Raw genomic sequence first — 72,089 nt, forward strand, 5'->3', positions numbered from 1 at the left:
ATCTACACATAGTACATGCATAAAGTATCAAATGATTTCGCATGAATCAATTGTTAAGGATCCCGCGGTAATTACATCAAGAGATACACTGTCAGAGAAAGGATCTTTGAAGAAGGAAAAGCCTTCTGATACTTGGAAATAATTCTATTTATACAATAAATATGTACGTACACATGTCCGCCCGTTGACTTAGAGAGTAAATTATCCGCGCCTATACACCCTGAAAAGAGACAGGATCTGAAAGAAGGATAAAGGACAAATATCGTATTTTTGGGACAAAGTTAGATGGGTATGTTCCGTAAGGTTCAACAGTAACGATGCTTGAATTTCAGCAGAATGAGATGAAAAAATTGTCGTTTTAGAATTGAGAGTGTCCTGAGTTCGAATCCGACCAATTGCATAGAATCTTTCTGTCAATTTTTTGGACAACGCACCCCTTATTTTGGGCTAAACCCCTTTTTTTATTCCTCAGCAATCAATTTATTTACAAAACCTGTTGCGCTCGAAATGTCTCACCATAGGGTCAAAGCTCTTACTGTACAAGACCAGTCCTTATATATTCCTCGGAAACTTGGGTTCTTAGCAAAAAAAATTGCAAACTATTGGCCGCGTTCGAGAGAAGAATCCTCCGAAGAATTTTTGGCTCCCTACATGAAGATGGACGATTCCGTAGCCTACATATTGACGAAATCTATGAGCGATACCATGATCGTCCGGTTGTGGATAAAATCCGGCTCAATAGGTTACGATGGGCGGGTCACTTAATCCGTATAGATGAGGATGATCCGGATCCCGGAAAGTCTTTAAAGGCAATATCTATGGTAGAAAAAGAAGACGAGGCAGGCCCTGCCTAAGATGGAGCGATGGCGTAGGCCAGAATGCCAGACAGCTTTTAGGGATATCGAATTGGTGGACCTCGGCACAAATCCGGGATGTCTGGAATTCCTTATTAAGGCAGGCCTAGACCGGATACCGGTTGTTGCGCCGTTAATGATGATGAACCAATTTATGAACATGTAAATGTTTTAAGATATTTATACACTGATCAACATGACCAAAGAGACAGACACTCTGATGGGTGATGTTTACTAATTTTGGGTCGCTGAATTAGGAGATGACCTCCGTTTTTTTCCAGCACCATCCATTTTTCTGTCACACCCCTATTTTGGCCGAAATTGAGGTGAAATCGATAAATTTCGTCTAATCTGCTCATTGCACAGCGAAGAATGCCAACTTATAGCCTAAAATTACAGCAAAATAACGAAAAAGACTATGTCCTACGATAAACATCTTTAAGGGTACGAGATGGTGAAAAAAGAAGGGTCAGGGCGTATTTTTATCAAAAAAATCAGCAAAAACCGTCATTCCAGGGCCTTTTGCTATCTTTTTACACATTCCCAGATAGACTGTCTTCATACCGAGCACTTTGTATGCCTGAGACTGCTGGAAAAGTGCTCGAAAAGCTCATCAGAAGTAGACTCGCTGAAGCGATACGCGCTGCCGGAGACTTATCTCCACGACAGTTCGGTTTTAGAGCAGGGAGATCTACAGTTGATGCTGTCATGCAAGTCCCGGATGTCGTTCAAGAGCGGAGGCACATAGCCGCCGAACTCGACGGGTGATGCTCCCCGTAACGATTGACGGCAGAAACGCCTTTAATTCCGTAAGATAGAAAGACATTATAGGCACACTAGACAATACTTTCCACGTACCGAACTATCTCTTCGGATATTTAAGGACTATCCGAGCAAACACTTCCTGCTCTTTGAAAGGCTAGAGGGCCAAAGGAGGATGGAGGTCACGTCAGGGGTAGCACAGAGATCCAGAGTAGTGCCGAACCTCTGGAACACTTCTTATAATAGTCTACTTAAACTCGACATGCCAGAAGAGTCCCGTATGATGTCGCGACGCTTGTTGCTGGACGCACTATCAAACAGGCGCAAAGCAAACTCGACATATTGATGCGACGGTTAAGCGGTTGCTTCAACCTTTCACTGGAAAAAACCGAAGTAGTAACCCTGACTAAAAAGAGAATTCCGACCCTGCGGCGTTCGGCGGGTCGATAATCGAGCCAAAAGCGGTAAAATACCTTGGGCTGACTTTTGACTCAAAGATGAGCTCTTTTTAGCAAATCAAAGCAGCAACTGGAGTGTCGGTGTAAAGTAGGCCAATGGCAAATATTGGGGGTGGCGTCTACGAGCAGCTATGCCTCTGAACCGGCTGTGATGAAAATCGCCAGAATGATCCACGTAGCCCTTCTTACTAAGGAGCGTCAAGCCATATACAAGCGCAAGAGAGATGAGCCAAGGGAGGTGGTTGCTCGTGAAGAACGACAACGCAACCTAGATGAGTGACAATTCTCTTGGCAAAATGAAACTAGAGGCAGATGGACTGCGCGACTCATTGGCAACTTATATGAATCGGAAATATGATGAGACTCATTATTTCCTTATCCAGTTCATAAGTGGGCATGGAGGTTTTCAGTCTTACCTGCACAAGATTTGAAGGGTACGATCTCCGGATTGTGTGTTTTGGAATGGAATTGTGGACGACACCCACCACACTTTTTTCTCTTGTGGAAGGTGGGATGGGATTCATCAACAGCTCTATCTAAAAACAGGAGAACTCTCTCCAGACAACATTGTCGAGCAGATGCTGAGGAGCGCTGGCATGTGGAGTCGTGTTGCCCAGTACGTTTGGCTCCTTCTCGTTGAAAAGAAGATAGAGCTCGACCGGTAGCGGAGCCGGATGGCAGAGGTTCCTTGAACTGTCAGTTCCTTTCCTCCTTTCCCCTCCCGTTGGTGAAAGGAATTCCCTGATTTGAAGGCTCCGCAAGGCGGGAGAGATTGGGGACTAGCCCGAAGTAATGTGACAAACCGTTCTAGGCTAACTCTCTGACGATGGGGAGGTGTTTAGTTGGTAGTTCGACGACGTACCGTGGCTGGAGTCCAACACTCTGTGCGTAAATTCATTCACCTACCCCATCCCCCAAAAAAATTGAGCAGGCGGTGCGAGATCTTGGACTGCACATTAATGAAGACAAAACGAAGTATATGATGACAACATCAGCGTGGAAGAACAAAGAACAAACGACAAGACTACAACTTTGAGACCGCTGAAAATTAGAATCGAAAATCACAACGGACAACAGCTATCATGATGAAATCCGCGCACAGTTGTTGGCAGTCAGCAGAGCCTATTTCAGCTCGAAACGTCTCACCATAGGGTCAAAGCTCGTACTGTACAAGACAATGATCTTACCAGAATTGGTGAACCTCGGCGCAAAAACGCGATGTCTCGAGTTTTTTATTAAAGCAGACCTAGACGGGATACTGGTTATTATGCCGTTGATGATGATGATATGTTTCAGTGTTTAAAAAGGAGAGTCACGTCCAGAATAGCATTGTAAGATTTTATGACTTATTTTTAAGCTCTTCAGGAAAGTTAGTGATTTATAAAAGATAAAACCCATTTTCTATAGATGGAAACTGTTATCCGAAACTTATATACGTATTCCCACAAAATACATTCACCTTAAGCATAATCCCAAATGTTGCCAACCATATTCTCCCCTTCCACTCAAACCATACAGAATATCTTAAATCCACAAGTGCATATGCATGTGCGACTATGTTGAAATCTTTGAGGAAATGTCTCATTTTGCCATTGGCTCCTGTTTACGCTAAAACCAGAATATCCGGAATGGCATCTAAACATTTCTCCTTTTGCTTGTTGATTTCTAAATTTCCGACTTCCGAACATGAAAAATCTTTAAATCTGTGTCTTTGTGTTACTATTTTCAATTCGGTTCAATTTGGGTTGTCTAAATAATTTTGAAATATTTATGAGACACCCTCAGACGAGCAGTCGCAAGTAAAAGTCTTTGAACTTTATTGCTCGACTTGAAAGAGAATTTTATGGATGTCGTCTCCGATTAAATTGATAAAGCTGAAATCTGGAGAAATTCTCTGCCACGGGAAATAATTTCTATTTCTGAACATCAATTTGCAATGCCAATTTTTCAATTTAATTTTACAATTGAATTGAATATCAGCTCCGGAACCTGTCGCTGTTGATAGCTGTTTTTCAAAATTGAAAAGAAATCTGCATGAATAAAGTACCGAATGTGTTCATCCGCGCTATAGTTTGATGTAGTGCATGGTTCACTGATTGTACCGAGCTATTCGCAGCTTTTTCCAAATTCCTCCTAAGATTTGTTTCCGGATCGTTAACTTATGTTTGGTTTTCCATTAGTTCCAGCCAGTCTCCATCGTTCTCCTTTGAACCGTTGATAACCGCTGCCACGTTAGTCACATAGTCTGAGTCTTACAGCCCAAATAATGAATTGACCTTGCATACCTCTTCGATGTACTCGCTTGTTTGGAACGGTTCTGGATGACGCTTAAACGGCGACCTAGTAGATAGCAACTTGACCAGTGATTTGAGCAGAAGAAAACCCAGGGTGGTGCCATCTCTGCGGCGATCTGGTTGATAGTAGTATACGAAATTCTACGCAAATCGGACGGGAGCGGGGTGAAGGTGATGGCGTATGCCTATGACTTGGTGATATTGGTGTCAGAGGTATTTCCTTCCGTTATGAGTGAAATTATGAAGGAGCCTTGAGAAAGGTGAGTCCGCGGAGCTGCAAAGTACGGACTCGTTATGAATCCAACCAAAACGGAACTAATGCTACTCACCACCAAGGCACGGGTACTCAAATACCACATCCACCATCCATGCTCACAATACACTCCTAGATCTCCTCCCCCGGTATAAGTAACGGCCACTGTCGGGCTACGAGAGCCGAGCTCCACGGCGAACTTTGCTGTGGACTTTTCAACTAAGGTAGAGTGGAACGCGACGACTTATTACAAAGTTATAATACAGTATTCTCTACCGACAGATCAAAGACGATCTGTGGAATTGATGCAGGAGTTTCCTCAGATCTACATATTGCAGCCGAGTCGTACGGTCTGCCACACAAGCCTGTCGATGGTTGGAGCATGATCCAAGCCTTAAGCGTAACATAGCCATTCTAAAAGACATAAAAGACAGCCAAGCGGCCATTAGGGTTTTCTACTCATTGGCGACATCCTTGGCAGTCTTTCGATGTGCACAGTTTGTGTCCCGCTGGCGGCTGTCAAACACGGAATTTGCTATACTGGTTTCAGATGACGAAGACCTATTCACTGCGCCAAATCAAGGAAAATTTGGCAAGCTTATAACAAAACCAACGTCCAAATGCAGGATTACAGTGGTCTACACGGGTGCACTGACGTATAGTAGACCATGTCACCAGACTAGGCATATCCTACAATTCGCATCGCCGAAGCTACGGAGAGAAGGGAGAACACCCCAGGCACTTCCTTTGCGATTGTCCAGCTCTAGCTAGAACCAAACTGCGAGTACTAGGTAAACCTTTTTTTAAGGACCTCAAGGAGATCTCTAATTGCAGAATGTGACGGCTGCTTTCTTTTGTGAATGCTATGCACTGGCTCTGAAGAAAGCTGCACTTTGCCCCCTTTGCTATTACTACAACGTTCCTGGTTTTAGGAATTTATGGCATCAAAACGGAGAACCATAGCTCTAATTGGGATCTTCAAAGCAGGCCTACCCTGATTACTATGCCACACATATTTTATAGTTCATCCCAATGGAGTCCTAGCTTATAATGGACCAGAGGGTTCCACTCATCGTCTCTTTGACAATTGACCATTACCGCTTGCCCCGAGGTGATTATCCGTCGGTAAGACTATCCGTCATCAAAATGCCCAGTGAACGGGGGCTTAACAACAAACTCAAACTTTTTCTTATAATAATAATAATCGTTGGTGCAATAATCCAATTGGATCAGCGTCTTGAAGTGTGTTAGAGCATTTCATTGAAGACCCTAACGGTACACTGCAGAACACTGTAGGAGGCAATGTGATCAGCATTGCGCTCGCACGAGATTATTACCCTGATTTGACACACCTGAGTCGACTAGCATTCGACATCCAGTCACGATTACAAATCCCTCTGCCACCAGTGAGATTTGAACCGCGACTTTCCGCTACGACAGCCCAGCTCTCTAACCACCTGAACCATCCGGACAAGCCTTTTTTGTTTGCCATAATAGACGACTAAAAGAGATGAAAATTTTTGGGCTAGCAACCTGCAAAATTCGAAACTTTACTGCTAATGAAAAGTCAACAACTCCTCCAATAGTGACTGACCCCACGGTGACGATCTTTCATTGATTTCTGGAGTATGCACCCACTCCTCGACAACAGTATCGGGGATCCCCAGAATGCTCAAAACGCTCTCTAACTCGAGCAAGAATTCCATCGTTTTAAACTGGACATTCTGGGCCTGAGTGAGTAAGAAACGAAACGTGCTGCCAGAGACTCATCCCCATGGCATGTCGGTTTTAGCGTAAGGAGATCCACAATGGATGCTGTCAAGCAAGTCGTGGATGCGGCTCACCAAGCTCCACGGATGGTGCTCCTCGTAACGCTTCAAGTTAGAAATGCCTTCACTGACGACACTTTCCACTTCTAATGGATTCCCTGCGCAAAGATCCATTCTAAGATCACGTTCTTAGAACGCTTCTTACGACAGTCTGCTAAGACTCGATATGCCAGAGGAGTCGCACCTGGTCGTTTATGCAGATAATGTTGCCGCCCTGTTGCAAGACGCCCTATTGAACAGTCGTAAAGCAAACTTAGCATATTGATGCAATGGGTAAGTGAGCAGATGAATGGGTTCAACCTTGCACTAAAAAAAACCGAAGTAGTCATCCTGAGTAAAAAGGCAACAACGATTCTGCATCCTATATCCGTCGGCGAATGATTAAGTAACTTGGAATGATGCTCGATTCAAAGTTAAGCTTTTTCGAGCAAATCTAGCAGAAGACGTCTTCTAATGAGTACAGTACAATCTGTTCGGAGGTATGCCTGATGCTCGTTGTAAGGAGGTAGAGCGTCTACCTATCGCACTGTCTCTGAACTTGCCCTAATAGTGATCGTGAGAGTGATTCCCGTTGCTCTTCTTGCTAAAAAGCTTTGAAGCCATCTAGACGCGCAAGCAAAAATACTCAGGGAGAGGTGGCAGCTCATGAAGAATGGCAACGTCTCAGAAGATAGCAAGAGGCAGATGGACTGTGTGGCTCATAGGCAGCTTAGCATGGTGCAAGTGACTATTTTCTTTCCTTTCCTTTCTTATGAGGTAGGTCCTAAGTATCATTGCCGACAGTTGGAGCAGTTCCACCTGTCAGCGCAGCTGAAGTCGAGGAGGCAATAAAACGAATGAAATCGGGGAAGGCAACAGGACCTGACGACATCGCATCTGAGCTCTGGAAAGCGAAGAGCTGGGACCCAACACGGTGGCTCAGTGAATTCTTTAACCGGGTTATTCAGGAAGGAAGAACACCATCTTACTGGCAAGAAAGTACCACTGTTCCAATATGGAAAAAGAAAGGTAGTCCAGCAGAATGTTCAAATTACCGTCCGATCCGGTTACTTTCCCATACCATGAACATGATCCTTGACAACCGTATTCGCGAAATCGTTGAAATAACCGTGAATCAAGCCGAATTTGCCAAGAAGTGTGGAACTACTGACGCAATACACGCTGCGCGATTACTCATGGAGAAACACCGTGAGAAGAACTCGTGCACTGGGTTCAATTGCACTACCACGATGCGAAAAGTAAAGTTCGAAGTATGGTGGGTGCATCGCAACCGCTTCAGGTCTCTGTTGGTGTTCATCAAGGACCGATCTCCATGAAACAGGCACAATCACCGTCAGCTGAACCGAAGGCTGAACAAAAAGAAGAGGTCCTAAGTAGTCACGGAGATTGAAGATTGAAAAAGTACCATCTCCCAACTATGTTTTGTAATAGGATTTTGGACGACCTCCGTCACACCTTTTCTTATGGAAGGTGGGATGGTGGTAGGGTGGAACGGCGTTGTGCATTACATTCGGTTTTTTCCTGATGCAAAGAAGATAAAGCTTAACCGGTGGACGAGCCAGATAGCAAGCAGTTCTATGGGCTAACAATTGCCTTCCTCCATTCCCCTCCTATTCGGGAAAGGTATTCGCTGATCGCTGCTGGCTACGCAAACCGGGAGAACGCGAGGGCCCAAAGCAATGTGACAAACGATTCCAGACCAATTTTCTGCCGATGTAGAGATACTTTGTTGGTAGTCCGACTGCGTATGGTCGCGGGAACTTTACCCTACCCCAGATCCATCTCACCAACTAAGATTCGTGGAGCATGGAACTGCTAGGCAAGCGCATATTTTAACTGAAAAAATGTTTTAAGAAAGAAGGTACTGTTCGCCTATTTTTCAAGATGTTAGACAGGAGCTCGACGAAGTTTGCACGATGGCAAAATTAAGCCATGACGGCCCCTAAACTCTCACGAAGTCATGGTATTAAATCTGTGACGTACAATACAAATTTTATATTCATTGCCCAATATGACGCTATTTGTTTACAAAAACAAATTGGAATACAGAAAGCAGAACGCTTCGGAAGTAAAGGTTTTGTTTTGTATTCACATTTTTCTATTCAAATATACCTTCAATTTAAAATATTCCTTGATATAAATATTTCCAAACTCGAACTATGAAGTTCATATGATTTCACTTTATATAATGATGACGTCATACACGCCTTAGAGTACGATAACTTCACATGAAATACACAATTTCGACGTTCTATAACTTTGTTAATAATAGTTAGATTTTTTCTAAAATTATGAACTATATTATTACTTATAACTGTACCGGTAAATGCGCTAGACAGGGACCGGTTTCGGTGGAGAAAAGCAACCACACCACATATTATAGCGGCCATCCAGTAAACCATGTACTCGGAGTAGGTATCTTAGTCAGCCAAAAAATGAAACCTGCTGTTATCGGCTTACCTTCTATGAGGCAGTTGACCGGACCCTGGAAGCCTGTGCCAAGTATGATATCAAAATCATGCTTGGAGATTTCAAGTAGGGGCGGACCCGTATTCAGGCGATACGTTGGCTCCCATAGCTTACATACCAATGATAACGGACTGCGGTATATTCAGTCAGCAGTATTGCACGAAATGATTGTTGTAGTACCTGGTTTGCGCGGAAAGCGATCCACAAACATACGTGGGCCCCTTCAGATGGGACAGGAGGGATGAATGACAGAACATATATGGAACTCGGATCACTATCTCGTTGAGCTCCGGGCTCGAATTCCAACGCCGCCTACAATCCTCTCCGACAATTAGGTGAGAGTGAATACTGAAACCATTCACAACACAGCCCTCCGTAACACCAATAAGAGGAAAATGGATGCCCCAATAACCGGAACTAACAGATGTCCTGGTGATGAAGCATCAACAAATGATTTTCAGAATCACGTGAAAAGCGTTATCATTGATGCGGCCACAAACATATTTGGCCACAACCCCAAGAAAAGTCAGAATGGCTGGTTGGACGATGAATGTAAGCTAACAATGGTACGGAAGAATGCTGCATAGGGATTAATGTTGCATTATTAAAGAAAGTGGACACGCGCAGAGACCTAGCAAGAACTCCGTCGAACGGAAAAGCGACTTCACAGACGGAAGAAGGAAGCCTGGGAGAACTAACAGGTCTGTGAACTCGAAAAATACAGGGAGCAACCGAACCAGGCGCCCAAGTTTCACCAACAAATCAACAGGATGAAGCCTTACAAACCGCGATGCTCATCCTGCCGAAGCAAAGAGGGAAATCTAATTAACAATAGAATGGGCATATTGGAGCGATGGGTTGAGTACTTTTGATGAACTGCTGAACAACCAGAATGTCGGAGAGTTGGGGCCAACTGAAGACGACGGACCAAGCATAGTGCAATCAACCGGCTTAAAAACCATAAGTCGCCAGGGTTCGGTGGAATTACCAAATTGGTTAAATATGGGGGCCACCAACTACACCAAGTGGTTCATCAACTGATGTTCAAGGTGTGGAACAGCGAATCAATGCCTGACGTCGGGCAAAGAGGCATTATCTGTCCCATATATAAAAAGGGAGATATCACGCAGTGCAGTAATTATAGAGGCTCAGAACATCATTGGTCCATACCAAAGAGGCTTCACTCCGGGCAAATCAGCACCAGCAACAGCAACAAATTTTCTCTCTGCGGCAAGTGATGGAAAAACTGTTGGAATATGGACAACAGTTGCACTATCTTTTCATCGACTTTAAAGCCGCCTATGATAGCATAGCCAGTACACGGCCATGAGAGAATTCGGTATCCCGACGAAATGAAAGAGACTGACTAGGCTGACCCTGACCAATGTACGACGCCAGATAAAAGCAGCAAATCTCTCTCGAGACTATTCAACATCAACAACGGTCTATGAAAAGGGGATGCCCTATCATGCGTACTCTTCAACCTGACCCTGGAGAAAGTGATTCGCGATGCAGACGTAAATGCGAGAGGCACCATCCTCTTCAACTCAACCCAACTACATTATGGGAAGAACAACCCGAGATGTTCAATCTACCTTCATCGAGCAGGCGGCGCGAGATCTCGAGATGCACATTAATGAAGGCAACACGAAGCACATGGGGGCAATGTCAGCACCAAAAACCAACCAACCAAGAACATCGAATCGCACTGGCCGACCGAAAACAATAAAGATAGGAGACTACAACTTTTAGACCTTGTCCAGGGTCGGAAATCACAACAATCAAATCATATCATAACTATGACGATGAAATCCGCGCACGGTTATTGGATACCAATAAATGCTATTTTAGTTTGCTAAAACTGTTTCGCTCGAAATTTTTCACCATAGGGTCAAAGCTCTTACTGTACAAGGCTATGATCTTGCCAGTCCTTATGTAATCCTTGGCAACCTGGATTCTTAGGAAAAAAATTGCGAAATTTTGGTCGCTTTCGAGAAAAGAAGCCTCCGAAGAATTTTCGGCCCCCCACATGAAGATGGACAACTCCGTAGCCTACATAACGACGAAATCTATGAGCGATATCATGACCGTCTGGTTGTGGATAAAGCTTGCGGTGGCCAGGTCACTTAATCCGTATGGATGAGGATGATCCAGCCGGAAAAGTTTATAAAGGCAATTACTATGGTAGAAAAAGAAGACGAGGCAGACTCTGCCTAAAATGGAACGATGGCGTAGGTCAGGACGCCAGACAGCTTTTAGGGATATCGAATTGGTGGACCCCGAAGCAAAACTAGGGTGTCTGGAGTTGCTTATTAAGGCCTAGACCAGATACCGATCGTTGCGCCGTTGATGATGGTCATTAACTTTATTTAAACAGATATCAGGATGGGATGTGTTTTTTAGATTTTTTGGTTGGATAGTTTCTGAGAACAAGGCCTGTTACACTCTTGGGTCAAATATTTTGAGCCTTCACTCGCCTATGTTTCACCGGTATCCAAAACACTAGTGCTCACTGAGCTCTTTCATTTGATACCCCACATGACCATATTCGGCGAAAAAAAATTGTACAAACCACTTTCACATGTAAAGGGAGCCCCCCATCAAACTCAACATAAAATGGCGCCATTTGCTATATGTAAAGCGATTCACGGACCACATCTTGTCACCAAATTTCGTGACAATTGGTTTAGCCGTTTCCGAGTAAATCGGGTGTGACAGACAGACAGACGACAGACAGATATGGAATCGATTCTAATAAGGGTTTGTTTTACACAAAACTTAAAAAAGATACATCCAAACTGTTGATGATTATTCTATTCATGTCAGCTAACATCCCCAATTATGTAACAGCGTAGACTACGTGCATAGAAAGTAATGTCAGCGATAAGACCAGTTACAGTAATTACGCCGTAGAGAGTGAAAGTAAACAACATGGCAATGGGCTTACGACAATTCCCAAACCATTTGATATTAGTTAAGTCAGCAATTTTGCTATTCAAGAAACATATCCGATACCTTCCAAACTCAAACAAAACGAGATACAACAAATTTAAGAAGATCCATTTTTATCTTAAAAAATACCAAATGAAACTTTTTAAAAAAAAAATCATCTAACAAAAAAAGCAGGACCTCCTTCGCTTGTATTGTGTTAGCCTCCTTCAAAGATAGACAGATTTCATCCAACTTCCTGCAAAAACTCTTGCTCATCCCCAGCAAACCCCAACCCCCGAGAAAATGCATTCTATCATAATAGGAAAATCGTATACTCGAACTTGCTCCGCACTCTCAGGTTGGATAGGAACATACACTTCTGTCCAATAATAGCATCCTACGTTGATTGAACATTAATATTTATCGAATTATGTTTTCATGGAAAACTTAGTTCGAACATTATCACACAGAAAACCACAAACCACCAACAATAAAAGCAGTGGTTCGGCTGTGTACATTTGTGGGTGACACGGGCAACATAGTAACATGTTTGGTCTGCAGAGGATAGCTCCGAGCATCACGAAAGCAGCATGAAATTGATAGTTGTTCCAATCAAATACTGCAATTAGCCTTCTCCCCAAATCGCTATATGAGAGGGTGGCTCCTACGTCACTGGACACCTGTTGAGTGGGTAATTTGCAATCCTATTTCAGATCAACGCCACATTAATGCGTCTCCCCAGCGATTCGGAGCAGTGATATGCAACTTAGGACCTAAGCAGTTGGTGTTCGCACCACTCCGTTTCTGAAGTTAGCGAGCCCATATTGCCAGGAAAAGATACTTACGAAATCTTAGAATTTCCCTTTATTGCACTATGTCTTCTTTGGCAACTACCACTCTCATATCGGACCCCAAACCACTGAACACCCCGCCATCAACACGTTATGAACCACTTTCCCAAGTTCACAGGCGGCTTCACAAAAACGCCTTGCGCAATTGCGCTATTCCGATAAGGCCAAATCGTGGCAGGACTACGAGCAATTAGACGGACATTCACGTTTGCAACAAGTCAGTTAACAACAAACATTGTTGGCGCGCGGCATGTTTCCTCGCAACGGATTCTACTGACTCTCGTGGGGAATTCCGTGGTGCTGTAACTGTCGCTGAAATTTAAATTGCATTCGGGATTTCGCCAGATTAACGTCGATTCCCACCGGAAAAATGTTCAGTGTTCCGAGCGGATTCCTCTCGAGCGTGTTCCGATACGTAGTGTTGACGGTTGTGCTACTCGTTTCCTTGCAGGTCCAATATGCCTGCATGCTTGATTATAATCTCAATAAATACTATCTAATTGCACTTAAAGATGGAGATATACGGGATGCCATGATTCTGGCTAAGGAGAACCACTGCAAGGTGGTGAAGCAGGTATGTACGAAGCATGTTTCCTTTTAACGCCGGTCATCCGCACGACTCGACGCTCATATCAATGAAATTCCGTATTAATGGCGGTGCCTCTTCTGCACCACGTCCGAGTCCCTACGCAACGTGGTCCGTGCAAAACTATTAATAACAATTTCTCAAAGCCAGTTAATACCCATTATCACGCATATGTTTCGAGTTTATGGTGAGAAAATTTATGGATTGTTTTGTTGTTAGACCACGCGCTATAAATATTCGTTAGTTAATAATAAATTGTTATCAGTAATTGTGGGTTTTGGGCTGGGACCGGAGTTAATTAATAATATTTTTTGACGCTCACACTTCATGACAGAGGGGACAATTATCCGGAGTGGTAATTTCCTGTTGCTTGGTAGGATAAGGGATGAGAGATAAAAGTTTTAATAAGAAAAGTTCCAAACATTTTCTCCGGGTTCTAGTTCCGTTCCTAATTCAGAGAGTTTGAAATCCTTGCAGTATCCCATAGATGCCTAAAATTCCACCCCTTCGTTGGCGCGTTGAAATGCCATCTAGTTCATAAATATTTAATCAGATATCACCTGTTTCTCATCTCTCGGACTTACACAACACGTAAATGGAACTTGAAAAAATAATTATATTCTCCTTAATAAGTTTAGGAAGTTTTTTCTATTTTGTTTGTTCGTATAAGAAGCTCCACGTCGGCTCCAACTAATCCATATGCGTGTCGACGCTAGAGTGGACGTTTGCGGGATTCACCGTCACTAAAAACTACCCCGGTTTCTCCAATACCGACCCCGCTGGAGCTCGATTTAGGTAATACTTCGCAGGGTAGGCATGCCTTTAGGACCTCATGTTTTGACCTTTGAGCTTTCCTGCTTCTTAGCAACTTTAACAGCTCATCCTGTATTTTCACCATTACCAAGGAGATTGCACGCCAGTTCTCCTGCGATCTCCACATCTCCGCAACGATGTGTTATGTGTTTGCTTAAGAGGCAAAGCCTCTGACCACTCAGACCTTAGTGGTCCATTGTACTCGATTCCCCGGTCTAACGGAATATCCCGGAATCGTTTATGTATCGCAGGATATCCATTAGTGGATGTCATGCTGCCCGCTGCAGTTGGAGCACATCAGCACCTAAAATATGATGTCTGATGCGTCCATAAGCAGGTCACACATACAGAAAATGTTCCGTGGATTCCGTTTCCTCATTGCAGGGTGGACACGTATCATCTTGGATAATTCCTATTCTGAACATATGCCCTAGTGGCCAATCAAGATACCCACAATACTTCTGCAGATAAACTTTGCAGCATGTTTTTTTGGTTCTGACTGGAAAAGTTATTATGGGAAGCATGTTTCCAGTTTTTGATTCCAGCATCAGCCAATGCTACTGATTCCCCAATTGTTGGTTCCGGTCGGGCATGGGGTAAGAAGAGGCCTCTTTTGTTAAGGCATCCGAGATTTAATTTCCCTCTACACCACAATGACCAAGTACCCAGAGTAATTCCACAGTATTGAATCTAGAAGTAGAGTCCAATTGGTTTCTACATTTCTGAACGATTTTTGAAGAAATTTGACTACTCAACGCCCTCAATGCAGCTTGACTATCGCTACAGATTGCGATGCGCCTGTCCTCCAACCACTCGTTAATCATCTAGGTTGCCTCCCTTACGGTGGCATACAGTTTAGCCTGAAAGACCGTTGTGTATTGTTTCGAAGGAAAAGCCCACCTCTCGTTTTTATTCGAGAGGTAGACTCCTGCTCCAGTACCATTTTATGTTTTTGAGACATTGATGTAGAAGACGTCAGTATATCCTGACACGCATTCTTCTGATTCGTCCCAGTTTTCTCTTCGTTTCAAGATAACAACATATCTGCTACCAAACTGATGTATGAAGATCTGAGAATCGGAAGGCATTGCGAAAACTAGATTCAGTTCCCCCAATAACTCTTCCAATGCTCTGTGCCACCCACTTCCATTGTTTTCCCGTAGATCTAATCGAATTAGTCTATGAGCTGCTCTCATTGCAGTGCTCTGAATAAACAAATCCAAGGGTTGAAAATTGAGTAATGCATTTAGCACCTGATGTCGTGCTCATGGCACCGGTGATACCCAGACACACAGTTCTTTGCAGTGTGGCTAGTTTACAGCGAAAACTCTTTTGCTCCACCTTAACCCACTACACTACGGATGCATAAGCGAACATCGACCTAATGATAGCAACATATATCCACATTACTACCTGAGGACTAAGTCTCCATGTCGATGCAAAGGTTCGCCTACACAGCCCATAAGCTGTGAGAGATAGTTTCATCTTTACTTCTACATGTTTGTTCCAAAGAAGCTTCTTGTAACTCCAAGAGATTTCACTTCTTCGGAGAGTTGAAAGTTAGTACCCCTCATCTCTGGAAGGTAAAGACCATTCAGTTTGCTCCTTTTTGCGAATAATACCATTGTGATTTTATTTGGATTTACTAAAAATCCATGCCTGAGACACCAACTGTCAATAAAGTCAACGGCGTACTGTGTATTTCTATACACCATTCCAAGATCTCGATCAACAGCCAGCACAGCCACGTCATCCTCTTAAGCTTAAACGTGGGTTAGCAGATTTTGCAGCTCGCTTAGTAGTGAGTTGATCAGCATACTCCACAGTGGCGATAGCACACCTCCTTGAGGGTAGCCTTTCGTCGCTTCCGTTGTTAGGAAACGATCAACACCCACTTCAGCACACAACAATCTCTGCGTTAGCATAGCGTAGATCCACTTTATTAGAATTTCGTCAACACCATGCTCTCCGGTGGCATCACAAAGCTTTTGCAAGGGCGCATAATCAAAAGCCCCTTCAATGTCCACAAACACCCCCATTGCGTACTCACCCTTCAGAGTTGCATCCTCTATCTTTCAAATCAAAGAATGAGAAGCAGACTCACAGGACTTTCCACATTGGTAACCATGTTGGTTTTCATTTATTAGGTGCGACTTTAGCACCTTCTCGCGAATGTGACGCTCAACCAATCTCTCCAGATATTTCAGCGAAAATGATGTTAAGGTGATTTGCCTGAAGTTCTTTAGATTTGAATAGTCATCTTTTCCAGGCCTTGATATGAAGAATATCTGCATCTTCAGCCAAGGAAGGCACGTAGCCCAGACCAAGACAGCCTGAAAAAAATATTTCTTAGAAGTTGCTCTAGGTGCTCTATACCATTAGCATCACTGGATAGATGCCATCCGTGCCAGGTGCTTTGAAGTGTTCAAACGATAGTATAGCAGCTCCCGCCTTTTCATTGATAACAACCGCTCTCACAGTGTCCCAATTCCCATTGCAACACCTTCCTGTTGAAGTTCCAGAGACCGTCAATTCTCTTCTTCCCACTTCTGAGACCTGTTCTCCCGGGTGGTGTACTTCCAATTCTGGAGTTCGTGAAAGTTTCATCCGGTTTTCTAAGAGAGTCCAACTTGGCCGTCTCATCGTTATTAAAGACTTTATACAGCCTGGAAGTCTCCCTTTCACCTTCCAGTTCTTCACAGTATGCCCTACAAAAGTCTCATTTCGAACGTTTTACGAGCCTCTTATATTCACGCTGTGAGTTCCGGAACTTTAGCCAGTCTTCACCTCCATTGCTTTTGCAACCACGATATAGAAGTCGTCTGGTTGATTTCCTGAGTTTTTGCAGTTCTCGGTTACACCATGGAACCGTTTTACCACGTTGGCGTTGCAAAATAGAACAAGCCTCTTCAAAATATTCTAAAAGTGTGCGATGCAGAGTTTCCAATTTAAAGGAGTTCTTAGTCGCCTAGGGAGTTCCACTTTGTCGCCAAGAAGTTCATTGAACTTTGTCCAATCCATTTTCCTAGGATTTCACCTTTGTATTGCAGGCGAACAGCCTGCAATATTTAGACTAAATTTTAAATTTTTTTAATCAACTCTAACAACTTTAAAGTGCAGATTGTTAGGTCAATTACTTCACTTCTTCTTGGCCCAACGGGTCGCACCCTACGGTCGCGGTCATCGGACCAGCTGAAGTGATAAATTCAAACAGCTTCTCTCCTCCTCTCTCCAACAAATATGCTGAGCGTTCCATCACAACCTACTAAAAGTTCAAGACCACTTGATTCTGCATACACGACCAGATCCCTTAGTTCTTGCGTCGGCGGAGGGCACAACGAATCATAGAGTAAGTAAGCAGAGACAACTATGACGTTTCTCCTCTTACTATTAACCTGGTACTGTAAGTTGACCGCAAGAAGGTCCTAACGGTTTTGGCATCAGAACACAGGCGCTCAGTCTCGCGGATCTTTCATCGAAGAAGATCCTAGTCCCCCGAAAATGAACCCATGGCTCTTGAACCCGAAATATATTAGGACAGTTCTGCAACTTTGGCAGCCTTTCAGCTAGTAGATAGGAAGAAGCTTTGGCATGGTGCAGATTAATTTGACTAATTCTTATGTTTGTAGCCATAAGTGCAATCTAATTTGAAAACCGCTGCGAACTGAAAAGTCTGCTGTGTTCAGTGTGCATCTCATTGGGGTTACCAACTTGTCCTCACCTTCCGCCGAAAATTCCGCTTTCTTGCGTCCGATTTCTCTGGATATTGCCACACTTGGTGGTGTAGCAACGTCTATGCCCCCATTCCCAAGAAATTTCGCTTTCTTTCGCAGTGCCTTCTGTTGACGTCGGCTAGGAGCCCTCCCAGATTCACGGTGTCCGAGTTGCATGGCTCTGTTTTCACATATCGGCGTTAGACCAGTTGCGTCGACATTACCAGCTTCTCTTTCTTCAGTTTTTCCGGATGCAGACGGAGGAAAAGGTTCTGACAGGCAAGCTTGGAGTCCCTTCTCCTTTGCGGCTAAAGTTTCCTTCTACCGAGCCTCCCTCTCCCGTATTTTAGAAGAGTTAGGCAACAGTGTCGTCGAGCGGCCGGCCAAAGTCAGGTTTCCAGTTCCTCTCAATAAGGGAGTAGCTGTACTATCCTTTTTGGCTGACCGCGGCGTAGACAACGAGTGTAGGTTTTCCACTGAAGTGGAGAGGCCTCCGAAATCCGTGCCTCGGCCATGAATTATATAATTCATTAGATTAATATTTGGTGTGATGATCTTCCACTTAGTAGCATTCATTTATTCGGCTTAGAAAACTATCGCAGAGTCTGAAAATATGATCGTTGCCGATTTGGTCCCTCTTACTTCGAACCGGTTCAATTTACAAATGACGATAGATTGGTTTAGGTTCCTTGAACGCTGCTTCCTTCAATATTGTCCATAAATTTTCAATGGGATTAAGAACAAATGAGTTGCCTTGCCAATCCGTCCAAACCGTTGGGAAGTACTACTTCGCCTTCGCTATACTAGCTTTGTCGGTATTGCAACGAACTCCATCTTGCATAAGAATGGGAGATATTTCTCTTGGATATGGCAGCTGGTTGTCGGGGCACTCCTCGTAGACTGGCAGCATTTTGTATCACTCGCCATTAACCGTACAGTTTTCATCAATGATGATAAGCTCGGATTTTCCTTATAAACTTATCCCTGCCTCTCTTGTTTAGGTCGCTGAACTGGTTGTATCGTTTTCTGATCCAATGTTCTCACTTATTTTGTGATTTGGTTTTGAAAAAAGCTCGATCAGGAATTCATCTGAAAAAACTGTGCGAGCTCTCGGTCTCTTGCCTCTCGCATTTTCTAAGGTAAAACCTTCATCGGTTAACCTCTTACAAAACCTTTTCGTGTCTTTAATGTTTTTTTCACTTTAAAGTGGCTTCGTTGGCTTCACCTACACATGTTTTCCCCACGGATGGCTCCTGATGTAATGTTTGGCGGTAGTTCAGGAGACTTTTTTTCCTCTACGTTGAAATTCAACTGATTGATTGAGGATTTTTCTTACAGTCCTCGTTTCGGTTCCAATTTTATCCTTGATCAGCATTCTTATTTTCTTCTTATTGCCCGGTTGAAACACTTGTGGCCTCCCACGTTTTTCCTGGTCCCACGAAGGAACAGCCTTCCTTGAAACACTAAGCTGTCAGCTAATGAAAGCTGATGATGCTATTACCGTGTTGACTGAGATTCTGAATTTGCTGCCATATCTCTTTTGACAATACCACATCACCACGCCCTCCTCAGAACCGTTAGTCGGTAAATTCAACTCACCTGGTTCCATATCTGCGGGTTTGCAAGCGCTCCTGCACACACAGGTAACTCATGTACCAGTATAGATTCCACCATTCCAGCTAGAAGCAGCTTCTACCCACCAATATTCAGCAACATTCTTGCAAGTGCACGGTGACACCATATGGCATTGGCATTCTCTAGGTGCTAAGATGTTATTCCCCACAGTAGAGGACTCAGTACCAATCCCTGTAGCATCCCTGTAGCATCCCTGTTGTCACAATGTACTCCCCACAGTCCTCATCCGTCCCATACTAGAGATCGTTCACCCAGAGATTATTTTAGAGCTACAACAACACCTGTGTCAGCCAATGCCAATTCGGTCTTAGTTGGCGCAGTTGAAGGCACTTTTCACATCCAACGCCAACACGACCCAACCCGATCAAAAATGTGTGCCGAAACCCACATTAACATTTTTAGAGGCGATTGCTGCTTTTGACGATAGGTAGTAATCTGCTGTAAATGACACTCCCCATCATCTTCCCCGCTGCCAGATCAGGCAATATGAAGTATATATGGGGCTGGGAAACACTTTCACTTTCTTACTGAGCAGGAAATATTCTTTCCTTTCTGATCACCTCAAAAGTGATGCAGAAAACACCAGGCCTACTCTTCACTGCCAGCTTCAAAAGTTTGTAAGGAACGCCATTTCAAACGTGGGGCCTTGTTATCGCTGATCCTACCAAATATTTCAATTTCTCCTTGGTAACTACAGATATTGCTCAATCGTTGAGTTGGACGATCCTTTGCTTTCCGGTGATGAAAAGGCCAAGATAGGCGACCTGCAGTTTTGTGTGCCTACCCCAGAATCTATTTAAAGATTAAAAACGGCCCTACAATTAAATGTTAGCGTCTAGTTAAGTCCCTTTACCGAGAAAATACAGCTCATAAAGTTGCGATTCCATGACCCATAAGGTGATCTGAGTGACATTTTCTGTGGTCATACAATTCAGGGATATATCGGGCACAGCAAACAACGTTCCCCTTTTAAAACGCTGCCGTCCATCCAAGCACCACCCACCCTGCATTCTGTCGCAGTTTTTTTTGGAACGTGATTCCCCCCTGATCTCCAGATTTTCGGGTGATTGCTGTAGGAAAAATCTTCACTAACATGTTTTGCAAGTCCTCTAGCTGAAATAATGCTCACGTATGTCCGGTCCATTATAAATCCTAGGCTAGGTCCCAATATTTGCGTGTACCATATTTAGTTACGCGAATTCTTCAAGCGGAACAAGTCTCGTCACATGCGTTGTCCTCCCACTCCACTTAAAACACACACACAGCCCCTACTATAATTTTCAACCCATGCCTTTTCAGGTCTAAACCATAATTCGAGACTGCACCAAACTAGAATACCCCAATGACAGAACTTCTTTGTTCTAAAGTCATCCAAAGGATGTTGACCTTTCAAAATGCCCCTTGATGCGTTCCAGGATTATTTTAGTTATCATCTTTACCGCACTAAAAATGCGATACTTATTTTTTCCACGCTCAAGGCGCCATTAAAAATTAGTTAGCTCTCTATATGTCTCTCCGTCTGTTATTTTTTTGCCTACCACACGCATTTTCTCAAGAACGGCTACTTGTATTGATACCAAATTTGGCGGAAAAGTGGAAACTGTGAATCCCCTCGCATAAAGTGAGAAATAACATTCTACGATGAGTTTATGATGGTATCGCCATACATGCAAAAGGAGAGGTATAAATTAAAATAAAAATTAAAATAAATTTAATTTAACTAAATTAAAGTTTTCACCGAATATAGTCATGAATGACAGATCTCAATTAGTACTTTCGAAAGCTGACCTCATATTTAAAATTTGAGGCAAATAAGGGGAATACCGAGACTAGAAAGTGATTTCTTTCACGGACTTCATCTCAGAAACTACTCAACCGAAAAGTTGAAAAAATCACGAAGCTGTCACCATAGGTGCCTAAGTCTCAAAATACCCTCCATGCCGATATCTGTTAAAATAAAGTTGATAATAGTAATTTTTGCATTACTACTACTAAGTTTATCGCACAAAGTTACAATAAATCAAAATTGTCTCTTTTATGGAAATTAAGGTTGAATGTCAGTAACAACTAAAAGTGTATGACATACTAAATACATAAACGTTACGAGTTAATGTATGACCCAAATATTATTACATAGGAAATACTCAAAAACTTTCATACCTGAAACTTTGAGGTTCTGATTTTCGACCTGCTTTAGAATCTTAATGATCATAGCCGGGATTTATGAACCAATGCAAGTAACAGCTCTGCAAAGGTTACAGAGCTGCAAAGAGGGGAAGCGTTAAGCCCATTAAGCACATTGATAGCCAAAATAATTTCACTTTTTTTTTGAAGGAGCAATTCGTACGATGGCTCCCTATTTCATCCGCAAGGGGTGGAACTTCACCGGGTGTTATACGGTTGAGAACCGAGAGGAAATGCTCTTCCACTTCTTAACGTCCTTGTCATCAAGGATGGAGAGCCTACAGTTAATGTCCCTGGCCGTTCCATCAAGTTTATATGACAACCCCTCCGGATATGATTGACATGGTCGAGTCTCTCTACTCTTGCATGGCAGAGTAGTTATTATTCTCAGAAATCTTCTCTCAGAACAGCAAAATGGTCCTGCTTTGCAAATCTTAATGCAGCAATCAGTCAAATCTAAGCCAAAAATGCAACTGACGTGGCAAAAATATGGACAATCATGGAAATCAGGCCATCCAAGAAATGATGGAGTTCGATTTTTCAGATGTTTCAAATCGAAATTGCACCTGGGTCGTAAATTCAGGCAATCAGACTATAAATACCAAGGGTCGTTGAAAGCTGAAATTGGGAAAAATCCACTTCCATGCAAACAGAGTTAGCTTCGGCAGGTCTGGCGCTAAAATTTTGATGAAGATATACGGGTGACATCTATTAAAAAGGATGACCGACTGGGTAGTCTCAATTGAACAGACTACAACAAAGTATAGAATTCACATTTGAGATGTGAAACGCTAATCCTTCGCATAGTTTTGGGGGGTTTGGTAAAAGAGACCCAACATGTTCTGGAGGTCGCCAAACCTACACGCACCAACCGGACAATTCAACATTACCGAGCTTCTATATGACGCGCCCACTAAGCTCACTCCGGATCAACAGCCCAAAAGGAAGATAGCATTGAAGTTTTACCAAATCCCCTTTTGAATCAAGGAAAGGCTATGAAAGTATAATTTATACTTCGTTGTCAGTAGCAGGAACAAAGAGCTTAAAACTCTTCTTGGATCAAGCAAGGATTCAATTGACAAATAGCCAAATTAGGAGGTATAAAATTCCCTGTGTGCACTGTGTGGCAGACTCGGAGGAAAGCTGAAACACACCTCGGTAAACTTCTGAAAGCGACATAGTTGGCGAAAAAAAGGAATCGACAGACTTCAGGTTGAAGGTGACGAAGCACATCGTCTTGGAAAACCCTACCATTTCCCATTCATGTAAGGAAGTTAGACTTGGCCGAAAGTATGGAGATTTATAAAACCCATAACGATCCGCCAAAAGAATGGATATTCCTAGCTTTTCAAATTGATCAAAAAACATATTCAAACTACTGATACCACTTCCAGCGGTCCAACGCAGAGATGAGAAAACAGAGGGAATGTGCTTTTAAAATTCAATTACAGGTCAAGTTTCTGCTACATCAGTTCGTGAAGGGAGAAGTATATATAGGACGATTCTAAATTTTTTCGTCATTCAATTGGAAAGGATGCAATCGCAGAAATGTGATGAGGAGGCAACAACCTCAAAAACGGGCGGCGGCTTAGGTAACACAAATGACTAGTTGCATAACGAACAGATGAGACCCCCGCAGGGAGCGTCGACATTTACTCACAAATAGGCTTTTTCTAAAACGATGATGTCGCGTAGTTGCGGGCTGCAAACTTTTAAACAAGGAGACTCCGCTAGCAAACCAAAAGGCGATTTAATGAAAACTGAACGCAAATTGTACATCCCGGCAAATAAGAAACAAATAACCTGTCTGCATCCTTTTCCGAATATAGTAACAACTCTCCGTGCAGAAAGAAGCTATTGTAAACGGTTTTGCTAATGACTAAGCTGTGATTGTAAAAATATTGAATTTTTCACTAATAAGAATAAGATCAACGCTAGACATAGTCGAAACCTAGAAAGTCTTGTACCCCCAATAGCAGGAAAATGTTTTTTTGTAACTACTATACTAAGGACGATGATTTATGTGAAGCTCAATTTCAAGAGGCATTTTGATTATGCTTGCAAATAGAGGTAATACTAGCGTCCTTCACTAGCCAGCTCGGAAAAGTAAAGACTAATTTTATTTTTTTATGGTATGAAATCCTGTGGTGACTAAGCACATTGAAAATCGATCGGGTGATGTAAGAAGTGGTATGGGATCCTATACTTACCTCTTGGTAGGGTATAGCGCGTCATCGATCGCGGTTACCTAAAATGCGTTTCGGCTCCGCCACGTTTTCTAGAAAGACCTCTTCCACTGTTCTGCGCTAAGCGCCCTTGGGGCGACCCACCCCTCCACCATCTTGTGAGACTGGATTCCACTGCATGGTAATTACTCTTCTCCCTAATGTATGATGTGTGATCTTAACACGAACCAATGCCAGGCTTCCGCGTCGACCAGGCTCTTCCTTGCAATAGTATCAGGCCAACGCACTTCGATGACACAGACAGACAGACGACAGAGACAAGTATTGACGAAGCCTTGGGGCTTTTGGGTAACAGTGGGGGTCACTTTCCATATCCTACTTCCATATAGCAATATAAAAGCGAAAGTACATGTACTGTTAATGGATCGAACAACATGCAGTTTGGTGACATTGTCGGTAAAGACCGAGCATTCTAGGTGTATAAATTAACCGACGTCATCGATGCTTTACACATAGGGAAAATATGATGACTCGTCTGATCTTTAGTCCAACTCCACTTGCCTCTCTTTCCAAATCCAAAACCATTTGGCCAAGGTCCATTTCCCAGTTAGCGAACAAACAGATGTCATCAGCATAGTCGAGGTGGTTGAGGAAAGATGTCATGGTCCACTGAACTTCTCCATGTCCTCCGGACAAAGCAGCATGAAGAACGCCACCGATAACAAGAACACGCTTTGAACTTCAAAATCCTCTAAGATGTTACCTCGATGCATTATCCCCGGAATGCCCCTCCTCTCGCAATCGATGAAGAGCAGATGAAGCGAAGATCTACATACTACTACAACCAAAATGATCCTTAGGGTGTTGTAAAGCTCTCGTAAATCCTCTGAGATCCAATAGGATCTTCTCATTCATTTTTCTTAGTGTTTCAACAGATCTTTTAGTTGCGTTTAAGCATTTAAGATCAAGATCATTCTATTTTTCCTGCAGTTTTAACAAGATGACTACAATTTTGATCGGCACTGAAACTCCTGGGATTCTTGCAAGATCGATCCCTGGAAATCTTACAGGACTGAACAGATAAAAAATTGAAGTTGCACTAATTCATCTTCGCTCGCCAGTTTCACTATATGTTGAAATAGACATCGATACACTGTAGATACTCTGCCCGCTGCGAGTCATGGCGGGCGCAATGTCTTCGCACTCCGATACCGAGCGAAATCCCGGGAAGCACATGAGAAGAGCAAATGCTATGCAGTAATTACACTCGATGTGACGAACGCTTTCAATTCCGCCAGATGGAGCAATATACTTATGTCTCTAATCAACTTAGGCGGGCCGAAGTACCTGGTGCGTATCGTTGCCGACTTCCTAATCGATAGGCTTCTGTGCTGCGAATCAGACGAAGGAATGAAATTATATCAAACAATATGTGGAGTTCCACAAAGGTCCGTCCTAGGTCCACTCTTGAGGATTATTATGTAGAACGGGGTACTGACGCTAGACCTCCCAAGTGGTTTGGCATCCATTGGTTTCGCGGATGACATTGGTGTGACCGTTGTTGCACGCCTTCTCAAAGAAAACGAACTTTCTGTTAATGAAGTAGTGTATGACACTAAGTCCTAGTTGAAGAATGCTGATCTAATTCTCGCAGAAAATAAGACGGAAATAGTACTTATTACCAAGAGGAGAAATGCGCATCCATGAAGATCAAACTTGGAACAAAAACCATTCATCCCAAGTCTGCAATCAAGTACTTGATGTACGTCACGATGGACCAAATCTAAACTTCAAATCACATGCGGAGTGTGCAACAACCAAGGCATATAAAATTGGAGCATTGACTGCAATAATGCTACCAAATATAGGTGGCCCAAGGCCGAGCTGTCGGCTCGTTATTTCGAGGGTGGTCAGTTCGATCCTGCTGTATGCTGCCCCAGTATGGGCAGATGCACTGAAAAATACAACAAACAAAAGAAAGATAGGAGCTGCGTACGCGTAAATGCAGATCGATGAGCAGCCTGCGAGATAGCAGGAATAATCTCCATTGAGATTCTGGTGAGAGAAGGGAAACGACTTTACGATGGAGCATATCTCACCAGAGAATCTCCTGCTTGTCGGTGGAAGTTTCCACGACGTGAAACTATCGCGGGATGACAGGAAAAGTGGCACGAGTTAGAAAAAGGCCGCTGAGCCCACAGAATCATATGGGATACACGGAAATGGATCGAGCAACTCCACGGCGAGGTAGGTTTCAACCTAACCCAGTTCTTGAGCGGACACGGAAGTTATCGAGCATACGTCTACCGATTTGGGCACGATGTTTGGCCATATTGCCCAAAGTGCCCGAATATTGCAGAAGACGCAGAACACGTTTTATTTCATTACCCGAGATTCGCAGCCCAGAAGGCTGCATTGGAAGCTACAACCAGGGAGCAACTACACCCGAAAATATAGTAGAACATATGTTGAAATCAAAGGGAATAAGGAGCTTAGGCAGGAAAAAGTCAGCGGGACAAACGAACGAGAGAGAAACACGAATATTAACACGAGTGCAGAATAAATTCTGATCCCGCCCCGCAATGTAATACGATTTTTCATTTTGGAAGCCACTTTCCAGCTCGACTTAGGTAGATTTGTGAGCTTTTTGATGTAGCCTGAAGTCAGTGTGGGTACTTAAAATGACAATATCATCTGCAACTGTTGAGATTATCAGGTTAGGATCAGTTGGTAGATCCGAGATATGGATGAGGTCTGAGGACGCTGCCTTGAGAGACTTCAACTTGGAATTTGGATTTTCTTTGGACCCACTTACTCTTGAAAGACTCGAACAGTTTTTCGGCATTACTTCTTCCCCAGCTGCGATTTGCTGATCTCAGGCGCAATTCGCATTGAGCTGGTCCCTTCAACCTTCCTGTAGCTTTCCACAAAGAAAAATCAGATGATGCAGTAGGTGATGAACTTGTTTTTCAGGTTTATAACTCCTATTCGCGTTGATCCTTAAGGGCTTCTATGAACGATTGACTTGCTTTGGCTAATTGCTTTTGTAGGTCCAAAAATACATGGGCGCTGGGTAGAGAGCTGTGCAGCCACCATCATTACTTCGTTGAATTCAAACAGCACTTTGCCTACTTAATCTCTGGTTTTCAAGGGATTATTGATTTGCAGATGATCCCTTATATATTTACGAAAATTCAACCAATTCCTTGATTTGGTTGTCCATTTCCTTTTTGTACTGCTTGTTATAGGAGATACGCTTACGAGTGTTATAATGATGGTCAAGGGGTCTGAAAACAGTTCATAACACGGTTCGCGTATTATCAGTTCCCGCTTCACGTTTTTGATAATACCGAAGTCAATTGGATCCGAGATCCGTTGATCTACTGGCCAATAAATGGACCGTCCAGATGAAACTATGTCAAGTCTAGTGTCTCCTGCCTAGCACGTCCCACAACTGTTTTCCTTTACAGTGATCAGTCTGGAGCCCCAATAAATGTTGTTAATATTAAAATCCATGGCGGCAAGAAATCTGTTCGCCAGTGTATTAAAAAATTCCTTACATGTCTGAGAAGTCAGTGATGATTATCTTGCTGGCCCACTCCAGTAATCGGATTGAAGTTGCTTGAAGGCAGTGATCTTATGAAAAATAATGCGTAATGTGGGATCTGATAAGCATTCCGGTGCCACCACGAGCTTTGGGATGCTTAGTGTCATAGAATCAATACGCATCAATTTCAAGAAAATTTTTGTTAATGAGATGTATTTCAAATATGAGCATTATGTCGATTTCTTTGTCAAACGAGAAGTATCGTATTTCCAGTTTATGCTGGAATGTCGCGTGCTGCACTGAATTTGAGGTGCAAAGCGGAGTCTTTGTTATCGGTGACGTTTCTCATGTTGCCTTGTCTGAAGAGCCTGGAGGTGTTCAATGGACTATGGCATCTTTCCTCAGACACCTGGACTATGCCAATGAAATATGGTTGCTCTCTCATCGGGTCATGGATTTTATCCGAATGACTGCGGATTAGGAAAGAGAGGCAAGTAAAGTTGAACTAAAGGTAGACACTTTAAAATGCAAAGTTTTCAGTCTGACGGGTCATCAAACTCCATCTATCTGCATTAATGGGCAGAGCATCGGGGGCATCGATGAATTTGTATATCTAGGAAGTCTGGTTTCGAATCAGCTGTCACCCAATACATTAACAGCGTTGGATCCGCCTTCACTGTCTGGTCTAGAATGTCAACACCAAAACCAAGTTGAGGCTGTTCTGTGCTGGTGTTATTTCTTTATCAAAAGATAAATGGCAACCATAGAAACTTTATCTTTTTGCTATGTTGCATCTCGATCATGGTTTTAAAATTCGAAACTTACCGGTAAACGTTAGGGCGTCATTTATCGACTGCATCGAAAAATCTTCGAGGATAATCGCAAATAGATTTGACCTTGCTGATGGGTTTAAACTGAAAAAAAGTTTCCAGAAATATGTCCGACATAGCTTTGCTATCTACGACAGTGCACTCTATTATAGGAATCGCATGGTTCTGGTCTTACATCCACACCACTTACATGGCTTCACGCATCGTTTTTTACAAGTAATAAAGCATTATCTATTTCCCACTTATTCAAATTGTCTTTGTTAAGCGATAAGTTAATAAGTAATTGGGCAATCACTCCAGTTGCCTTTGAACACCTGCTTAGAAGAACCTTGGGCCTAATATACCGTATTGGTAACATTTTTTGAATTTCACCCAAAAAAATGTTGGGCTCATCAGAGAGTACCTTAATTTTTAATAATGATCTTGTGGTGCTATTTACCATTGTTCTGAGATATCCCCTATACTTTTAGGCAGGCAACGTGGCTTAGAAGTTATATTTAAAAAAAAAAAATATTAGGTTTTAATAAGAGCTTCTCAATGATTTTTCTGCTTCATATCAGTTCTGTTAAAATATCTCCATTTTATCAATGAAAAACAATTTTTTTTTATTACGTTAAATTAACAAATGTTGATTACTAATCCCATAATACCTGCCTCCCCCCTTGGCGGTCACGTGAATTGGTACCACGATGGAGCATAAAACCTGGGGAATGCCTGCTGAACCAATATCAACAGCTCTAGTTCCAAACCCTATCTCCACCTCTACATGGTGTTAATGAAAAATTGCAGACGGAGAAGGAAATAACGGGACAAATTGTACCAACTGGTCCTCCAGGTTGGGATTTGAGTAGGGCCAACCCTATACGGAAAACCCAAGTTCCGAAGCCACGGAAGGAGCCTTGGACAGGATGGAATTTAACAACGACGAACCGGCAACAACAACGAAATAACGATTTGTCCATTTTCTCAAGGAGCGTGCGCTCCCTGTACACACCACGTGCTGCTCAACAGCTAGCCAATACCATACCCAATATAAGGCTAATGTAACAGCGTTGCAAGAGGTACGCTGGGCAGGAACCTGTTTCCCACTACACCATATATTATACTGGCCATCAAGTAAACCATGTGCTTGGACTAGGTTTCCTAGTCACCCAAAAAAATGAAACCTGATGCAGTCTGCGTTTGCGAGGCAAATTTAGAAATACAAGCCTCATTACCGTTCACGCCCCTACAGAGGAGACTGAAAAGCCGGAGAAGAATATCTTCTATGAGGCAGTTGAGCGGACCCTCGAAGCCTATCCAAGTATGATATCAAAATTATACTTGGAGATTTCAGCAGTCAAATAGGGACAGAGCCCGTACGTCGGCTCCCATAGCTTAATGAAGTTAGCAGTATCGCACGAAATGGTTGTTGGAAATACCTGGTTTGCGCGGAAAGTGGTCTACAAACATACGTAGTCCTCTCCAGATGGGACCACTTTCAACCAAATTGACCACGTGCGGATCGAATGCCGCCATCTCTCAGCTTTGATGAATGTAAGAACATATAGGGGGAAGCAATATAAACTCGGATCTCTATCTCGTTGACATAGTGCTCCGGGGTCGAATTACAACACCAACTACAATCCCCTCTGACAATCAGAGAGAATAACCGCAGCTAACAGATGTTTTGGAGGTGAAGCATCAACAAATGTTCTTCACAATCACCTGAACAGTGATCATTGATACGGCCACAAACATACTTGGCCCCAGCCGCAAGAAAAGTCGAAGCGGTTGGTTCGACGATGAATGTATGCTAGCCACGGAACGAAAGAATGCACACAGTGCAGCAAATATAGGGTACCATCGATGAGATATTCTCCGCTATCTTACTAGGTCGGATAGCCCCATACGCCCAGAAGATTATTGGTTCATACCAAAGAGCCTTTACACCAAGCAAATCAGCAACAAATCAAATTTTCTCTCTGCGGCAAGCGATAGAAAAACTGCTGGATTATGGACATCACTTGCACCATCTTATCATCGACTTCAAGGCGACCTATGACAGCATAGCCAGTGTAAAGCTGTACACGACCATGAGAGAATTTGAAACTCCGACGAATTTGATGAGATTGACTAGGCTTACCCTGACAAATGCGCGAAGCCAGATAAAAACAGCAGGATCACTCTCGAGACCATTCAATATCAACAATGGTATAAGATGGGATGGTCTAACATGCATCCTCTTCAACCTGGCCTTGGAGAAAGTGATTTGCGATGCAGATATCAATGCATCATCCTCTTCAAGGCCTCCCACGACTGGCCTACGCTGACGATATTGACATTATGGGAAGAACAACTCGAGATGTACAGTCTACCTTCATTCAGATCGAGCAGGCGGCGCGAGAACAAAAACAATAAAGATAGGAGACAACAACTTTGAGATCATTGAAAATTTCCCCTATCTAGGGTCGAAAATCGCAACCGATAATAGTTATGACAATAATCTGCGCACGGCTGTTGTTAGCCAACAGAGCCAATTTCAGCTTACAAAAACTGCTTCGCCCGAAACGTCTCAACTCTTACTGTACAAAACTATGATCTTGCCAGTCCTCATGTATTCCTCGGAGATCTGGGTTTTTAGCACGAAAAAATGCGAACTCTTAGTTATTCAAGGGAAGAATCCTCCGAAGTATTTTTGGCTCCCTACATGAGGATCGATGATTTTTTAACCTACATAACGACGAAATCTATGAGCGATACCATGACCGTCCGGTTGTGGATAAAATCCGGCTCAATAGTTTCCCGTGGGCGGGTTACTCAATCCGTATGGATCGATGATCCCACCCAAAAAGTGTGTAAGAGCAATATTTACAAAAAGAAGACGAGGCAGACCCTGCCTGAGATGGAGCGATGGCGTAGGTCAGGACGCCAGAGCTTTTAAAGATATTGAATTGATGGACCTCGGCTCCAAACAGGGGTGCCTAGAGTTACATACTAAGGCAGGCCTAAACCGGATACCGGTTGTTGCGCCGTTGATGATGATGATGAATCCCATAAGACTCCTTTAGTAATCCTTATAAAACACATACAAATTATTTTCAGATTAATAAGATTCATTATCGAAACAAGATATGACTTTTTCGACGTTGGGTGAAATTCAACTTTATGATTTTAACGCAATTTTTCTGAGGTGTGGCTCAATAGGGTTAAGGATGGCAGCGTATGATTAATAAGTTAAGAATAAGGTAAATTAGAAGAGAAATACATATACATGGTTGCCATTTGTTTCTTGGTGGGGTATAGCACATCAACCATCCCTTCCCTCAGAACTTTCCGAGATGCCCGCACTCCTTTACTTTTCTGCGCCAAATGGAGTTCGGGCGAACCACTTGTCAGCCATCTTGAGAGAATTGCCTCCACTGCATAGCGTAGCAAACAATGTGATTGTCGCCTCCCTTAATGTATGACCTATCAACTGACACTTCCGCCGTCCGATCACATCATGTACAGATGAGAGGTCTGTGTGCCTACCAAGTTCGTCATTTAAAATAATATAGAGGTCAGCGTACTCCGATGATGGGTCATCGGAAGAGAAATGACCAAATGAGCAACCGGGATCATATTTCGGGGGAGCGAGAACCAATATTGAGCAATGGCACCATTAATAAGAAGAAAAAACTCCATTCATTACACATATTCAAAAGCAACCCTTCGTTAATTAACAAATTGATAGCGATCTAATACATTGTATTACCACTCGGCCGAATTACAATGATAACTCCACCATTTCCTGCTCTCACAGCTATAGAGCCCAGTTATTGCCAAAGACTTGATGTCGGAACTATCAAAGGACGCAATGACCATTTGGAAATAGCGCCTCAAGAATCGTTTCGAAGCAGATGCCTTCAATTTCAACGACAAAAGTTTTGAAAACTTGATGGTCATATTTGATGACGGCACTCGCTGACTCCCCCTTTCTCCTTTCGTTGTGGTGGACGAATGTGTTGAATATGCAACCAAATTATCATACTAGTATATTCTGAAAGATTTCAAAATTTTGTCGACATTACAGCCAACTTGACTACTTGTGTTTTCTATAATATGAATACCATCAATGTGTCGATAATAGCGATATGGTCGAGATTAAAGGGAAATTTCGATTGTACTAACCTCTTCCCAGGAAACCTGCGTCACGTGGCGTTTGTTCGCAAAACTAATGTTTCAGGGATTTACCTTTGCAAAATCTTGATTTGTGCAATAGGGTGACACCTGCCCACTTACTATCACAGTAAATGAGAACAAACTACAATAATGATGATAAGCCGCCATTGAATTATCTAATCAATATTTCGATATATTACCTGTATCATCAACTCGCATGTCAACAAACATCAAGGCATACACACATTCCCAAGCGATAAGGATAATATAGTGAGTGCTAAAGGCATTGAATGGAAAGTTATCGAAGCAATGTTGACTCTGCACTTGTCGCATACTGATTTCCAAGCAAATGAGGGGCTGATTTTTTATATGACAGTGCTTTCCGCGATAGGCATGGCTTGCAGTTATTATTTGTGAAAGTGGAATCACTTCAGGAAATCACATTTGGAGAGACTTTCCGCGTAACTACACAGGAAATCGGATTAAAATGACTAAATTGACATCGATTACAACCGTACGACGTCTTTTCGGGAAGCTAGTTAACATGTGCGTAAATGCTATTACGAAATCAAATAATATTACATTTTGATGTTAATGCGAAAGGGATGATTTATTGGGAGTGAAATGGTGGAAATTAAAAAGGGTTAAGCATGTGGGGTGTTTTATTTCCATTTCAATATTCAATCTCCTAGTCGAAGCGTGTTTCACTGCCACCCAATTATCAACTGCTTGACCTCGAACCCGAAAATCTGCTTCCTGACCACTTGCTCGTTGCTCCGAGCAATAGTTTAGAATGTCGTTGGCTACCGGCTCTTTCCGGTAAACAAGCCGTTTCTGCATGTCAGTTCGCTCCAATTAACCAATATCCCGGGAGGAGTAATTAAGATGAAATACGAGAAGCACCCAAAAGGAGTCTCCGCTCTCCAATTAAACGTTCGAGTTTCGGATAGCAATTTTTCAATTGCTATTATCAGTTAACTAATGAAAATTGATGGAAAAAGACTTTATTTACTCGCATCCCATACATCCCACATCTCAGTCCGTGTTGAGTCATCCATTTAGATTCTAGGAAAAATCACGAACACGGACTCCATTTGCAGTCTAGGGACTTAAGGGATTACGAGAATAGATATGGAAAGCAGTTTATCCTTATTTTCGTATCATCTACACAAAACAAGCTGTTTCGACCTACAAAACAGTCGTATCCATCATGCCATATTTAGGCTCCATTCCATCATGAGGCATGTGATTTTCAGTCCGGAGCGGGAATTACGTACGCTTCGGTGGAATTAGATGCAAATTTGCCGTGATTTTCCATTTATATGGTTGACAAACCCAATTAATCATGTAGGTATTACGCCAATGTTGACCTATGGAATGATACATGTCTTCGGGATAAATCCGCTCTGGTCATTTCGCTGCACGTGCACTTGAAAGAAGCAATCAGGCGTAATCCTTGTCCATGCAAGAAGATTAAGCAATCATGTCCTCAATAATGATTCAGATTCAGTTGAATACAAGTTTGATTGAAGTTGTTCTTTCCAGGTCAGAGGATTCTCGAATGTATTCCTACTCGAGAGGTTACCAGCTTACAATGGCAACTCAAAACGATCGCAATGGACGCATAATGAGGAGTTCAACGCAGATCACCGTGTCCTTTGGGCTGCTCAACAGAAACCAATCAAAAGGGAAAAACGAGACCACGTCTTTTTTCCGTTCGCCGAGTACTATGATGAAATCAAGATGAATCATTTGAATGATTTCCGCGAACCTTTAGATTTCAATGATGAACTATGGGAAAAACAGTGGTACATGGTGAGTAATATTTTTGAGTACAATTAAATCTATTTCACTATCCATGTATACACTAGTCTAAGGTTCTAGGTAAGACACAAACGTCGAAAACCACAATGTAGGACTACGGTGATAATTGGTCCCTGTCACTTTTTGTAAGCCTTTTAATCTTCGAAACTGTTCCATACTTCTTGGGAATTGAGCATTTGCGGAGTAATAGTCTCCACTTGTAGGGGTCTCCTCAAGAGAAGTTCAAGCAGTTGCCTTTCACTTAAAAATTTGTGGCACACAAAGAGTACGGACTCCGGGTTCTCAAATTCATTTAGACATTCAAGGCAGAAGGGGAAAAACATACCTAAAAGGATGTAGATGCCGGCCGTATCAGATCTACCCTGTTAGCGATAACGAGCATCTCCATGATTGCGCATACTCCAAAACTGGATATTTGGAATCAGCCTGCGCATCCACTACCACTACCTTTATGAGAATTATCCCAATGTCCCTGCCACACGCTCGTTGCGCGCGTCCTTTCCTCCCATCAACCCATACCTTACAGTTGTACAATCTTTGCATTTCCTCAGCCAAAAATAGACGCCATTCCCGCAACAACGCAAGCTACTCCGTATGACATTAACGTACTGACACCATATCATCGATTTTGCGCCGAGGTCCACCAATTCGATATCTCTAAAAGCTGACTGGCGTCCTGACCCACCCCATCGCTCCATCTCAGGCAGGGTCTGCCTCGTCTTCTTTTTCTACTATAGATATTGCCCTTATAAACTTTCCGGGCTGGATCATCCTCATCCATATGGATTAAGTGACCCGCCCACCGTAACCTATTGAGCCGGATTTTATCCACAACCTGACGGTCATGGTATCGCTCATAGATTTCGTCATTATGTAGGCTACAGAATCGTCCATCCTCATGTAGGGGGCCAAAAATTCTTCGGAGGATTCTTCTCTCGAACGTGGCCAAGAATTCGCAATTTTTCTTGCTAAGAACCCAACACAATTATACCAACTGGTCCTCCAGGTTGAGAATTGGGTAGGGCTGACAACCCTACACGGAAAACAACTTGTTACGAAGTCACAACAGGAGCCTCGGACTGAGACCATATACTGTAGATAATTCCCTTCTATAGGCCTTAACATTAAGGGTCTTCGTGGATGTGAATCAATGTGCGCGTTCTGGCTAACAACAGCCTCCTAGGTCGTTTGGATCCTCTAATATTGGGCATCATGCCAGTTAGCGCTGCAACAGCTCTCCTTGCTTTCGATGATTCGATGATTCAGCATAACACAAGGATATTTGATGAAAGGTTTGGACGTTACCATATGCTCTCCTGCACGGAATTTTAGAACTTCTTCCAACTTAAGGCTATTGACTGGTACAGCTTCAGTCTTGTGTTCCCTCAACTCTAGCCCATGTGATCAGATGCTCAAAATATTTGTCCACTATCACAATTGCAATGTAGTCAGCGTAGCCAATAAGGTTAGTTTATCGCAGTAATGCATAGCACATGGACATACATCGATCAGCACCGATCCTTGAGGCGTTGGTTAGCAAATATTCAGCTGGACCTGTGTCGGTGTAATTTTTTTTTTGCACTTACGCACATGGTTTTGGACTTTATTTTTGCAACAATAAAACGTCGCAATACCAACTAAACACCCTCTCCATTGCCAGAGAGCTGGAACCGTTTGTCACATTATTTCGGGCTAGCTCTCGAACTCTCCCGTCTTGGAAGCTTTCAAATCAGGGAATTCCTTTCACCAATGGAAGGGGAGAAGAAGAAAGGAATGTAAGTTTAAGGAAACCCCTGCCATTCGATCCTTCCTCCGGTCGAGCTCTATCTTCTTTGCAAGGAGATGAACGAGAACACGGCTCCATCTGTCAGCGTTCCTCAGCATCTCCCCGACAATTTTGTCTGGAGAGAGCTTTCCAGTGTTTAAAAAATGTTATTGACGAATCCCATCCTTACCTTCCACAAGAAAAAAAGGGGTGATGAGCGACATCCACAGCCCTCTACCTCCCTTCGCTCTTCTCCCTTGCGCTTGTTTATGACTTTACGCATCTTAGCAAGAAGGGCAAGAGGAACCACTTCCGCCTGTTCAGAGATAGTCTAGTAAACAGACGCTAGCCATAAAGCTTGCGCAAGGTGCTTACGATATACCTACCAAAGGCATCAGTCCCTACCTCTGCGCTGTAAAGCAGAAAAAACTGCACTACACTCATAAGCAAATATCGCTTGTTACATGTAGGACCCCCAATGTTTGCCATTAGCCTCCAGTTGCACCCTTGACCGCTGCTGCTTTGATTTGTTCGAAAAAGCTCATCTTTCAGTTGAGCTGAGTTGAGTTGAGTTGAGTTGAGGTATTCAGCTGGTGGTTTTGACGGGATTATCGACTCGGCGATCAATATTGGACACAAAGTCAGGATTCTCAAGATGACTACTTCGATTTTTTCCAATGCAAGTTTGAATAGTCATTCATTCGCTTATTCTTCGCATCAACATGCCAAGTCTGCTTTACGCCTGTTCGACAATGCGTACGGCAACAACAGCCGCAACATCATCTCAATAACCGACCAAACGTGACTCTTCCGGCATGTCAAGTCTCGATTGTCGAGATCATAGGAAGCGATCCGGAGTCTGCCCTAGAATGAATCCCCGCCCTACCCCGACCTGGAGAGTGTTGCCTAGTGTGCCTAGATTGTCTTTCTATCTTACGGAATCATAGGCATTTCTAACATGAACCATTGCGAGGTGCACCACTCCTCGAACTCAGCGATTATATGCCCCCACGCGGTGATATGCTACCACGGCTTGTATGACAGCATCCACTGCGGATCTCTCCGCTCTAAAACCGACTTGTTTTGGTGATAAGTCTCTGGTAGAACGTATCGCTTTAGGTCTAATTCTGATTAGATTTTCAAGCACATTTCCGACCGTGTGAAGAATACAAATTGGTCGATTTGCAGCTCAGGACCACCCTTCTTTTTTTGTTGATCAGCGCAAGCCTCACCAACTTCCATCGGGAAGGAAAAATGCCCTATTTCAGGCAAGTGTTGAATGGTCTGAACTGTAGGTCGGCCGATGATGGAGCACCAGTTATCGACTTCTTGTTTTTCATATAGAGGACTACTACTATTTTATAGAGAGAAGTCCACCCTCATTAACCCGTACAGGAATGCGATCTATCTGTTCCCCTTAAGTCAACAGAGTTTCCGCAAAGCTCCGATTTTTTCAGATTACTAGTTTGCAATGGAGTCCCCATGGCTCCTCATTTACCTCATCAGCTAGTTCTTCCCGACAGCAAGTCTTGCTTCTGTTTATTGCGCTGCGAAGTTTCCTTTTGGCTGATTGATACTTTGTCATTGTCATTGTCATTGTCAAATGTCCCAATGTTCACCTTCACGACTTTCCATGGATATACCAAGAGGTAGCGTTAACCACTTCGATGGTGATTTATTGATGGTCGCTTAAAAAGAAGTCTTCAAGAACTTGCCACCCGTCCAACAGCGATACCACTGATTCCGATACGAAACTTACATGGGGAATGCTTCCCTCGCAACCTAGTGGAGTGTTGAATACGTTTCCCTGGGGAGTCGGGATGAGGCATGCCCCATGCAAGTAACACATACGACTAAGATCCGCTTCTGCATACCCAGAGCATCAAGCCTCCATCGAGAGCCCGGCATCGTCTCATTTGGTGTTAGACAGCCACTGAAAAACCTTACTCCTAAACACCTAAGGTAGATGCCGTCCCGAACCCAAATGGCACCTGTACCTATCGGGATGCCATGAAGCTGGGTTCTTGTTTCGGTACTACTCACTGATGAGCACTAGATCAGCTTGGATCTAAGCAGCGAAATGCGCTAACAACTCATGAGTGCACTTCAGTGCATATTGATCTGTAGGATGCAAATCATGTTAACTGCGTTCTAGCGTTTTCCAGTTCTGGCAAGACTGGATACCGCCCCGAGCCCGCAGTGTGCGCAACCGTCGCATTAGACATGCCTCTATCCCAACATCTCAAACATTTGGTGTAGACGGCCCGAATTCGTATCCTACATACTACCGAACCAATTCTGATTTTCCAGCTTTCAAGAAATTTCCTCGCGTATTGCTCAGGAACTTCCATCACAGTGAGTGTTTGACCTGGAGATTTTGCAGAGGGCATATCAATCCGGGTGTTGGTTACCTCCGGACATCCAAAATCTTGAAATTTCAGAAAGCATGTGGGTTCTAGGCTGGCTTTTTATCCCAGCAGCCCCGTGACCGCTTCACATGAGCCTTTATTTGTTGTCTTCTGGCCTAATCTGACGAGGACTTCCCCACACTTTGTTTTCCGAATAAGAGACATTAAAACTCCGCTATTTTCGGGTTAGACCCTATAATGAATTTCGCTGAATACTTCCACAAAGGTTGTGCGTTCCCTCGGCTTAATAAACAGAGCTGGTAGCCTAATCCTGCTTCGTCTCCCAAACGTTTCTTTTGATGCTCTATAATTCTTGTCCGCAAGTTTTTCTGACAACGTCGCGTGTCGTTGCCTCTTGTTTCGCTCCGCCTTCTTCTTTTGAGCCATGGACACTACGTGGATGAAACTTCCTTTCCCCAGTTCGCTCTGTAACCGGCCATTTGCAATCCGTTTGGCGCGTGCGGTTCCCTCACCTGGAGGCTTGGTTTCTTCTGCATTTCGTGCATCTTCTGTTACTCTCCGTGTTCGCCTATAGCACGGAAAACGACCCCTTTTTGCGGAGAACGGTGCACATCGTATGGGCTGCCGTCCATTTCTTGTTAAACGTTTTTCCTTCAGTTTTTGCAAGACCCGTCAACTGTACTCCCACTCCGCTTTTATTCTATACCATCTGCTCAGTTTCGGCCGTTTCCACTGTACCTTCCGCAACAACAAAACTGCGAGGTACTGTCTGGGTTGCCATCTACGTCCCGAATACCGCATCACTTAACGAATCTTCTTCTTTATTTGCACATCCCGATATCTAGTCGGGTATTTCAGCCACTGCTGCGTCCTTCACTAGGCACCACGGAGAGCGCATTTTTGTGCTGCACACAAACAGCCAACTCCTTCTCCATTCCCCCCGTCGCCTTAATTATGTCATTTGATTCTCCATTGGAGTTTTTACTAACATCGTTTCAATCCACACTACCCGATCAAGGTCCCGAAGTTGCTGGCAAGGGGGCACGCAACAACTATTGCTTTGGCACAGCTAAGCTCACACACAGCTCCGGGGACTCCACGTATGTTCTGTGTATCGATCATTAGCAGTTCGCTTTTCACCGAGAACTTTCTGAAGGCTACTATCTAGGAAGCAGGGATAGCGCCAGCTAGGCGGTCACAACTACTTCCTCGGGCACCTGGGTGACGCCACTCACCGCATCAACCCGTCAAGAGTCGCTGACGACCCCGGAGGGGTGAGCGCAGCCAGTGGTCAACACCTTTAGGGACATTGAAATCTGCACTCACGTCCTGGTGAGGACTGATGCTACCCAGAGACTGCTGCCGGGGAGAGCGCGATCAGACTGGACGTTCTCCTTAGACAGGCTGAAGAATTTCTTTTAGAGGGCAGGCGTGACTAGACGAGTAAGCAACACGTCCGTTTTGACGCCCGCCAGACAGCCACTGCGGCCAAGCAACCACCTTGGTTTCATCTGGAGGCAGGTTATTCTGGGGCAACAATATTCGAGACTTTTCAACCGAGCATCTAACCGCAAGATTCTAGTCCAGGTTAAGCAGCATCACAATTGTACAATGAAGATGGATACTCTCTACAAGCAATTAAACGCAATTCAGAACTGAGCCTTTCTAAAGGTAACATTGTAGTCGTGATGACTGATCTGAATGCCAAGGTGGGATCTGCCAACACCTTCGTCAAACATGTGATGGGGAATCACGATCTTGATGACCACAACGGTAATAGTAGGAGATTTGGGGATTAATGCAACTTCCGCTGTCTCGTCATTGCATATTGTTCGAGCACAAAGGCTACGCGAAAGGACATCAGCCAGATCTTATCTGGCTGTAGAAACGGCTCGATAGACGGAAGGGATTCAAAGCTCTACTGACCGCTGTAAGTGATACTGGGCGTGACCCACTCGAACTCCACACAGTGCGAAACCTCGGAAAGTTCAAGGTAGTGTGTATCACGACAAAAGGGAATTTGCTATTGCGCTAGTCAGGGAGGAGGTGAAATGAACACATCACCATGGTTCTTAACCGTGTCACATCCAGTGAGGTTTTTCGTGCTGTGGATAAAATGGCTAGTCATCGTAATATGCGGAAAAGAAATTATTTTGGCCATCGATGCACTCAAACGTAGCAAAGTCGCTGGGCTTGATGGTCTCCAAGGAGAGTTATTTATCACTGCACCTGGAGTTTCTAAAAATCTGCTGCTTCTACTCATATGGAAATCTTAGGAATCGGAGACCTTTCCCAGGGAATTGAAGAAGGGGATGGTCGTGAAGATTCCAAAAAAGGTACCCGTTCTGAGTGTAACGATTAGAGGGGTGTATCTATGCTCCCTGCCATCGCAAGGATAATGAATAAAAGAATTCTGGGACGCATCAAAGAACATCTCGAAAGTTTCATCAATAGAGAGCAAGCTGGTTTCTGCTCCGGATTTTTCTGCATTAACCACATCAACACCCTATGGATCATTTTGGAATAGAGCGCGGGGTTTAGATCTTCGCTGTACCTCCATTTCATCGATTTCAACAAAGATTTCGATAGCGTGAACAGGGAGTGTATCCGGAGTGCTCTGCGTAGGAGAAACAACCCGTAGAAACTAATAGCTATTATCAGAGCGACATACGATGGCGTCAACTGTGACATGATGTACCCAAGTCCCAACCAGAATCCACCACGGTTGCATCCTGTCACGATATGACATCTGTTTGCTCTCTCGCCGTTCTCACAGGGTTATGGACCTTGCCTAAATGGCTCTGGATTTGGAAAGAGAGATAAGTAGAGTTAGACTGAAGACAAACATCAACAAAACAAAGGTTCTCAGTCTGACGAGTCTTCCCGCTCTCCCCATCTGTATTATTGGGCAGAATATCGAAGGCGATTAATTTGTATAATATATCTAGAAACCGTAGTTTATGCCGACGGTGGCACCAAACTGAATGTTGCGCGACACATTAACACATCCGTTTTCGCTGCCCTGTTGAAAGTCTGGAAATGCAGTTATCTTAACACCACGATCAAGTTGAGACTGTTCTTTCTGTGTTACTATTATAAATAGGAGTAACAAGTGGAAAGTGAACCCCACGGTCAAAAGCTCCAAGCTTTCGTCAATAGCGATCTGCGTCGAATCATCGGAGTACGCTGGCCTGACATTATCCCAAATGAAGGACTTGGTCGGAGCACAGACCTGGCATTCGTACGCACTGTGATCGGTAGACGGAAGTGGCAGTAGATAGGTTTTATATTAGAGGGAGGCGACAATTGCATTGTAAGCTACACCAAGCAGTGGAATGCACTCTCCCAAGATGGCCGGCAAGTGGGTCGCCCCAAGGGCACTTGCTGCAGAACAGTAAAGGAGAAGTGCAAGCATCTCGGAAGCTCGTGAGGGTTGCGGAAGGGCATTTCAGGTAACCGCTAACAATGGTGCGTAAGTGTGGTTCACGCAATATATGCTGCCAAGGGCTGAATGGCAACCATATATGTAATCTAGAAAGAAAATTAAATAGCAGTTAATAAATTGGTGTACAACTCTCACACCCTCATTCAAGGCTGATTCGCCACAATTGATGTTTTATTCTTGCTTTGATTGCTGGTTTTTATTTCCTTGATTATTTAACGAGTAGCCACAGAAACAGAATAGATACAGCTCGCAAAATTAATCACTGTAAGTTATTATTACCACGAAATGTAATTTTTTCATAACATCAAATTATGAAGATCTGTATCTATACGATTACTCTGTGACATATACATTCCCTCGACACAGTGATATCCTTCACAAATCAGTATATTTGACACAATCGTATACCTCAGAAGTATTATTATCTTAAATGACGAGTACAAAGGCATTTTTCTCTACAGCAAAAGACCCCAAATAAAACCGGTATCAAGAAATTAGACCTGAATGTTCTACCAGTTTACGCCAAAGGAATCACAGGCAAAGGTGTTCGGGTTGCAGTACTGGATGATGGGCTTGAATTCGATCACGAGGATCTAATAGATAACTTTGTAAGTATATTGTAATCCTTCCAAATATAGCATAATCCCTAATCGCTTAAAGGTTAACAAAAATTTTTCTGCAGGATCCAGAAATTAGTTGGGATTGCAACAATGACTCTCCTGATCCTCGGCCGGATTACGCAGACTCAACCAATCGACATGGAACACGTTGTGCCGGTGAAATTGCAATGATTGCGAATAATAAAAAGTGCGGCGTTGGGATTGCCTTCAACGCTCGGATTGGTGGAATCAAATTGTTGGATAATCTGCTCTACGATTTTATAGAAGGCATGGCATTGGGATTTGCCTATGACAAAGTTGATATTTACAGCTCTTCCTGGGGACCAACAGACAATGGTATGTCTTTGGATAAACCAGGCGTTTTCGCGTCAATGGCATTGAAGCGAGGCGTGAATGAGGTATGAACTTCTGATAATCTGAAATCAGATTTCAGAGATGTTTAGTGTTATCTTTAACTGTTCTAAACATTGCGTCCACAGGGTCGAGGTGGAAAAGGAAGTATCTATGTTTGGGCTAGTGGTAATGGTGGAAGTAAGAATGATAATTGCAACTGTGACGGGTATTGCACGAGCATTTACACCATCACCGTGGGAAGCGTCACCCAACGAGGCACTCTACCTTGGTACAGTGAAAAATGCGCTTCAATCCTTACGGTGACGTATTCTTCTGGAACTTTAAGCGACAAAATGATTGTAAGTAATTTAGTGGACATGAAAACTCAGCAATATATATATATATATATATGTTTACTATCTTTTCCTTAAATTCAGTAATATTCATAAGAAATCTTTTCCAGGCTACGACTGATCTACGAAATAGATGCACCATTGAGCATACAGGAACATCAGCTTCAGCTCCATTAGCAGCTGGAATAATCGCACTAGGACTGGAAGCAAAGTTGGTAACCCACTTTTTATCTATCTAGTATACTATCCGTTCACTTATTACTGAAATTTCAGTCCTGAACTCACCTGGAGAGATGTTCAGCATATTATTGTTAGGACGGCCGATTCAAATTCCTTGGATAGTGAAGGATGGAATAAGAATGGTGCCGGCCGTAACTATAACAACCAATTCGGATTTGGGCTCATGAACGCTGATGCGCTTGTCTCATTAGCGACAACTTGGAAAACAGTGCCACCAAAATTTATCGAGGAATTTTTAGGTGATTTTATTCAAAATATATTTTTTTTGATAATACAAGTTCTGAGAAGAGATCGAAATTTTCGATTCTAATGATTTCCAGTTACTGCTCGGGTTAAAAAAACGTTCAATCGTTTACAAGCCTAATTTGGTAATAAAGTCGCATTCAATTTCATATGATTTGAGGACTGCCTTCTCCCCACTCCCCTCCACTCCAACCCGCAAAACTCACTCACAAAGGGGCGTCCTCCAATTTTATGGCCTGATGATGCCAAAGCTGATTTGTTCGTGTGTTGATCTTTCGTTAGGTTCGCACGATGTCCATTGTTCTTTTGTTTTTCAGGTTCCGATGCGAGCCTACATCTGTTAAGGTCAAGTGAAGTTTTTGTAAACTAACACATGAGGGACTGAAGTATTCAAAGGATCCCCCGACCCACATTCCCGAGCCTGACTAGGATAGAGTCAAACAAGTGCGTGTCGACGGAACACTTGAGTGGAGCTTCAAAATTTGCAGACGAAACTTCATGGTCAACTTCGCCAACTTTTTTTTAGGTTTTGGGGTAGCTCTCCCTCCCCTCTTTTGGCTTCCACCCACGAAGGAGCATCTTTGGCCATCCTCCCATAAGCCATTGCAAAGTTTAGAACTACTAAATGGAAACTTGCGAGAACATTTAGAATTTCCTCAGCGATTACCTCCTGTTTGGACTCAAGGAAACTTTAATAGGTCAAAAGTCCAGCACTCAACCTTGTTCTTGCCTGTAAAATACCTACCTGCACTCATAGTATATTAGTTCGCTTTGATAACCTAACACATCGTCGCCTGAGGAACAAGAAATCTATCTTACTCCCTTATAGGACTTATCACGCTAACAATTCATGCCTGAGATGAACGTATATTTATTCACATCAAATTCGTCAAATTCTCTTAACCTTCTTTTTCTAAAAACATACTTTATTCGGCCTTCGTAATATTTTACGCTCGCAGTTCTCATCGGGCATGTTTTACTTTTTAAAGCAAAAGCCTAACCGCCTCAAACAGTCAGTTTGGATTGTCTTATTACTTCTGCAAAGTCGTAGCGAAATAATCCCGGATCGGGTCCCGCTCACGTCCCAGGACTCCATTCCGATCATCTAAAAAACAAGGCATCGCCCCCACCGGGATCCTTTTCCTCAAATAACCTACTACTTTTACTGATACCTTCCTGATAAACACTTGATAGAAAGAGATTTTTTCTTTCGATGGTCAAAATTACCGACAATGCGCGCCTCCGCGTATGTTGGAACCTAACACACCGGAGAGATATTTCAAGGAATATTTTTAAATGGAAATGGGGGACTGTGGGCAACCCCGTGGAGGACAACTTACACTTTTTTACATTTTTTGGACCACAGACCGCTCTTTTTTAGACTAAGCACCTAAGTATTCAAAAAAGACGAAAGCGACCAATGGTTTCTTCCAGGGCAGAGACAACTTATCAAACGCTACCCCACCTCTGCCGTGGTGTGCAGTATGATCTAAAATGGTAAAAAGGTAAGGCAACGTCTGATAGGACGACTGGTCTCCGTCTTTTTTGAATATTTTTGTTTTCCACGTTGGACCATCTCAAATTCTTGCACACATGCTTGAGAAGCCACTTTTCCTAATTTAAAATTTAGGCGACCGCTAGGAGCTCTTTCTTAACGAAAAGCTGCAGACGGAAAAGGATGGAGGCGAGTCCCCCGCGCGTAAAAACGGGACAAATTGCACCAACTGATCCTCCAGGTTGGGGGTTGGGTAGGGCTAACAACCCTACATCGAAAACAACTTGTTACGGAGCCACAACAACAGCCTCGGACTGGACGGATTACACAACGACGAACCCGGCAACGACAAAGGAATAACGATTTGTGCATTTTCTCATGGAACGTGCGCTCCCTGTACAGAGATACCCTGTCCCAATATAGGGCTGATGTAACAGCGTTATAGGAGATGCGTTGGACAGGGACCAGTTTCCTGGAGAAGAATCGCTGTACCATATATTATAGTGGCCCTCCAGTAAACCATGTCCGCGGAGTAGATTTTCTAGTCAGCCAAAAAATTAAACCTGCTGTTACCGGCTTTGAAAACATAAGTGAACGGCTATGCACGCTGCTCTTGCGAGGCAAGTTTAGAAATATAAGCCTCATTAACGTTCACACCCCTACAGAGGAGACTGCAGAATCGGAGAACGACGCGAGGCAGTAGAACGAACCCTCGAAGCCTGTCCCAGATATGATATCAAAATCATATATGGGGGGATTTTAACAGCCAAGTGGGGAAGGAGCCCGTTTTCTGACGATACGTTGGCTCCCATAGCTTACACCAAAATACAAATGATAACGGACTTGGATCATTCAATTAGCAGTGTCGCACGAAAGGTTGTTGGAAGTACCTGGTTTGCGCGGAAAGCGGTCCACAAACATATGTTGGCCTCTCCAGACGGGATCACCTTCAACCAAATGGACCACGTGTTGGCCGAACGCCGCCACCTCTCAGCCTTGATCAATGTCAGAACATATAGGGGACCCAATATAGACTCGGATCACTATCTCATTAACATGGTGCTCCGAACTCGAATTACAAGACCACCCAGAATCCCCTCTGACAATCAGGTGAGAGTTAACACTGAAGCCATCCACAACACAACCCTCTGCGACACCTATAAGAGGGAAATGGATGCCGCAATAACCGCAGTCAACAGAAATCCTTAAGATGAAGCATCAACAAATGATCTTCACAATCACCTGGAGAACGTTATCATAAATACGGCCACAAACATACTTGGCCCCAGCCGCAAAAGGAGTCGGAACGGCTGGTTTGACGATGAATGTAAGTTAGCAACGGAACGGAACGGGGTAATGCTGCATTCCCAAAGAACACCGGCACGCGCAGAGACTTACCATGAACTCCGACGAGCAGAGGAACGACTTCACTAACGGAAAAAGGAAGCCTGGGGGAACCAACAAGTCTGTGAACTCGAAAAGTACAGGGAGCAACCGCACCAAGCGCGCAAGTTTTACCAACAAGTCAGCAGGATGAAGCCTTACAAAATCTGATTTTCGACAGAATGTACATATTGAAGCGATGGGTTGAGTACTTTGATGAACTACTGAACAACCAAAATATCGACGAGTTGAAGGTCCCGCCAACTGAAGACGACGGACAAATACAGCCACAACCAAGTATTGAAGAAACAGTCCGTGCAATTCATCGGCTTAAAAATCATAAGTCGCCAGGGGCCGATGGAATTACAACGGAATTGGTTAAATATGGAGGCGGCCAGTTACACGAAGTGGTTTATCAACTTGTGCTCAAGGTACGGGACAGCGAATCAATGCCTGACGATTGGGAACGAGGCATTATCTGTCTCATATATAAAAAGGGAGATATCACACAATGCAGCAATTATAGAGGTATCACGTTGCTGAGTACCATCTATAAGATATTCTCCTCTATCTTGCTAGGCCGGATAACCCCATACGCCCAGAACATCATTGGCCCATACCAAAGAGGCTTCACTCCAGGCAAATCAGTAACAGATCAGATTTTCTCTCTGCCTCAAGCGATGGAAAAACTGTTGGAATATGGACAACAGTTGCACCATCTATTCATCGACTTTAAAGCCGCCTATGATAGCATAGCCAGGGTCAAACTGTCCACGGCCATGAGAGAATTCGGTATCCCGACGAAATTAATAAGACTGACTGGGCTGACCCTGACCAATGTGCGAGGCCAGATAAAAGCAGCAGGATCACTCTCAAGACCATTCGGCATCAAAAACGGTCTATGACAAGGGGATGCCCTATCATGCGTCCTCTTTAACCTGGCCCTCGAGAAAGTGATCCGTGACGCGGAGGTAAATTCAAGAGGTACGATCCTCTTTAAGTCCACCCAACTACCGGCCTATGCTGACGATATCGACATCATGGGAAGAGCAACGCGAGACGTACGAACTGCCTTCATCCAGATCGAGCAGGCGGATATCGGCGCGAGATCTTGGGATGCACATCAATGAAGGCAAGACAAAGTTATATTGTGGCAACGTCAACACCAAAAACCAACCAACCAACCAACAACATCAAACCGCACTGGTCAAACGGAAAGAATGAAGATAGGAGAATACAACTTTGCGGCCGTTGATAATTTCTCCTATCTAGGGTCGAAAATCACAACCGATAACAGTTAGGACGATGAAATCCGCCCACGGTTGTTGGCAGCCAAGAGAGCTTATTTCAGCTTACAAAAACTGTTCTGCTCGATTTTTATGATTTTTTTTTTATGAAATCGCACATTCCGCAGTAGAGTAGTGATAGAAAAAGAATGATATACCCAGCAGCATTTAAGTTCTGTCACCTGCCAATATGGGAAGTTTACTCCCAACTTTTGATAGCAGCATTAGCCTATAGCAATGCAAATCGCTGGATCCGATCCCAACATGGGGGAAATTCAACCCTCTTTCCAAGATTTCGTTTCGTTTCTCTCTGCACCACAGTGACCAGATACCCAGAATAGTTCCACCATAATGAATGTAGAAAATTTAGAGTTCAATTAGTTTCTACATTCCTGAACTATTTTTTAGATGATCACAGAACTTCTCAACACCCTCAGTGCAACTTGACTATCACTGCAGATTGTGTTGCGTCTGCTCTTTAACCACTCGTCAATCACCCAGGTTACCGGCCTTAGGAATATATACCATTACATATTGTCCCAAAGGGCAAAACCCGCTTCTCGTTTCAATTCGGATGATATAGTCCTGCTGCAGAACACTGTTCTGTTTTAGAGTCATCGGTTTAGAAGACTCAGTATATCCCGCTACGGGGCGTTCTGGAACCCAGCCTTCTCTACATTTCCGGATAAGTTCATATCTTCTACCAAACAGATGTATTGGGTCCCAAGAATCGGAAAGCATTGTAAGAACTGGATTCAGTTCTTCTAATGATATGTGCCTCTCACTTCCGTCGTTTTCCCATAAATCTAAAGAATTACTCCTCTTCTTCTTCTGTAAATTACGTTATGCATGCGCGTCTAGTTTACAGTAAAAACTCTTTCGCTTCACCTTAACCCATCACACAATATATATGCGAACATCGGCCTAATAATTGCACATTACTACATGAGGCCTATTTCGCGACAAAAGTCACTCTGCGCTGCCCATATGCTGTTACAGCGTGCTTCATCTTTACCTCTGCATGTTTGTTTCAAAGAAGCTTTTCATCTAGAATGACTCCCAAATATTTCACTTCTTCAAAGAGTTGAAAGGTTGTACCCCTCATCTCTGGGAGATAAAGATCGTCCAGTTTCTTCCGTTTCATTATCTTGATTTTATTCAAATTAACTGAAAGTCCATGCCTGAGGCACCAACTGCCGAACAAATTAACAGCGCGTAGTAGATTTCTACATACCATTCTGAGATCAGCCACATCATCCGCATAATCTCGGGTTTATATTGACCGATTTCGAAGTTCGCATAGTAGTGACTAGATAAACATATTCTACCGAAGTGGCGATAGCACACCTCCTTGGGGGAAACAAACAAAACCCACTTCGGCACACAGCAATCTCTGCGTTAGCTGCTTTCTGACCGTATCACGACGTTTTTGGGAAGGTACACAGTCAAAGTCCCCTTCAATGTCCATGGACGCCCCACATCGGGCACCTTTCGGGATTGCATTTTATCTCTTTGAAACCAAAGAATAAAGAACATTTTCATTTAGTAGATGGGACTTAAGCGCCTTCTCGCAAAGGTGAAGTTCAACCAGTCTCTACAAACATTTCAGCGAGAATGATGTTAAGCTAACCTCTCCCAGACTTCGGTATGAAAACTACCTTAACTTTCTGCCAACAAATAGGCACCCAACTCAGGGGAAGATATCATAGACAAATATCTCCTAGAATCCGCCTCAAGTGCTCTATACCCTTCTTTAGTATTACTGGGTAGATGCCAGGTGCTTTGAAGGGTTCAAAGGACATTATAGCAGCTCATATATACAGAAACAAGCTCTCTCCCTGCCACCAGGCTATCCACCTGTACTAGTGGCAGTGAAACTTCGTCTAACACCAGCCAGTCTCTAATCAACTGTAACAACTTTTTATGAACGAATCGTAATACGTACGCTATGATTAGCTGCAGCTTTGTAAAAGACGAAAACCTTTCGTACAATTGCCTATCGGCCATCTTCCTTGACCTGCACGGCATATACCTCTTTCCTGAACTTCTCCATGTGCTACAGTCGGTGGAAGCCTCAAAGATAAAAACTGGTACTTTAGTCAGAACAGCTTTTCAAATCACCAACTATTGTTTCTCCCAGCGGATGGCCGCACCCCGCGGATAGTCAGATTTACTGGGTTTTCCTGCGACTTTACGTAAAACCATCGCTTGGGATCCGTCGAAGAATGGATTTCTGATGTCCTTTGAGCGACGAAAGATTTAAACTTCCAATGCTTTGACCGCCTTACTTAACAAATTTGCCAGTAACTTAGTCCCATATAACTTCAGCCTCGAAAGGGACTGGGTAATTTCCAGACAATCAACCATTTCCATGTAAACGACGGCCGCATAAGCCTTTTCTAATGTATCAGAGAAACCGTGTGACTCACATTTGTCTTGTTTGTGGTAACCTAGCCACCTTGGAATTTCGATTTCGTTCGTTAGGAGTCTTGTCGAATTCCTATCTACCTCTTACTCTTAGCCAACTTTCCTGGCAAAAGATCGGTGGCAGAAACCCCAATGAAAAACATTTGCGAGAAATGGTGAGTAAAGATAAATTGACTAAGGGATGAATAAGAATTCCTTTCACGAACGATCAGGTAGACGCCTAGATCATGTTATTTCTTTGCGAGTGAGCGGTGCTTCCTCCCCTACCTTCCCAATTTCCCAGAATTTATGCAGTTCCTGCATTCCGTTTTAATCAACCTTCCCAGAAAGAATCCAGCCTAACTTCCTCCGTTATGCAATTGTCTTTCCTGATGGTCCAAGCAACACTCCTTTTAACACAATTTCTCCAAACACCTCAGCCCCAAGAATCTTGTTAATCTTCCCCGAAACTAATTAATCAGTATCAGCTAACTCTAACCGGTGGATATGTGCCCAACTTTTACATTCCACTCTTTCTCCTGGAAGTACTCTAGTTAATTTAGGCAGAATCAAAGCAAATAGAGCGCCCGACGGAAATCTTAGACAAATTGTCAGATCAACCCCAGACCGCACCGTACCTATAACTGCTTACCCCACTTCAGTTAATGTGATTTGCATTTTTCGTTTTTTTTTCAGCCAACCTTGTCTGTCACTGTGAACGTTTTTTCGGCACCAAGGAGCCCACCAATACGCAAGCTTGCACAAAACCATCAAGCTTTGCTGTCTTGACGACCCCTAGTAGTAAAAGTACCGTACAGACCCCTATGCTCTGCGAGATTCGCGGTTACCTGCACCTGCTAATTAGATCCGAAATGCAGTAGTGAATGACGTCTTTTCATGCGCTGACGTCAGAACTGCTCCATGACTCGATTTTACTGTTTCACCCTGCTCTTGACTCTTGGTCACCTGTACCTCCTTTTGTGGTTCATAAGCTTGGAGAAATTCTAGGAGCATTCGCATCACAAACTATATATTAAGAGGCCCCTTCTACATGCACTCTACACATTGTACATATATTATCAGATCTCTTAGGCCTTAGGTCAGTGCAGGACACAAAGAATTACAGGGTAAGCAAACAGAGGCAACTATGACGTTTCTCCTCTTGCCATTAATCTGGTATTATAAGGTGACCGTAACTAGGTCCTAGGAACAAAATGGGTTTTGCTTGCTGTCAATAGGTAGGAAGAGGGTTTGGTATGCTGCATGAAAAGTCTTTTGCATCAAGTGTGGATCCCCAGGTCCCGCCAAAAGTTCCCCTTGCAATCGTATGATTTCTCTGGTAAATGCCATAGTTATTTCTGCAGCAACGCCCATGTCCTCGTTCCCAAGAGAGCTTCCGTCGTCGACGGCGGTATCTAATCTGTATGAATCGGCTTCCACATACCAATATTAGACCAGTTGCGACCACATCTCTAATTTCCCTTCTTTCGATTGTCCTGGCATAAGTGAAAGAGAAAATTCTGTCAGGTAAGATTTCGCTTATAGTCCCATCTATTCTGTGGCTGTGGTTTCCTTCTAGCATGTCTTCCTTTTCTGTTTTTCGAAAATTTAAGCAACAATATCACGGATAGACCGGCTGTAGTCGGGTTTCCAGTCCACTAAATGCACACAGATTTTCCAATGGAGGAGAATTCTGGTGAGACCTCCAAAACTCGTCCCTTCACCACAACATAACGCCTTACCACTTGAAAAACCAATATCCGTAGTTTCCATATTCATGTTTTGGACACTCTTTGTGTAGTAGTTGGTAGTTGGATGCTCCAGAATCCATTCTCGTTGGTACACTAATACAAGCAGTCTTCTGGATTAGCGTAATCGCTTGTATTGCTGATGTTTCGAAACTTGTCACGCAACCAATATTCATAGGTTTCATCTTTTAGCTAACTTGGAAACTAACTCCACACACATCTACGGTTTAGTCTCTCTACTCCAGGAAAGCTGTTCCAGCATATTTCTGGTATTACAGTTCCTGTCCAGGTCATTTCTTGTAATGAAATTATTTAGGATTTTTATTAAGGCAGAGTGTCAGCTTGCAAATTTCGGACCGCACAAGGACGTTCCATGGTAAAATATACAAATCGTTAATTCTATTTCACCACCACTATCTTATGGTGGTCCGCCACTGCTCACAGGGTTGGAGAGCTGTGTCCCCCTAAATTCAACGTCGACGGCTGTATCTATCTTGCTAATCGAACGGCAGATACAGTGAGTAACCTGCCTGAGAATATCGATAAGCATTGGGTTGCCATCAAGAATGCTCTTTCTCAGATGCTACACAGACCATCGAACATGTCCCAAAAGACCGCCAAAAGATCTGGCTGACTCTGGAATCGTGGAAACGGAGCGACAAACGGAAGGGGTTGAAGGCTCTATTGACCGCTACGAGTGACGGTGGGCGTGACGAGCTGGAACTCCGATATCGAACAAATCCGTTGAAGTGCAGAGTAATGTGCGCCGTGGCAAACGTGAATTTGCTGTTGTGCTGGTCAGGGATACGGAAGATGCTATAGAACGCAATAATTCCAGAAGTGTTCTTCAGATCGCAACGAAAGAACTTGCATATGGTCGAAAATCCTGTGAAGTACGTCAACGGTCGATTTCTCATCCACGACAATGACCAACTGAAGAGGTGGAAAGAACACTTCACCACGGTGCTTAACCGTATCACATCCGGTAAGGTTCCGCTTTTTTATGTTCCTCAAAGCAGAAGGGAAATCATTTCCACCATCAATGCGTCTCCCGGGGTAGCTGTTTATCGCTACACTTGCAGTTACTCCAGATCTGCTACTTCCGCTCGTACGGAAATCTTGGAACCACGAGACCTTCCCCAGAGAGTGGAAGAAGATCGTTAAGAACCCCACCCGTTTTGAGTGTCACAACTGGAAGTATGCCTGCGTGTTCCTCGTCGTTGCAAAGATAGTAGCTAAATCCTGGAACGCATTGAAAAACTTCTTGAAAGCTTGATCAACAGAGAGCAGGCTGATTTCCACTCCGGATCCCCCTGCATTCACCACAATAACACCCTTCACAATGGGCGGGGTTTAGATCTTCACTTCACCTCCTCCTCAGCGATTTCGAGAAAGATTTCGATTTCGAAGGGAGGGGGGGGGGGGGCACTCCGGAGAAGCTAATAGCTAGCATCAGAGCGACATATGATGGCGCAAAATGGCACGTGCTGTACCGAGGTAAAATCTCAAAGGATTTTGAGATCCAAAACGGCATCTTGTCACCCCCACTGTTAATCAAAAGATCAAGCCTTCGCTAGCCTGATGCTATTAAAAACGAAGAACTTGGTCGGCGCTCATTCCTTCGAGCTCCGGAATACACCCAAAGCTTTCCCTGCTTGTCGTAAGAAGCGACTAAAAGAGCTAGAAATTTATGGGCTAGTAACCTGCAAATTTTGAAACTTTATTGGAACCGGAACGTCAACAACGCTTCGAATAGCGATTAGCCTCACACCGAAGACCTTTGGCTATCGAAAATGGACTATAATTGGTTTTTGAAATATGCACACACTCCTCGATAACGGTAGCGGAGGGTTCTCAGAATACTTGCTTTCTCTAACTTGAGCGGGAATGATAGAGCTATAAACTGGACATTCTGGGCTGAAGTAAGATGATGGGAATCTGGAGAGTACTCCCTCCCTCTTTTGTACTCTGCAGTAGCAGTTGCGCATCTCAGTTGCTTCTGTCGACTTCCGAAAGACGCGCCTCCTTGACCGCGGAGCCAGTTTCTGCAGACTCACAGGTTAGGGTGCATCACACCAACGGAGACTTCCGATATAGTGGAGAAAGATGCTTTCTACAAGCAATTAACACTTGATGCGTTCGAACTCCGATACAAAGCGACAAAAGAGAATTCGCTATTGCGTTGGTCAGGAAATCGAAAGATGCCGTAGATCGCAATGATTTCAGAACTGTTTACCGCATTATGACAGCGCTTCCATGTGGTCGCAAGTAAAGGATATCAATGTGGATGTGGATGAAATGGCTAGTCACCGTAACATGCGGACCGTTCCTCCAAGTAGAAAGGATATCATTTCAGCCATCAATGCACTCAAACAGAGTAAAGCTACTGGCCTTGACGGTTCTCCGCAGAGTAATTTATCCCTGCACCTGCAGTTACTCCAGATCTGCTGCTTCAACTCGTACGGAAATCTTGGGAATCCGAGATCTTTCCCAGAGAGTGGAAGAAAAGGATGATCGGATCTTGACGATCAAAGAGCGGGACCCATTTTGAGTGTGACAATTGGAGGGGTATCTGCGTGCTCCCTGTCATGGCAAAGACAATAGGTAAAATAATTCTGAAGCGCATCAAAGAGTTTATCGAAAACTTAATCAGCATCCTCCTGCATTGACCACACAACACCCTACAGATCATTTTGGAACTTCGTTGCACCTGCTCTTCATTGATTTCGATAGCATGAACGAGAAATCTATCTGGAGTGTTCTACGCAGGAGGGGCATTCGGGAGAAACTAATAGCTATTATCAGAGTGACATATGATGTTACGTGCTGCACCAAGATAAAATATCGGAGTATTTTCAAGTCTAAAGCGACGTCCACCAGGGTTGCATCCGGTCGCCGATATTATTTCTTCTTGTTATCGGTGACGTTCTTCATACAGCCTTGTCCGGAGTACGTGGAGAAATTCGATGGACGATGACATCTTTCCTCAAACACCTCGACTCCGCTGATGACATCTGTTTGGTCTCTCGACGTTCTCACCGAGTCTTGGCCAAATGGCTCTGGATTTGGAAAGAGAAGATAAACGCCAACAAAACCAAGGTTCACAGTTTGACAATTAATGGGCATCGAAAGCGTCAATCAATTTGTATATCTAGGAAGCGTGGTTTCTGCCGATAATGACATCGAACTAGATGTTGGCCGACGCATAGTGCTATTACTATACCCGCTTTCGCTGTCCTTTCTAAAATCTGGAAATATGGTTATCTCAACACTAAGATCAAGTTGAGACTTTTCTGATCTAATGTTCTTCCCGTGTTACTATATTGAAGTGGCATATGGAAAGCAACTCCACTGTTACTAAAAAGCTCAAAGCTTTCGTCAATACCTGTCTCCGTCGTATCATCAAAGAACGCTGACCTGACACACAGGCTTGGCACTCGTACGCGATGTGATAGGAAGACAGAAGTAACAGTGAATAGGCCACACATTGAGAAAGGCCGGCAATTGCATTGCGGGCTTTGTCATGCAGATGGCCGATGAATGGGTCGTTCCAAGGACACTCGACGTAGAACAGTAGAGCACGAATGCGAGCGTCTAAGAAAGTCGCGGGGGGAGCTAAAGCGCATTTCCGGTAACCGCAAGCGATATCGCGTAGGTGTAATTGACGCGCTATACCCCACCAGAGTGACGTATGCACCGAGATAAAATCTAAGAGGATTTTGCCGTCCAAGGCGGCATCTTCTCACCCCCACTGGTAGTCAAAAGTTCCAAGCCTTCGCTGGCCTAATGTTGTTACAAAAGAAAAACTTGGGCGGCGCACATGCCTAGCAGCACCAGCACACCATATGATCGGAAGACGGAAGCGGAAGTGGATAAGTCATACATTAGGCAGAGACGACAAGATCGCCGACGGGTGGATCGACCAAAGGCCACTTCGCGCAGAACAATAGAGAAAGAGTGCATGCGTCTCAAGAAATCATGGAAAAGTCGAAGTGCATTTAGGTAACCGCGAATGATGACGTGTAAGCATGGTATGCCCCATCTAGGGATAAATGACTAACATATACATATGTTAGTCCTATTTCGTTACCATGTACGCCGTTCCATCCCCATTCCACTCCCAGACTCGTTTCGTGGATTCATGGTAGGTAATATTTTCGAATAGGCTCATAAACGATGCGTCAATCACCAGCCAAGGTCGCGCCAATTGAAATGGTTCATTCCCATTTTAGGTGACCAGATTCCCAACGATCACCACTTGGGGTGCAAATGGGGTTTAGTATCGGAGCTACTGATACTAGCTCAGCTGGCGTTATCCAGCTTTTATGCTTCATTATGCTTTCTCATCTCTTTTTACCCTTGGACATTTACTACTCTTCGGTTGCTTAAAAAGAACTGAAAATAATGATAAAAAGACTCCAATTTAATTACAGGTTACGAGAATATCACCGCCGAGCCATATGGAAATATAACTTCTAATCGGAAATCTGCCACAGTATTCTTCGACGCAAATTTTACAAACATTCGCTATTTGGAACACGTAGAGGTTAAAGTGAACATCATTAATTTAGTACGTGGGAAATTAGAAATCTACCTCACCTCACCCTCGGGGATGAGTGTTCCAATTTTAGAGCAAAGAAAAAACGATAATTCTACGGAAGGTTTCCAGGACTGGGTTTTCATGTCTGTAGCTACTTGGTCTGAAAATCCCAGAGGATTATGGAGAATAAAAATTATCGATAACACCAATGGGATCGGCTATCTAAATGTTGGTAAATGCACACTCATGTTACATGGAACCATAATCGATCCAGATGCTGTACAAAACGATAGCCAAAATGAGGAAAGTATCAATTTTTATTCAGATTTTGATAATACTATCAGCGAGTCTTAAATATCTACAACAAAAATATTAAAGTAAATGTTAATGCAGAAAGCAGAATTGTTGAAGGAAAAACAAAACAGCTCCCAGTCCCTAACAACTTTCATATTATTTTCGACTTACATATGTATTTCCCTAAAGTCAATGTTGCTTGAAATTGTTGTAAGTAAGCCTGATCAAATGATATGTAAATATGTAATTAACTCAATAAACTAGAGATTATACAAGTGCATTCAAATTCTATTCGAGTAAGTAGCCCACATGCGGACAAAAATGGGAGGTCTATTCGATCAAGCCCCAAGGATTCTCTGATATTCCAAGTTTAATTCCCACATTGACAGCGGCTAGACCTCTTCGCTTCAGCTTCAGTTGCAGGTGTTGTGAGAACTTCCATTCAGCAAAATGAAGCTCATAGTGGAACGGACGAGAATCGAGAGTGCATCCAGACCCGAAACAATTAAAATTCACACCAACACTTTCCAATCTTTATGGGAAAACTTCATCATTACGACATCTCCAACCAAAGTCTTCCACCGAAATCAGTTGGAGAACCGGAAGACCCAGGCATGTAAATAATCTTAAAATTTCGGGTATGGCTGAAAGTTAGTAATTTATTCCGGCAACGTAGGGGCCCTATCTAAGGAACGTATGCACATGTGCGCAGGATTTCCTTTTTTGTTACTCGCGCACACACCATCCTCAAAATCTTTTTTGTCAGTTTTTTTTTAAATATTTTATCTGGACCTGTCAACAGCCGCGTACCTGCCGCCGATAAGCGACTATCAAACATTGAAATTCAGCGAGCATTTTGCGTTTTCAGGTTCAAGATCCCAAAACCTTTTTTGAGGGTCACATTTTGTGTATGGAGGCTTTATCTAGAACTTGCAATCTACAGAAAAAGATGCGAGCACTTTATTGAACTGGAGATAATGATGGAGGGTCTCAGGCACTTATCACTCCTATTATCGGAGGTTTTCAATAATATATGGAGTTCAGGCTGTCGAAGCCTTAAATCTGCTAAATAGATCACACCTACGTATTAGCCGGTATAACAGTGGAGGGTTTGATTAATTTTGAATAGAAAAGTCAGCCAACATTAAAGCGGTGCTTGTTTGATATCCTTTCAGGGTACCCAATAACTTTTAGTCTTCACCTGATTATTTGCTCACCGGCTAGGACGAGCATGAAATTATTCAATATACTGAAGAACACGAATCTAAGCCACAAAATCGACATTACCATACCCAAATTTCTCTGCTACCCACTGTAGTTGCACCATGCAGAGGCACAGGTCCAAGAAGGTGGTTCGAATTCTACTGGACGGACGTTTTGATCGATACGCGACATCTCTGTTGACTTTGCTCTCCTCTGCGACAATGGCATGTTCCTTGCGCGAATAACTTAAGTCAATTTGCATACTAGATAGGATCACAAGGTTCCTCTGTTGAATCTCGTTTACACACATTAGTTTCACGTAGGACATGATTTGTGCATTCGCCTCTTATTAATTCTTCTATTTGTTCAGCAAACACTCCCGCAGTGTGGTCTGCTCCTTGTTGAAAGACATTCGAGTATCGTGCAATGCAAACCATGCATCTTCCCGAGTGGACAATGCATTTTGATGAAATTTACAAGGTTTTGATTAACTATTCAGTACTAGTATGCAGACAATTTACATGATGCAGAAGTTTTAAATTAAACCGCTATATTCCGTGAAGTATTGAGTGTTCACAGTCCTCACTTTGGAGGAGTATCTAGCGTTGGAATCATTGAACAATGCCTGGTGGAATTACAAATGAAATCTTGATACATACGTAATAATTAGTAGTGCTGTAAGGAGGGGCCCACAAAGTGCATAGGCATATGCATGTGCCCAATAGTGCATAAAGTAACATGCGAACTTGTACATATGCATATGTGTATTTACATTCGACAGCACTTCTAAATTCATTGAGTTTATTTCCGTTAATCCGTACTCACCCACCCACCGCATAAAGTTGAAGACATTGTGAAGTTTCAATACTTATTGCAACATCAGTTTTGATAGATCAGCATCCCAATCCATGGTGTCGTCATTCTTGTCTTAGTAGGCTGGATGCTAACCTTATGGACGCAGAAAATCTTGAATGGGAGATTTGATCTAAAAAGTGCATTTGAACGCTTTGAAGTAGGGTGTGGAAACTTTATGAAGGGGAAATGGGAGACACTCCTCTTTAAAGCCGATGAAAAATTGTGGCTGTCGCCCTCCTTAAAAAGTTCAGGCCCCTCAACGTGGATTCTTCGTTCCATCATGGTCTAGTTAGGTAAGGATATGCAGAAAAAAGAGAAAAACCCCCCCTTTCTCTGTTAACTCCGTTAAGGAACTGCGTGTCACCCATAAAATCCGGGTCAATAGGTTGCGGTGGGCGGGTTACCTAATCTGTATGGGTGATGATGATCCCCGAAAGGTCTATAAGGGCATTATGTATGATAGAAAAAGAAGACGTAGCAGACTTTGCCTCAGACTGAGCAATGATGTAGGCTAGGACACCAAATAGCTTTTAGGAATATCGAATTTGCAGACCTCGGCGCAAAACTGAGATGCCTGAAATTCCAGAGTAAGGCAGGCCTAGACGGAATATCGGTTGTTGCGCCGTTAATGGAGATAATTCATTCTCTCTCGAGAGTGGTCAAAGGGTAGTATAGGTCCCAGGGCGAAATGTGGATTGGTACCCCCGATGGAGCATAAAACCTGGGAAATACCTGCCAAACCAACACCAACAGCTCTACTACCAAACTCTATCTCCACCTCTACATGGTGATCGCTGGGAGTTCTTTCTTAACGAAAAGCTGCAGACGGAGAAGGATGAAGGCGAGTCTCTCGCGCCTAAAAACGAGACAAATTGTACCAACTGGTCCTCCAGGTTGGGGGTTGAGTAGGGCTGACAACCCTACACGGAAAGCCGAAGTTACAAAACCACAACAGGAGCCTCGGACTGGACGGACAACATAATGACGAACCCGGCAACGACGCGCATTTTCTCATGGAACGTGCGCTCCCTGTACAGAGATGAAGCTGATAAGCAGCGAGCCGATACCCTGTCCCAATATAGCGCTGATGTAGCAACGTTACAAGAGATGCGTTGGACAGGGACCAGTTTTCTGGAGAAGAGCCACTACACCATATATTATAGTGACCATCCAGTAAACCATGTGCTCGGAGTAGGTTTCTTAGTCAGCCAAAAAATGAAACCTGCTGTTATCGGCTTTGAAAACATAAGCGAACGGCTATGCATTCTGCTCTTGCGAGGCAAGTTTAGAAATATAAGCCTCATTAACGTTCACGCCCCTATAGAGGAGACTGCAAAGTCGGAGAAGGATACCTTCTACGAGACAGTAGAACGAACCCTCGAAGCGTGTCCCAGATATGATATCAAAATCATACTTGGGGATTTTAACAGCCAAGCAGGGAAGGAGCCCGTATTCAGGCGATACGTTGGCTCCCATAGCTTACACGAAAATACAAATGATAACGCACTGCGAATTATTCAATTAACAGGGTCACACGAAATGGTTGTCGGAAGTACTTGGTTTGCGTGGAAAGCGGTTCACAAGAATACATGGGCCTCTCTAGACGGGACCACTTTCAACCAAATTGACCACGTGGTGATTGAACGCCGCCACCTCTCAGCCTTGATGAATGTCAAAACATATAGGGGGGCCAATATAGACTCGGATCACTATCTCGTTGGCATGGTGCTCCGAGCTCGAATAACAACACCACCTAGAGTCCCCTCTGACAATCAGGTGAGAGTTAACACTGAAGCCATCCACAACACAGCCCTCTGCGACACCTATAAGAGGGAAATGGATGCCGCAATAACCGCAGTCAACAGAGGACCTTGAAAAGATGAAGCATCAACAAATAATCTTCACAACCACCTGAAAAACGTTATCATTGATACGGCCACAAACATACTTGGCCCCAGCCGCAAAAGGAGTCGGAACGGCTGGTTTGACGATGAATGTAAGTTAGCAACGGAACGGAAGAATGCCGCATACCGAGTAATGTTGCATTCTCAAAGAACGCGGGCACGCGCAGAGACTTACCACGAACTCCCTCGAGCGGAGAAACGACTTCACAGACGGAAAAAGCAAGCCTGCGAGAACCAACAAGTCTGTGAACTAGAAAAGTAGAGGGAGCAACCGCACCAGGTGCGCAAGTTTTACCAACAAGTCAACAGGATGAAGCCTTATACACCTCGATGCTCATCCTTCCGAGATAAAGAGGGAAATCTGATTTCCGACAGAATAGGCATATTGGAGCGATGGGTTGAGTGCCTTGATAAGCTACTGAACAACCAGACTATCGGCGAGTTTGAGTTCCCCCCAACTGAAGTCCACGGACAAATACTGCCACCACCAAGTTTAGGAGAAACAGTCCGTGCAATTCATCGGCTAAAATATCATAAATCGCCAGGAGCCGATGGAATTACAACGGAATTGGTTAAATATAGAGGCCACCAATTACACCAAGTGGTTTATCAACTGATGCTCGAGGTATGGAACAGCGTATCAATGCCTGACGATTGGAAACGAGGCATTATCTGTCTCATACATAAAAAGGGAGATATCACATAGAGCAGCAATTATAGAGGTATCACGTTGCTGAGTACCATCTATAAGATATTCTCCGCTGCATTACTAGGCCGGATAGCCCCATACGCTCATCATTGGTCCATTCCAAAGAGGCTTCACTCCAGGCAAATCAGTAACAGATCAGATTTTCTCTCTGCCTCAAGCGATCGAAAAACTGTTGGAATATGGACAACAGTTGCATCATCTATTCATCGACTTTAAAGCCGCCTATGATAGCATAGCCAGGGTCAAACTGTACACGGCCATGAGAGAATTCGGTATCCCGACGAAACTAATAAGACTGACTAGGCTGACCCTGACCAATGCGCGAGGCCAGATAAAAGCAGCAGGACCACTCTCAAGACCATTCGACATCAACAACGGTCTATGACAAGGGGATGCCCTATCATGCGTCCTCTTTAACCTGGCCTTCGAGAAAGTGATCCGTGATGCTGAGGTAAATGCAAGAGGTAAGATCCTCTTTAAGTCCACCCAACTATTGGCATATGCTGACGATATCGACATCATGGGAAGAACCACCCGAGACGTACAAACTGCCTTCATCCAGATCGAGCAGGCGGTGATTGGCGCGAAATCTTGGGCTGCACATCAATGAAGGCAAGACAAAGTATATGGTGGCAACGTCAACACCGAAAACCAACTAACCAACAACATCAAACCGCACTGGTCAAACGGGAAGAATAAAGATAAGAGGATACAACTTTGAGACCGTTGATAATTTCTCCTATCTAGGGTCGAAAATCATCACCGATATACAGATATATTTTATAGCTACGATGATGAAATCTGCGCACGGTTGTTGTCAGCCAACAGAGCCTATTTCAGCTTACGAAAACTGTTCCGCTCGAAATGTCTCACCATAGGGTCAAAGCTCTTACTGTACAATGTACTCATGTACACCTCGGAAGCTTGGTTTCTTAGCAAGAAAAATTTCGAACTCTTGGCCGCATTCGAAAGAAGAAGAAGAAAGAAGAATTTTTGCCCTCCTACATGAGGATGGACGATTCCGTAGCATACACAATGACGAAATCTATGAGCGATACCATGACCGCCCGGTTGTGGAAAAATCCGGCTCAATAGGTTACGGTGGGCGGGTCACTTAATCCGTATGGATGAGGATGATCCCACCCGGAAAGTCTAGAAGGGCAATATCTATGGTAGAAAAAGAAGACAAGGTAGACCATGCCTAAGATGGAGCGACGGCGTAGGCCAGAACGCCAGACAGCTTTGGGGATATCGAATTGGTGGACTTGGGCGCAAAACCGGGATGTCTGGAGTTCCTTGTTAAGGCAAGCCTAGACCGGATACCGGTTGTTGCGCCGTTGATGATAATGATGTACCTCTACATAACAGGAATTGAGGAGGGTCCTGATTTTGTGTTTTAGCTGCCGTTTTCTTAAGGGCTATGAGTCCTTATAGAGTGAACATAGTTTAATTTAGCTTATCGCATAAAATATTCCAAAGGAGAACCTAGAGGTTCTCGCAAAGCGGTTGTGTAACAGACTTCCCAAAAGATATTTTCCCATACCTCTCCTATTCTCCGCCCTTAAATCTACATAGCACATAGTCAAATAAATGATTTGCATAGCACTTAGTATAAATCTACGTGACCCCACTTTTTAGGTATAAGAATAACTTTTCCGGCTCTCAATGTGGCTTTCATTCATGAAATCAAAATCATTCACCATTCATTTCGTCAGCGTTTAAATTATTTCTGTCTGTGCAAAATTAGAGGTTGTTGCACAACAAATCAAAAATAGCGTTTTCAGCCGTTGAAAAAGGAAACAGTGGAAGTCACGCTCATCGCGTCGCAGTTCACTCCCTGATGGATGCGCTCGTACATCACGTTCTGGGGACAAATGCCAGATTTTACATTGCAACGATGCAACCAGATGCACAACACGCGACCAGTGGAAATTGTGGAAAGAGTAACAAAAATTAAAATATTTTCAGAGCAAGCTGCATGGCTCGTAAATGCAGCAGAATGCACAATTAGCGACAGGTACACTGTGTTGCAAAATGGGAATCCTTGCCAACTTTCACTTTTTCTCTTCATTGTATACAAACATGGAACCGTCCAGGTGTTAATAAGCACTATAGACCTTTAGAATAGCCTCCAGCTAGTCAACTTCCATCAAATCTGAACGGGTAATTCTACTTGCAAAAGATACAGATATATTTTGGCAACAAACTGTTGGAGATAAGACCAGTAAAATGTAAATTTCTTAGTTTGAAACATACATAGGCCCACACTTCCCCATGGCACCCTCGATTCAAGTGTTTTCAATTTGAATGCCAGTTTGTCGAAGAAGTCTTGAAGATGCACCATTTCGTTTATTTATTAAAAGGCCAATAGCCATTCGTTCTCCAATCTTCTACATTTCTTCTTTGGAGCTCGAATCTGCATGAAAATTCTTAACATAGTTTCAAAAGGGTCCTGAAATAGAATTGGAGTCCGTATGCGGTGGATATTACAAATAATCCTGCTATGGAATTGGATAGGTGACCTTTTATGATAGCATAACTCGGATAACAGATATTGTTTCAATAGGTAGGTAGTTTTCCCAATCATGGTCCGAAAAAACTCGCAAAATAATCTCTTTGGAAATTAGCTCACCCAGAAAAATCACACAATTATCCATCAATAGCAACCAAACTAAAACTTTCCTAAAAAGGAGAAGCGGATACAAGGGATCGGTCGCCATTCCTCAATGCGTGTACATAAGATCGCAAAACTCACAACCATAACTCATGCAATCCAAGTAACCACCCCAAATGAGAGGCCAATGCTATTCAATAGTACGAGCACCTTACACGAAACTTAGTTTTCATGGATGAATTAATCGATCTGGATACAACCAGAAAAAGTCTAGATAACTTACAATATCTTAAGTCCATTAAAATCCGTCCCATATCAGTTGCAAGGGTTAAAGAATTTATGATAAAAGGGCGAAAGAAGAGCTTAAAAGTCTTCATCATTTCCAATTTCTTTTATGTACATATTGCATCTCTTTAGCATTCTGGAAAAAAAAATCCTCACTACCATCATGGAAGAAATTTTAGGTGGGACAAAGTCCTCTGCCCGGACCAACCATATATCTCCCACTTGCGGCAATATACTCTGGAAAGCCAGATAGATAGATAGATATGAATCCGTGTTCTCTTGACCTGGGAGCCCCATTCCGGCCCAAGTTAAGGAGAGAGTGGAGAAGGATGTTTTCTTTAGCCAATTACAAGCAGATCAAGAGAGGCTACTACCTAAAGTTGACATTGTGATTTTTATGGGTCATCTTAATGCCAATGTCCGGATAGCTGAGTGGTTAGAGCGCAAAGCTGTCGTACGGAAGGTCGCGGTTCAAATCTCACTGGTGGCGGTGGAATTTGTATCGTGATTTGACGTCGGATACCAGTCGACTTAGCTGTGAATGAGTACCTGAGTCAAATTAGGGTAATAATCTCGGTCGAGCGCAATGCTGACCACATTGCCTCCTAGCGTACCGTTACGGTCTTGAATGAAGTGCTCTAACACACTTCAAGGCCCTGATCCAACATGGATTGTTGCGCCAACGATTATTATTATTATCTTAATGCCAAGGTGGCCTCTGACAACACCTTGTTCGGGCATGTGATGGGAAAGCATGGTGTTGGTTACGACTATAGACGGCTGAAAATATCGTTGAGCATTGGACAACCATCAAAAATGTTCTTTTCCCTGGTGCTACAAACGTCGTCTTCTACGTCCCGAAAGAACGTCATAAGATCTGGTTGCCTGCGGAAACAGATCGATGAACAGACGGGATTGAAGACTTTATTGACCGGTGCAAATGATGGCGGATGTGACACGCTCGAACTCCGACACCGTGCGAAATCCCGGGAAGTTGTGCGTGACAAAAGAGCATTTGGTATTGCGCGGGTCAAGGAAGCGGAAGATATTACAGAACTGAATTATCTTAGAAGTGTATACCGCATCAGGAAATAACTTGGATGTGGTGGCTAACCTTTCGATGGGCCTATGCAAAACGTTAATGGTGGATGAAGTGGCTAGTCACTACGCCATGCGAATACGGACTATTCCTTCAAGCAGAAAAGTAATCATTTCCGCCATCAATAGAATCAAACGGAGTCAAGTCGCCGGGTTTGACGGTCTCTCCGCAAATTTATTTATCCCTGAAACCTGCAGTTACTCCAGATCTGCTACTTCCACATGTACGAAGTTCCTGGGCATCTGGGACTTTTCCCAGAGAGTGGAAGAAAGGGACGATCGTTAGAATTCTAAAGAAGGATAACCGTTTTGAGTGTCGCTATTGCACACAATACGCTATTGCGTACTGTTTGTCGTCGCAAAAGTAACAGGTGAAATAATCTTGGAACGCATAAAAAACATTTCGAAAACTTGATCGACAAAGAGCACGCTGGCTTCTATTGCGGGTCCTTCGACATCCACTCCATCAACACCCTCCAGATCATTTTGAAAGAGTCGTTTAGATCTTCGCTTTAGCTGCTCTTCATAGATTTCGAGAAGGACGTCGACATCGTGACCAGGGAGTGTATCTGGCGTGCTATATGCAGGAGGGACATTCCGGAACAACTGATGCCTATTATCAGAGCGACATATCTTTCTTTTTCTTCAGCCATTGTCCCGTTCACAAGCGGGGTCGGCTGGTCGTGATCGATTTCGCCTTTTAGCTCTATCAAATGCCTGATCTGGATGCAATTTCGAGGCTTTTAAATCCCCATCCAGCGTATGAAGCCACCGTTGTTTCGACCAGCATTTTAGTCGTGAATTCTCATTGGCGAAAATTACGTGACCATACCAGCGAAGATGCCTCTCTCGCAATTTTTCCACGATCGATGCAACCCCATAACGATCGCGGATATCCACATTTCGAATGTGATCAAAGCATGTCACGCCACTAGTCCAACGCAACATTTTCGTCTCCATTACCACAAGAAGCCGTTCATTGTCTTTTATAGTCGAGCAACACTCAGCACTATTAGGAGCGACAGGACGGACGACATTGCGGTAAATTATAAATTTGAGACGTTCGTTGATACGTCGATCACAAAGAACACCAGCTGTGGAACGCCACTTCATCCAGGTTGCGTTAATGCGTGAAGCAATTTCATAACGCAGTTCTCCATTGGCTGCATTGACCCGAGGTATTTAAATCGCTCAGTTCTGGCCAGGTCACCGCCGCTGACAGTGATTGTGCCTGTTTCATGGGGATCGGTCGTCAAAAATTCAGTTTCATTCAGATTCAATCTAAGTCCGTATTGCATGAGGCGATCATTCCATTTTTGGAAAAATCGCTCGAGATAATTTTTGCTATTAGACAGGAAAACATCAACTGCATAAAGTAGTGTATAGGACGCTGGACGCGTCAGTAGTTCCACATTTCTTGACAAATCCGGCTTGATTCAAGGCTATTTCCACGATCTCGCGAATACGGCTGTCAATAATCCGTTCAAAAATCTTCATGATATGGATTGGACAGGAATTCGAACATTCTGCTGGACGAACCTTTATTTTTCCATATTGGAACTGCGGTACTTCCTTGCTAGTCAGATGATGATCTACCTTTGGCAAGTTGATACAGGTCTCTCTCGCCATCCCGAGTGTCCAGTTTATCGTAAAGATTTTTGTAGTGGGCTGCTCGGGTGACAGCGATCGCTTTCTTTGCTTCATGGTTAGCATTCATATAAAGTTACCAATTGGCACGCGTTTTATCGTTGAGAAACTTGTGATAGAGGCGTTTCTTTTCACGGACTTTCATTTCAACATAGTCATTTCAAAGTCAAGTATCTCGGTTGATGTACCGCTTACCTGGCTTGGTGACCCCGAGGGTTGCAGAGGCACCTGTTACCGTCTGCCTTTTCAGACACATGACCATTTCATGTGAGCCGTGAAATCCAGGCCGGACATGTTTGCTGAGTTGTTCGAAGCGTGCATGTCCGAGGGAATATTTCCAGCGGTATGGAAGCGGCAGAAGTTGGTGCTTCTGCCTAAGCCTGGTAAACCACCAGGTGAACCATCCTCATACCGACCCATATGTCTTTTGGACACGGTGGGGAAAATGCTAGAGCGGGTAATCTATAATAGATTACTCCCAGTAGTTGAGAGCCAAGGCGGCCTTTCACATCGGCAGTATGGATTCCGTAAAGCCAGATCAACCATTGATGCCATCAAATTGGTTACTGGCTTGGCCGAAGATGCAATCCACGGAAAGGGTAGTACCAGCAAATATTGCGTGGTAGTAACCCTGGACGTGAAAAATGCATTCAATTCGGCCAATTGGAATCTAATCCGGAAATCCCTAGCGAAGGTTGGTATTCCCGCCTACCTCGCCGCAATTGTCGATAGTTATTTAACTGAAAGGAGACTCTGGTACGACACTGATGACGGACCGCAGAAGTACGTCGTTTCCGCGGGTGTCCCGCAGGGCTCCGTATTGGGCCCACTACTGTGGAACATCATGTACAACGATGTACTTAATCTTCCCCTTCCGGAGGAAGCCACAGTGGTGGGTTACGCTGACGACATTGCACTGGTTGTTGTCGCAAAGCATCTCGAAGATGCTGAGTTATACTCAAGCGAGGCAATCAGTGCTGTCAAATGCTGGTTAGAGAGCTCTGGTCTGACGCTTGCGGAGGAAAAAACGGAAGCGGTCCTCATCACGAAGCGCCGGAAGAGAAATTACGCCTGTGTTAGAGTCGGGAATCATATCATCACTTCCAAGCCGGCCATCAAATACTTGGGGGTGGTGATAGACAGGAAGCTCAGCTATAAGCAACACGTACAGTATGTTTGTGATAAATCATCCACTGCCAGTATGGCCCTGGCCAGGATGATGCCGAACGTGGGAGGGCCACGGCATACCTCTAGGTTGCTTATAGCCAGGGTGGTGACCTCAATTATGCTCTATGCGACCCCAGTTTGGAGCGAGGCGTTGCGGATGTCAGTTAACACTAGCAAACTGAATGCAGTCTACAGGAGGACAGCCCTGAGGGTATGCTCTGCCTTCAGGACTGTCTCAGATGATGCAGCATTCGTCATCTCTGGAATGATGCCCATTGACATCTTGGCAGATGAGATGGCGAATATATACCATGCGAAGCCAATCTCTCCCTTATTGCAGACGAAGAAGGCTGAGAGGGAGAGATCCATAAATAGATGGCAAGAGCGGTGGGAACGCTCGGGAAAGGATCGGTGGACTAACAGGCTCATTCCTGCCATCAGGGAGTGGTTGGAGAGACGACACGGTGAGGTTAATTATAATCTCACCCAGTTTCTCACGGGACATGGAGGATATCTCCAATACCTTCACAGGTTTAAATTGGAGACCTCACCCGACTGTCCAAATTGCGATGGAGTCCCAGAGGACCCAGAGCATGTATTCTTCCACTGTCCGAGATTTGTGGAAGAAAGGAGGAACCTAGAGGAGACTCTAGGAGAGGTGCTGGTACCAAAAATCTGGTGCCGAAAATGCTAGCACATCAAGAGAATTGGGATGCGGTCAACTCCATGATCGCATCGATTCAAGATAAGTTGCGAAAGGCAGAGGAAAGCAGAAAAGCGCGGTCACGTGCGCCGCGTATAGAAGAAATGGGATTTAGCTAGAGTGAGCTGACTCCGCCCCGTGATGTAATACCTTATGGTGGTGCCGCGGGGCAGGGAGGGAGTCGGGGGTGGTTTTAGTGGGTAAAAATCCCACACGCTGGTGTGTCCAGACCAGTGTCTTTTGAAGATTTCCACCTCCTCAAAAAAAAAAAAAAAAAAAAAAAAAAAAGACACATGACCATTAAGGGCGCTAGCAATGATGATATAGTCATTAGTAGGCACGTTTCAAGTCTTTTCATCGAGAAGTTGCCAGAAGACATCTTTCTCGGCATCAGGTCGACCTGTCTGCAGTGCGTATGCGGTGAAGAAGTGAATAGCGGGTTCAGCTGATTTATTGGTGAGCTTCATCAGCCGATCATCAAATCGTTCGACTTCTTTAATGGCATCAAGGAAACCCTCTGAGATGGCAATTCCAACACCGTATTGAGTGTGTGGGTTACCAAAACAGAGAAGTTTATAGTTTTGCTTTTGCTTGGACGAACTTACTTACGTTCTGACATCGTCCATGCGTCAAGAACCCTTGCCCATTTCTCGACAGGAACGGTGCCCGTCCTGCCACGTCGAATGAGGTGGACGCCCTAGCATTTTCCCGAGGCTTGTTACTCGATGCGATCATCTTGTTTCTAACGATATTGGATACATTTTCTGGTCGGCCTGTCATCAAGAGAGATCAGATAGGATTTAGGATAGTGGAATAACTCCAACTATAATTTATTTATCTCTTTCCCTGGTCTCAGCATTTTATTTTGTTTTACTGAGGATAGTATAAACTACGTAGCCTCAAACCCTCCTCCTCTACCTGGGCTTGGGACCAGCATACTATGTTAATAGCATGGCGACATATGATGGCGCAAAACGTTGCGTGCTGCATAAAGATAAAATCTCAGTGGAATTTGGGGTGGAAAGCAATCACCGATGTTATTTCTTCTTGTTATCAGTGGCGCCCCTCATGGTGCCTTGTCTAGCGGGTGCCACGATAAGTCGCCAGGGGAGCTGAAGCGCAGTTCAGGTAACTTTGAGGAGTAGCGCCTAGGCATCTTGACGTGCTATATTCCACCAAGGGGTAAATTGCAAACAGATATATATGTATATTAGAACAATGATCCCAAGCATACCTCCCATGTTGCTTCGATATAGCAACGCCTTCGCAATCATCAGATGGGAGACTATTAAGCAAGAGCAGCATTATCTAAAGGATGTATAAAAACTCTGAAAAAAATTGTTAATTTAACACGCATCGGTTGTTTGTGTGGGAATTTGATTGGTGTTGTGGCTTACTAACTAATTTTCCACGGAATTTCGATTAATCATATGCCTGATGTGCATGGGGTTTGGACAACAAGAAAACTAAACGAAATGGTTAATAATGTGCCAATCTGACACATATGGAAAATCGTGCGCAATTTACGCATCAGTATGAAGTATTACGAACCAACCCATGCAAGTAATAACAAGGTTAACAGATTTAGTGCTAACCATGATTACCTGCAGATGGGCAAGCCGGTTGCGAGCGTCCTCAAAATGCTCACGTTCTCCAACTTAGACGGGAATTCCAAGGACATTCTGGGCCTAAGTGAAATAAGATGGTGGGATTCAGGAATCTGTAGAGTACTACTCTCTCTCTCCAACTAGTAGCAAACACGAATCCGGTGTCGGATTGTTTCTGACGGCTACCGCCAGGCACGCTTTCTTAGCCTGGGAGCCGGTTTCTGACAGAATTCTAACTGCAAGATTCTGGTCTGATGGAGAAGGATGCTGTCTACGAACAATTAAACGCAATTCAGGGGAGGCTTCCTAAAGGTGACATTGTGATCGTGATGGTTGATCTGATGGCCAGGTGGGCTCTGACAATGGATGAAATGGCCAGTCACCGTAACATTTATCGCGACATCTGCGGTTACTCGGAAATCCAAGACCTTTCCCAGGGAGTGGAAGAAAGGGATGATCATTAAGATTCCAAAGAAGGGCACCCGTTTTGAGTGTGATATTTGGAGGGATATCTACGTGCTCCGTGCCATCCGAACGGTAATATCTAAAATAACCATGAAATGGCTTTCGATTTGGAAAGAGAGGCAAGTAGCGGTAAACTGAAGATGAACACCAACAAAACTAAGTTTCTCAGTCTAACATCGCACTCTCCCTATCTGCATCAATGGGCAGAGCATGGAAGGCGTCAATCAATTTGTATATCTAGAAAATGTGGTGGCTGCCGACGGTAGCGTATTAACCGCGCTAGATCTGCTTTCATATAGTTATCTCAACGCCAGGATCAACTTGAGACTGTTCTTTGCTAGTGATATTTCAGTGCTTCTATATGGGAGCAGCACATGGAAAGTGAACTCCACAGTAAATCAAAAGCTCCAAGCGTTCATCAATACCTGTCTGCGTTGTATCATCGGAATACACTGGCCTGACACTACCTCAAACAAAGAACTTAGTTGACGTAAAGGTCTGACACTCGTACACACGGTGATCGGGAGGCGGAAGTGGCACTAGATAGGTCACACATTAAGGAGTGGCGACAATTGCATTGCTGACTACACCATGCAGTCGAATCTCTTCTCCCATGATGGCCAACGGCCAAGGGCACTTACCGAAAAACAGTAGAAAATGAGTGCGAGCGTCTCCGGAAATCGCGGGGGGAGCTGTAAGGCATTTCAGGCAACCGCAAACGATGGCGTGTGGGTGTCGTGGGATAATGACCCTGGCGTTCGAGATTAATGGCGACCTGAGTTGCAAACGCGGAACTGAATACGATCAGTCGCGTATCGTGGGTTGCGGAGAATGACATGACCCACCGGGTCAGCTACGAATAACGCAAAATGATCTTGTAAATAAGTAGCTGCGGACAAGCAGAACGTTTCGTTGTTCGTCTTCCCTAACCTATTCTTTTCTTTCCATAATCCGGGATGCATGAATCGACGCGCCTATCGGATGAATGCAGTGACATTACACTGTATTTCAGCGGCTTCCCTCCAAATACCTTCCCTACCTTGGAGGTAACCATGGAGCATTGCAACATTGGGGCTCTGTTGCAGGGCTAACTGATTCTCCAGTTCTCGCGGGAATAAAAATGGGGACATTTGTTTAAATTCTTTTGATG

At 43.8% G+C, this 72,089-nt stretch overlaps 1 protein-coding gene and 1 long non-coding RNA gene across 2 annotated transcripts; one reads left to right on the top strand and one right to left on the bottom strand.

Moving 5' to 3' along the window:
- Positions 1 to 12,948: 12,948 nt before the first annotated feature.
- On the top strand, positions 12,949 to 57,179 carry LOC119658457 (neuroendocrine convertase 1-like). The gene is made up of 8 exons (XM_038065863.1): positions 12,949 to 13,275; positions 33,884 to 34,153; positions 42,203 to 42,349; positions 42,424 to 42,759; positions 42,841 to 43,053; positions 43,158 to 43,258; positions 43,321 to 43,526; positions 56,282 to 57,179. The coding sequence occupies exons 1-8, from the start codon at positions 13,072 to 13,074 to the stop codon at positions 56,740 to 56,742; spliced, it is 1,938 nt and encodes a 645-aa protein (XP_037921791.1). The 5' UTR covers positions 12,949 to 13,071; the 3' UTR covers positions 56,743 to 57,179.
- LOC119658458 lies at positions 31,865 to 32,481 on the bottom strand. Its single transcript, XR_005250232.1, has 2 exons — positions 32,348 to 32,481; positions 31,865 to 32,216 (listed from the first exon to the last, which is right to left on the bottom strand). It is a non-coding gene; the product is annotated as an uncharacterized LOC119658458 (long non-coding RNA).
- Positions 57,180 to 72,089: the final 14,910 nt, after the last annotated feature.

Source organism: Hermetia illucens, chromosome 5 (genome assembly GCF_905115235.1).
Source record: "Hermetia illucens chromosome 5, iHerIll2.2.curated.20191125, whole genome shotgun sequence".
NCBI classification, from domain to species: domain Eukaryota; kingdom Metazoa; phylum Arthropoda; class Insecta; order Diptera; family Stratiomyidae; genus Hermetia; species Hermetia illucens.

Excerpts from the sequence above, each read along its gene's own strand:
- LOC119658457 (XM_038065863.1), top strand. The coding sequence starts at position 13,072 with ATGTTCAGTGTTCCGAGCGGATTCCTCTCGAGCGTGTTCCGATACGTA. Across the intron at positions 13,276-33,883 it reads ACTGCAAGGTGGTGAAGCAG|GTCAGAGGATTCTCGAATGT; the intron begins GTATGTACGAAG and ends TGTTCTTTCCAG. Across the intron at positions 43,527-56,281 it reads ATTTATCGAGGAATTTTTAG|GTTACGAGAATATCACCGCC; the intron begins GTGATTTTATTC and ends ATTTAATTACAG.